At 34.9% G+C, this 62,321-nt stretch overlaps 6 protein-coding genes and 1 long non-coding RNA gene across 15 annotated transcripts; 6 read left to right on the forward strand and 1 right to left on the reverse strand.

The window, feature by feature from the left end:
- The first annotated feature begins 5,918 nt into the window (after window positions 1–5,918).
- LOC132046865 (heat shock factor protein HSF24) lies at window positions 5,919–9,547 on the forward strand. The gene is made up of 2 exons (XM_059437667.1): window positions 5,919–6,557; window positions 8,587–9,547. The coding sequence occupies exons 1-2, from the start codon at window positions 6,354–6,356 to the stop codon at window positions 9,286–9,288; spliced, it is 906 nt and encodes a 301-aa protein (XP_059293650.1). The 5' UTR covers window positions 5,919–6,353; the 3' UTR covers window positions 9,289–9,547.
- A 2,539-nt stretch (window positions 9,548–12,086) lies between these two features.
- Window positions 12,087–15,932, forward strand: LOC132048324 (caltractin). The gene is made up of 7 exons (XM_059439231.1): window positions 12,087–12,242; window positions 14,572–14,689; window positions 14,781–14,817; window positions 14,892–14,919; window positions 15,143–15,295; window positions 15,396–15,498; window positions 15,699–15,932. Exons 1-7 carry the CDS (start codon window positions 12,240–12,242, stop codon window positions 15,761–15,763), a joined length of 507 nt encoding a protein of 168 aa, XP_059295214.1. The 5' UTR covers window positions 12,087–12,239; the 3' UTR covers window positions 15,764–15,932.
- Window positions 15,933–18,524: 2,592 nt separating this feature from the next.
- Window positions 18,525–19,381, forward strand: LOC132047876 (ethylene-responsive transcription factor ERF109-like). The gene has a single exon (XM_059438853.1). The coding sequence runs from the start codon at window positions 18,560–18,562 to the stop codon at window positions 19,379–19,381; it is 822 nt and encodes a 273-aa protein (XP_059294836.1). The 5' UTR covers window positions 18,525–18,559.
- Window positions 19,382–24,102: 4,721 nt separating this feature from the next.
- On the forward strand, window positions 24,103–25,231 carry LOC132048325 (ethylene-responsive transcription factor ERF110-like). Its single transcript, XM_059439232.1, has one exon. It carries the CDS (start codon window positions 24,152–24,154, stop codon window positions 24,917–24,919), a length of 768 nt encoding a protein of 255 aa, XP_059295215.1. The 5' UTR covers window positions 24,103–24,151; the 3' UTR covers window positions 24,920–25,231.
- A 168-nt stretch (window positions 25,232–25,399) lies between these two features.
- Window positions 25,400–27,095, forward strand: LOC132048326 (uncharacterized). Of its 2 annotated transcripts, XR_009412948.1 has the most exons (4): window positions 25,406–25,610; window positions 26,171–26,223; window positions 26,677–26,846; window positions 26,886–27,095. It is a non-coding gene; the product is annotated as an uncharacterized LOC132048326 (long non-coding RNA). The 2 variants fall into 2 exon arrangements; XR_009412947.1 differs by having other exon boundaries at window positions 25,400–25,610; window positions 26,171–26,846.
- Window positions 27,096–32,307: 5,212 nt separating this feature from the next.
- Window positions 32,308–41,911, reverse strand: LOC132046866 (uncharacterized). Of its 3 annotated transcripts, XM_059437670.1 has the most exons (8): window positions 36,303–41,911; window positions 35,963–36,216; window positions 35,730–35,874; window positions 34,862–35,063; window positions 34,627–34,746; window positions 34,417–34,527; window positions 33,651–34,342; window positions 32,308–33,389 (listed from the first exon to the last, which is right to left on the reverse strand). In XM_059437670.1, exons 1-8 carry the CDS (start codon window positions 41,397–41,399, stop codon window positions 32,745–32,747), a joined length of 7,266 nt encoding a protein of 2,421 aa, XP_059293653.1. In that variant the 5' UTR covers window positions 41,400–41,911; the 3' UTR covers window positions 32,308–32,744. The 3 variants fall into 3 exon arrangements, with proteins under 3 accessions (XP_059293653.1, XP_059293652.1, XP_059293651.1); XM_059437669.1 differs by having other exon boundaries at window positions 34,417–34,746; window positions 34,862–35,045; XM_059437668.1 differs by having other exon boundaries at window positions 34,417–34,746.
- Window positions 41,912–48,559: 6,648 nt separating this feature from the next.
- On the forward strand, window positions 48,560–57,567 carry LOC132046868 (uncharacterized). Of its 6 annotated transcripts, XR_009412784.1 has the most exons (8): window positions 48,562–48,847; window positions 48,919–49,056; window positions 49,753–49,986; window positions 55,105–55,144; window positions 55,446–55,543; window positions 55,756–55,826; window positions 56,960–57,160; window positions 57,313–57,567. XR_009412784.1 is itself a non-coding variant. In XM_059437671.1 (6 exons), the coding sequence occupies exons 1-6, from the start codon at window positions 48,746–48,748 to the stop codon at window positions 55,771–55,773; spliced, it is 630 nt and encodes a 209-aa protein (XP_059293654.1). In that variant the 5' UTR covers window positions 48,563–48,745; the 3' UTR covers window positions 55,774–56,176. The 6 variants fall into 6 exon arrangements, 2 of the variants coding, with proteins under 2 accessions (XP_059293656.1, XP_059293654.1); XR_009412786.1 differs by lacking the exon at window positions 56,960–57,160 and having other exon boundaries at window positions 57,313–57,556; XR_009412785.1 differs by lacking the exon at window positions 57,313–57,567 and having other exon boundaries at window positions 56,937–57,253.
- Window positions 57,568–62,321: the final 4,754 nt, after the last annotated feature.

Raw genomic sequence — 62,321 nt, forward strand, 5'->3', positions numbered from 1 at the left:
ATCGTTGGTCAAAGTATGAAAAAACACACTAAGTGTTGCAAAAAAAAAATTTTGCCATTTTTTTTTTAGTGCTCGCTATTTTACTGCGCTATCTAAACAAAAAAAAAAAAATCTTTAGTGCAGTAAAATACTGCGCTAAAGCAGTTAAAACCTTTTGGCAATGGCTTTATTTTCAATAAATCTAAACCCTAAAAATAAAAAACCTTAAGCTAATGACAACAAGTCTTCAAACAAAAATGGATGTCTATGTATATAGAACACTTAAACCTAAAGTTTACAAATAAAACTTACTTCTTGCACCTTTTCAACCCCTAAAATGACGATCCGAACGTTTACGTATCCTTGATGTATTGAGCCTACATTATTGTACGCAGAAAAAAATATCAGGTTCTATATAAAATATTGACGTTTTGGAGTCTTGACACACGATTAATCATTGGTCAAAGTATGAAAAAAAACACTAAGTGTTACAAAAAATAAAGTTGGCCATTTTTTTTTTTTTTGGGTACTGTTTCTATAACGCAAGATTTTGCCGCTTATAGAATTTTTTTTTTTTTAATCGCTTCTATAACAAAGAAAATATCGCTAAAGCGGCTTAACAGCCCGCCTCCGTGAATGCTTTAGCCAGAAATTACTATCGCGCTAAAAGGTAATTTTGTAACATTTTTTTTTATTGGGGTATTTTAGTTCAAAGTGATTTTTTAGGGGGCATTTTGGTTCCGGACTCCTCAATATCTTAAGTTGAGGAGTCGAATAATACTCCGTACGTAGTCCACAACTTCTAATTAAAACCATGGTTACCTGAAAACGATACATATTTTTAAGGCCCAGGTCTATTTGGTGGTCAAATTTACCAAAAGTAAACTCCTAATTCTACAAATTGAGGACCGGAAAAACATTGACGCAATTTAAATCGTTGAAGAAAAGCTGGATTATTATAGTACTATAACTTGCACGTATTATATATTTCATGGCCGATTGAAAGGTTAATATTTTAAACAACTAAACAAGTGGCAGGCCGTAGCTTTCTGGCTTACCGATCAAGGTTGTAATGCTAACGCAATATATTGGTGCTTTGGCAGTTTTAACAAAAAAATGGGTACTCAAAATGTAAGTCGCATTCAAATGGTTGATTAATCATTTGGTATACCAACAAACTGAAAAAGGTTAAATAATTTCTTATTTTTCTATTTGGCGGCGATGACATTTCAACATTTCATTGATGTAAAGCCAAATGATACTTACAATAGTACGAAATTGGATAACAATAGATAGATGATCAGTTGGTACACAATAATTTGAGGCTCAACTGGTATAATACAAAAACTTATTTTGGTATATGCTCCAACATTCCTAGTTAATAAAATAGGATATAACTGCAAAGACTTAAAAATTTATATGAATATCCATAAAGTTGTTTTCCTTAAATTTTGTACGCCTATCTTATCAGAAACTACAATTTATTTTAAATCAGATTCTTATTTATTTTATTTAGATTTGCAATAATTTCACAGAAAGATAAAGCTACAAAGTGAAACATTTTTTACTCGTGATCTATCGTCATAACTAGATGGTACTAAAAATAACTAAGAGACAGAAACATCAATGAAATAATTGTTCATCATCTCTAACATATATCCATCTTGAAAGATTTCATAAAATAGTAAAAGAATTAATAGTAATAAATTGGCGAAACTTATGTTTTTTCATGGGAGCTGAATCAACAATTTTAATATGAGGTAACCACTTCTAAGTCTAAAATTTTTGTCCAATATCAAACTCTAATTAACAGGAACAAAATGTATAACCAGAAATGATAGCTAGGGCATTTCTATCGAGAGAGTGATCTCTTGTCTCCCAATTGACCAGGAATAACAACCAGTGAGATGTGATTTGTCCTTAATAAATTAAATATAGAGTTTAAAACTGTTGGAAAAAACAAATGTAAGAGTTCAATACCGCGTGTAAAGCTTGACGAAAACTTCAAAATACTGAATTCAAGAAGTCTTCACATTTAAGGTTTGAGCTTTCTAAGTGTTGTATTTAAACTCTAATAACTTAATTAAATAACACCAATTTTGTAAGATATAGTAAGTCCAACTTGTTTAACATTTTTAGTCCAGTTTAATCATTCGATATTCGAAGTTTATGACCCAAATAGTTTGAATTCGTGCGGTAAAACACTCCATACCAAGGTAACCTTTTATTTTTAAAACGTAAATTACGAACTTCTAATTAAGAGTGATGGAATCCTCATCATCCAATCTGTCGAACTTCTTGGTGATGTTTAACATTTTCTTCCACCAAATATAACATTTCCAGAGTTACTTAGTGAAGGAAGAAATATTAATTTCGTGGGATGATCCAGAAATGATGGTGGGAAATTCTGTAGATATTACTTTTTGGATACTACAATCTTGGCAGTGTTTCCTTACCCAGTCGAAGACTACATTGGTGCCCTCCTTAGATTTCTTTGTTTGCATCATGATTGTTTGGGTAGAGTCACTAAATTAGCTAGGGTCACTTTCACAAAAGGATCCTATGCTTACAAATTTTAAGTATATAAATTCGTAAATGGATCCTGAAACCCATTTGAACATATATATTTTATAAACGAGCCCGTTTGGATTTTGCGAAAATTGAAAAATGGTTTTTAAGCGTAAGAAAATTATTTTACCTCAAATAATTTTTTTTACCCACTAAAATAACTGAAAAAAAAAATTTCCAAAAAAATAATATGGATTTTATAATATAATTTCGTAAGTTTGGGCCGAAAAAATAATAATTTTAAATGAGCGGGTAAAAAATTATTTGAGGGTAAAAATAATTTTGTGATGCCATTTGGATAAAAGTCTTAAAGATAATTTTAAAGTAAGATAAGATTTACGAACTATTTTTCAATTAATTTTGGCCCTTTTCCGTTTTAAAATATAAGGATAAAAGGTAAAGTATTGAATTGATAAACCAAAATACAAACCAAATTTTTTAAGCCCCAAAAAAAAAAAAAGTTGGGATTGAGCAACTTCTTGTTTTTTGCTTATATTAAACACTTTTTAACTTAATTTAAGTTGTTTTTTATTTTTGACAAACACTCAAATAAGTAAAAAATGACTTATAAGCTGGTTTGACTAACTTATAAGCCAATCCAAACAGGCTCATAATAACCCATATCACCAGGTTGTTCGATGATTGAGTCCATGTAGTCTATCACTTTTTTATTAAATTTTATATAGCATTGGAAAAAGACTTCAATTTTGAACACTCGTACTCTCCTTTTCAATTATTACAAGACTTGGACATATACAACCTTTATGTTTTTTGATACTCTTTTGATCATTAGAAATATATATATATCCTTTATGTACCTGCATGGTGTAAGAAACTCCAGAATTTAATCGTTGCGTATTGACAGAGCATAGCTGGCAATTGTTCAAAATTTCACTTCTGTACGCTGACCATATATAAATATTCTACATCAAGTTACAATATCTACAACAACATAATGAGCAACTTTTCATAACAAATCTAATATGATAGTACCCTAACTTGGTATGATATTTATTTATATTGATGATAGTGTAAGAAATATTTACGCTATATTGTATATGTCAGTCAAGTCCAATTGCTCCAACGGATAAGAGTGAGCTGAAAATTTGAGCCTTTGGTCCAACTGATTTGCTAAGTTCGTCCAATACTCTAATATTTAGTTAGTAGGATAAAAGCAACATAAACTCTAAAATAATAACTCCTAATAAAGGTCATACGTGATCAACCTGTAAAAGGAAAATACTGAGAACCAAAACAGAGAGGCGTACGTAAATTTATTTTAATTGTGTTTATGATTATTTTATAATCACGTAATGGGAATTTATATTTGACTAATTGCACGACCTACATTTCCGCGGCAAGCAAACCATCCTATTGGGAAATCAAAGCAAAGAATATGCGACATCTCTTTAGTTTCTTCATATGTCATTTTCTTCGAAATGTCACAAAATGAGACGTAGAGGTTAACATAAGGAGTAGCTAATTAGTAAACCAAATAAGTAAGCTTTGATTTGCATTAATCTGATGGGATATTCTGACCTTTAGATTTCTTGGCTTGAAGTCTTTACACGAGTTTAGTGAATGCAACTTAAACCTAACCCCACTAATTAGAAGGAAAAAATTTACTTGCTAAAGGGTTAATTTGCTTTTTCTTTAGATTACTTCCTAACTACACAATAAGGGATTAAAAGCATATGTTATTAAGCAGGAAACTGTCTATTTCCGTGTATGTATGTTAACTCTTTGTTCTTTTAAGACTAACATTCTCATTGTTGCGTGTTTTATTCCACGATATTAACTCAAACCTCTACGAATTCACTCTTATTCTTCAAACATATATAGGGGCGAGAGAAACGTATATACATAAATAGAAAAACAAATGAGCTTGTACTTTTTTGGCAAAGCAAGCATATAATTCAGTACAAAAAAATAGGATTAGTTATGAAGTTTCTCGCTAATTTGTCGCGATATAGTCCATATAGTTAACAAGATTTTGTAATAACCCGTCACTGATTTATTGTTAAATAATATTAACAATAGATTTTTGTTATATTTACTACAGAAGTCGTGGTCCATCGCTACTTTCTATTATTTATTTTTTGTCATGATTGTAAAATTTGGATAAAGAGTTAATTAGTTTCGTATATGATTACTGAAATTTACTCACTGCGAGAATACAATTAGGGAACTATTTTTTTTCTTTTTCATCACATTTAAACTGAAGCTCGTTGTGAGAAGAGGGAAGCAGGATTATAATCCAGTTCTCTAGCAAAAGTTGATACACCATCCCTTTCTAACCCCCAGCCCAATGTTCCCCAAGCCAGTCCGTCCATAGGAAAGATAAGGTGGTTCTGTTAATTAAACTTTTTTGTCTAAAGTACATTTCTACATCTAAATCAATTTTATCCATATCTGAAATAGAACTTTACTAGATTCTCTAGAATATCGTCACTAGCATGTCCTTCTAACAACTGGTGTTTGTCCTAATGTGGCGGTGGCAGTATTAATAGAATATAATGCTTGACAATTTCATTCACATAACAAACTAGCCCTTAAAGTTGATACCTTTTTATAAACTTCTAAATTGGCGGCCAACCATCTTCATTATTTTTCCAAGTACCGTAGCATATCCAAACATTAAACCGAAAGCCTCATATTCCGCACTAGTTCCCTCTTCTTCTAGAATTATAATTGCTCTAATTCTAATACGTGTAACAGCTTCGTCAAAAGAGTAAGGATGCACATTATGGAATGGTAGTGGAATAACAAAAGTGATTCCAAAGGAGGGTCATATAATTACCAAAACAAAAAAAAAGTAGGAAAAGGGTCATTAAGAAAGAGAGAGATGAGAAGAATTGAGAAGGCCAAGGACAGATAGAAAAGAAAAGCCATTAAGCGTGCAAGCAAATTGGAGTTCGTTAGGTGAGAAAGGAGAAAACTCTATCCACTTGCCAATTTACGATATAGTCAAGATTTAAATCATAAATGGTCCCTATTTTAAGATTAATTTGTGATATACAAAAAAAAAAAACAACTTCACCAATTCAAGATTATGAATATGCACCACCTAATTAATTGACATTAAACACAAATTCAAATACTTATCAATCAGTTGTTGGTATCCATCAATTTATCGAAGCTTCTCACTAAGAAAATCCGTCACCCACTATTTCCTTCTAGTGCTTTTCCACGCATTTCATTAATTTAATTTAAATTAAGAAAAAAAGGAACAAGGAAAAAAGAGGTCACCCGTCACTATGCGACAAAAGCGCGTAATTCGTCTATTTTCTAAACTATGGGCCCTCCATATTAGACTTTGTTCCTCTTCGAAAAGTCTTCTAAATATTTCTAGAACCTCTTATAAAATTTGCTATATTCCCTTCCTATATCTCTTCCATTTCCTATTACTCCCACTAATATTTCTTCTTCTGCGTGATATCAATTATTACTAATTTTTTACGCATCTAGTCTTCAATCTTCAAGAAAAGAGAAAATTCAGAAACAGTTATGGTTGTGTTGTTCTTGGTGAAGAGTGGCAAAGTTGTAGCCAATGGAAGTACCTAAGATCATCATCAATCGCCCCAAAAACAACCTCGTTCATTCAATAGTCTTTCTCTTCGGTTTCTATTGTTGGGATTGGGAATTCCTCACTGCCCTTTTGCTTTTCAGTTACTAATCCTTCTAATTCCTTTTTTTCTTTTTATAACTTTCCCTAGGATTCAACTAACTCATAATAAACTCAAAACCTCCAAAAGGGGGGTTTTCGTAATTTCTGTAAGTTCATAGATTTAGGGAAAAAACAGGGGATGTCGGGAAGAACAACACCGGCGCCGTTTTTGTTGAAGACATATCAGTTGGTGGATGACGTGGCAACAGACGATGTAATATCATGGAATGAAAGTGGTACAACATTTGTGGTGTGGAAAACTGCTGAATTTGCAAAGGATTTGCTGCCAACTTACTTCAAGCACAATAATTTCTCCAGCTTTGTTCGTCAGCTTAACACCTATGTACGTGTCTTTGCCCCTACTCACTCTTTTCTCTTTAAAATGCATATTGGTGATTAAATTCTTGATTATATTATACATTTAGTTTTGTTACATAGATTGTTTCTGTTGTTTGAGGTATTGATTGGTATCGAATTTCTTTTCAATAATTGCAATTTCTGATTGGATATAACAAAGAAATGTAGATGTAAAGAGAGAAAAAGGATATGATTCCTTCTAACATGGAATATTTGCTTGCTCCAAAAAGTTCTTTCTTAGGTTTTGACAATAGATAGATAGATATGGAAACACTAAACATATATTCCCTTTGTTAATTCTTTTTTATACGCCCTTTGAGAAATATTAATTAGAAATTAATTATCTACTGTGATTTTTTTTTATACGCCCTTTAAGAAATATTAATTAGAAGAGATTTTTAACTATTTTATCCTTCATTGGTATTTAAATAATCATAACATCACTTTAATTTTCAAGCAATTACTAATTATTAACGATAAAATGAAAAAAATAATTAATTTTGTATTGAACTTTTAAAACGGTAAATAATTTGGACAATTATTTTTAGAAATAACAACAATAATTTGAGATAGAGAAAACAGTTTCGGATGCTTTCGGGCACTTTCTAGTAATGGACTGGATATTAGAAGGATATTTCATCTCATATGGACTGAGGAGTGAGGTCTAAGGTTTGATTTGAAGTAATTATCATGTTCTGTAACACGTTTTTCCCGTTCCTGTTTTAGAGGAATAAATAATAAAAAATGCACCCTTTCAAAGACGGAAAGAGCCATACGCTCCGCCCTTTTTCATCTCGTGTTTATACTTTAACTAAAAATAATAATTTTAACAGTTTAAAAAAGTAAGAATATATATTATTTAACTTTAATTGAGAGTCCTTAAATGAATAAATAAAAATATATATATATTATACTCCATTTATTAATTTAACGTGAATGTCAAATAACAAAATTAAGCATAAAAAGGGTTGGTGAATGGTGATAACGTAGGATGTTTGAGTTAGGAAAAGTCTAGAACACAATGCCGTGAATGATCGTTGTGGGTTTTTGACATGTCATGCTGGTTGTCCAAAGAAGGTGACAAAGCCCAATTGGAAACGTGGATCACACGATGTGTGTCCCTATCACAACGTTCTACTGCTATAGTACTAGTGAAATTTGTCCTTATCCATAGCTGGAATTTGTTCAGAGATATTTCTCTTTGGTATTAAATAATGTTTAATATTAGTATATTTTCAATTCTAGAATTTACAAAATTGATTTGCTGTTATTATAAGTAATGACTGTTTTCCTAAATTTATAACTTTTTCCCAAATTAAATTCATTGTAATATCACGAATTTAACTTTCAAATACCCTTTTGCTTTAAAATATTATTTTTCTCTTTCATCAATCAAATATTATTTAAATGCGTTTTTATATTTTTCAATATTCAAATTTAACGGCGGAAGAAAAAAGGTGAATCTTCCTAACTACCCAGTGGACGGAGGAAGGAGGTTTGTTAGTGAGCCTAACACAACAATCTACTGTTTGCACGTTGTTAGTCAAATTTAGCTGCATCGCTTTCGCAGTAGTTGGGCTATTAAAGTCGTTCCAATCTTCCTAAAGTGGTTTAGTCTATTTTTAGGCCTTTGGATAGCTGTCTTTTACCAAGTCTAATCCTCTAGAAGCAAAAAAGATTATGGTTAATTGTCAATTTAAACTCTAAATTAAAAAAGAGAAGAAACAAGGGAGTTAACTAATGAAAGCATACTCCAAACAGCTATTGTTATAGTTTTCCTTATTTTGTTAATTTTGAGTGCCTCGTGAGCTTTTATGTACCAAAACATAATGAAACAATCAAATCCATGATAATCCATTTCTCCAACTTCATAGAAATTTCATTAGTCACCTAAAAGATCTACTTCTTTCACAAAGAAGTGTTGGTGAATAGCAACATCTCAATAGCTTAGCTTATTATGCAACATCACACCTATAACATTAATTGTGACTGATTATATTTTCCGCGTTACACAGGGTTTTCGAAAGATTGTGCCAGACAAATGGGAGTTCGCCAACGAGAACTTCAAAAGAGGACAGAAGGAGCTCCTCACAGCAATTCGCCGGCGGAAGACCGTAACATCAACCCCAGCTGGTGGGAAGTCCGTGGCAGCGGGGACTACAGCATCCCCGGACAATTCCGGGGATGAGATAGGTTCGAGTTCAACCTCTTCCCCGGACTCCAAGAACCCGGGGTCGGTGGAGACCCCGGGAAAGTCGTCCCAATTCACGGACTTGTCGGATGAGAACGAGAAGCTCAAGAAAGACAACCAGATGCTGAGCTCTGAACTGGCGCAGGCAAAGAAACAATGCGACGAGTTGGCTGCTTTCTTGAGCCAGTACGTGAAGGTTGCACCCGATATGATCAACCGTATCATGAGCCAAGGAACCCTCTCAGGGTCCAGCCTTGAAGAGTTGGTCAAGGATGTTGGTGGTGTTAATAAATATATAGAAGAACAAGGTAGTAATAATGATGATGATGAAGAAGATGATGACAAAAAGGGTGATACTCTGAAACTATTTGGTGTGTTATTGAAAGAAAAGAAGAAGAAAAGGGGTCTGAATGAGAGTATTGATTTTTCTGGGCCACATGGGAAAATGATGAAAACTGTGGACTATAATGCTCCTTGGATGAAAATGTCTTCTGTGCCTGGAGAGAGCAACAAGGTCTGTAACTGAGGTGAAGTTGATGTTAAGGTGGAGTCGTGAAGTTTAGCTTCTTCCTTTTGATGTAGTAATTTCATTGGATTTACAAGTTTGATGTTATGAATAAATAGACAGTTTAATTAGTATGAGTAGTATTGGGGTTATATTACTATCAAGAGTAGTAACCCCAACTAGAAATATATACGTACAAGTACTATCAAGTCTTATGCCCCAGCCTGAAGGTTGGTTTGTGTAGCAGTCAAAACTCCTAATAATAATGGTTTTTGATTTATGACTTCTGTTGGATATTCAAAGGTTCTGCCTTTTATTATTTCCTTTTTTAACTGACAGCTTATAGTTGATAGTTCTTTCAAATTGGTTAATCAAACTTCATATCGTTGAGTGTTTCTTCAATCTCAGTGCTCAAATATCTACTGTTGGCAAATGAAGCAGGTGATCATTTACAAACATTTATTGATCTACCTCTCAGCAATAATCCTTCCACCTAATAGCAAAACAACCGCCCAAAAAGAGCTTAGTGAAAGTGAAAAGTAGTTAATTTTTTTTAGGCCAAACCCATCGACAGACATCTGTGGTCGTCCATTTCTTTCACTTGAAAGACCTAAAGTGACTCTTGTTCCATTTAAACACTTTAGGTGGGTCATTTCTATTCCACTTAGATATTTTTTGCCCCGTCATCGAAGCAAAACCAACACCAAATGGGGCGTCACCTCATTGTACATCCAACCAGCCCAAAAACCCCAATTTTTAATGGTCAAAACTCCACGAATTTACAAATTATTGAATTTACAATTAAAATGAGTTGGCACAATTTAAATGGTAAGCACAATTTAATTGGCCACTTAATCCACGTAGAGAGACGATCGGTGTTGATTTTGCTCCATAATGAAGGCAAAAAGTGTCTAAGTGGAATAGGAATGGCTCACCCCGTTGTCTAAATGGAACAAGGGCTATTTTTTGAAAAGTCTTTCGAAAAGAAGTGATATCACTAAAGTGTTGTCGATGGGTTTGAACTTTTTTTTACCCCCTATTCGAAAGGAATTGGAGGAATTGCAAATAAACAGTCTGGTGGTCAAAAAGATTACAAATCGATCTGCTAGCTTATGATTGCAACTAGCTAGATTTTGGAATCATCGTCCTTATGCTCTTCTTGAGACTTGTTTAGTGCCAGGATAAACAGAGAACAAATAGGAAATGAGTTCAAGTAGCATATTCATGAGAATTCATATTCAATGTGAAGTATTAAGTCTTGTCATGATCTTACAATTAACATCATGAGTATGTTGCGAGGTCGAAATCTTACCTTTTTAGTGCGCAACAGGTTGATTTCAGTAATGGAAAGTTGTGTTCAACTGAAACAAATCCTTGAGCATTACTAGCCTCTCTGCAGTCTGCATCAGAATCAGATATTCTGGTCTCATGCAATTTTCACTCAATAATACAAAAGCAATTCTAATTAATCATCCGAAAATCTGTTTTTCATATTTTTGACTCTTCTCTAGATTATTTTCTCCGTGTTACCTGTGTAAATATGATTCCCGAGATTGTCCTGGCACATAGTGTGTTTGACCAAATATTTGAGAATCTAGAACTTTTGAAAATATATTGTTCGGTTTAGTTTCTGTGATTTAGTTTGACTCAATATGACTTTAAAGAAATAAAATGAAGAATTCTGAAGTTTGTGACCTTTAACATATCACATAACTCTTGTGTAGTTATAAGGCTTTTCGAACATGTACTAATAAACATATTAAAGGTAAAATGAGAAGTTTAAAATTTAATTATTTTCACATATAGAAATGTGTCATTCTTCTTGAAACGGACTAATAAGCAAATAGTTTCAAATAAAATTAAACGCAGGGAATGCTTATTCCAGAGAGGAATTTGGCCAAAATTTGCAACAAAAAAAAATAGTAGCTTTGAATTTGTATAAATTTTAGTCAATACAATCACTGCATAATTAGTTTATACATGATTATATGCTTATTATATATACTTATTATACACTGAATATACACCAAAGACAATTTCAATCTATTATAATTAGGCGATGTTTTTTTCAGTTAAACTGGCTAAAAGTATCAAGATACCAAGAATATCCTACTTTATGAAGGCCCAGTGCATCTGAAGTGCTAATATTTTGGATACTTGGCCATTGGGCTTAGTTACGAGTACTCGGGGACTTTTGCCAATATTTTATGTTAGTATTTGTTTTTGCCTCTCATAGCAAATAATCTTTTCGCGTGACATAAATTTATATTTTTACTTGATAATATATTACAAGTTATGGCCTCCGCTTTAACAAATTTATGCCACTAGACATAAATTTGATTTGAATTACAAAAATTTGGGTCATTCACACAAATACCTTACTCGGGGGTTGTGTTTAATTTTTGCTCTTTGGCACTTTAAGTGACCGAAAATACTCCTGAGATTTTGGGTTCGAATCCCATCAGAGTATTAAAAAAAAGTCACAAGACAGAATTTTGTAGCAAAGTAGGTCTATTCAGGCAAAAGTTATGCCTTTTCTGTAGAATTCCAGTAGAGTAAAAAAAATAAAAAAATCTGCCTTGCGAAAACTTTTGCCTTAAAGCAGAATTTCAGTGAAATCTTGCCTTGAGTTTTTTTTTTTTGACTGAGTGGGTTCGAACGCAGAACATCAAAATATTTTTAGCCACTTTTTTAAGCGAAGGATTTGAAAAAATCATCAATTTGAGAGCCAAAAATTAAAGACAGACTTTGAAAAAAAGAACAAAAACCAGCCCATTTGAAGGGCAAAAATTTAGAACAGGCCATTTAAAAGGCAAACCGTGCAATTATTGAAAAAGATTTTGTCGTGTCGATAAAATATGAAGGTTATTCTTGTCTGGGGGTCTCGTCTGTTTGCATTCCATCAGACAAAGGAGATAACACGATAGGGACAACAACAGCAAAAGCGACAGAGAATCTCCATATAATAAATTATGGTTTGTGTCTTTCTACTCGTATTTGAAAAGAATATTATTTTGGCTTCTTTTTTGCCACACCTTTTTTCCCAATTGATGTAATGTTTTATTCTGATTAAACGTTTGCCATCTTAAATCGATAATCACAAGCATTATATCTTCTTTATCTTGACTTCTAAACTCCAGCGCGTTTGCAAAGTGGTCATAATTTATGTTGGGTTTTTTTTTTACGTTTTATTTTATATTAATTGTAACCTAATTAGAAAATTACCGGATAGTGTGGCTGTTGTTCTTCCTGGATCTCATGAATTCTACAATCGAAACACTTTATTCTCTATGTTTGCTGATAAAGACAGGAACCGAAAATAAAAAAGAATAAAAAGAGGTTGACGAATAATGGCCAATTACTTATTTAGAGAAAAAGACAGGGCAAAAAGGAAGGATTTTTAATGTCGTTTGACTGAGTTCATATGAGGTTTTAAGAAAATTTAAATGACTATCGATGATGTTGTGTCTTCTTTTAATTTTAGGAATAGTTGAGATGGGATTATGACATGAAATTAACATTTTTTCTTGTATATATGTCAGTGTAACTAACCTCTGAAAATATTTCTTGAACTTTTGCTTGTTCTGGTAAATATTGACCAAACAAATATCTTTTGATCAGTTTCTATTGATCAAAATCGGACTATTTGATTGTACCAAAAAACTTTTCTTATGAGATTATGACTTGACAATTGATGCTTTCCAGAAAACTTTGTCCCTACATAGTCACTATGCTCACTCTTGTAATTTTTTATTAAATATCTTTGTTCTCAATAGAGAAAGACTCTCTCACTGCAAGGTTTTACACAAAAGGTCAGTTGCTTTCTTTATCTCACTTGCTCTTAGTCCGTCTAGTGCCTTTCGGTTGGGCTCCACCCTCGGGATTTTAATTAGACCGTTTGATTTTATTTTTTTCTAGTGTTGACGCAGTAAACGTGTTTGCCACTCTCCCCTCACTAGACTTGTCAATTATTTGCTCTTTTTCCTTCTCTCCTCCTTTCAGTAGATGAGGTTAGAATGAAAGGTATTGTCCCAACGCATCTAATGAAATGTATTGTCCCTACATAGGCACTATGCTCACTCTTGTAATTTTCTACTACATATCTTTGTTCTCAATAGAGAAAGACTCTCTCACTGCAAGGTTTTACACAAAAGGCCAGTTGCTTTCTTTATCTCACTTGCTCTTAGTCCATCTAGTGCCTTTTGGTTGGGCTCCACCCTCGGGATTTTGATTAGACCATTTGATTTTATTTTTTTCTCGTGTTGACGCAGTAAACGTGTTAGCCACTCTCCCCTCACTAGACTTGTCAATTATTTGCTCTTTTTCCTTCTCTCCTCCTTTCAGTAGATGAGATTAGAATGAAAGTTATTGTCCCAACGCATCTAATGAAAGGTATTGTCCCTACATAGGCACTATGCTCACTCTTGTAATTTTCTACTAAATATCTTTGTTCTCAATAGAGAAAGACTCTCTCACTGCAAGGTTTTACACAAAAGGCCAGTTGCTTTCTTTATCTCAGTTGCTCTTAGTCCGTCTAGTGCCTTTTGGTTGGGCTCCACCCTCGGGATTTTGATTAGACCGTTTGATTTTATTTTTTTCTCGTGTTGACGCAGTAAACGTGTTAGCCACTCTCCCCTCACTAGACTTGTCAATTATTTGCTCTTTTTCCTTCACTCCTCCTTTCAGTAGATGAGATTAGAATGAAAGGTATTGTCCCAACGCATCTAATGAAAGGTATTGTCCCAACACATCCTTTCTCTTCTCTGGCTTGCTCTTTCAAATAAAATTTTGGCCTGCAGTAATCTCTGCAATGTGGAGCGCCTTGGGGGCTTTGGTCTAGTAGTAAGATTGCAACACGTGATTTGTATGTTAGGATCACTTCGCAGGTTCGAATCCTGCAGCAGACAAAAATCTAGTACTTTTAGTTGAGAAGAGTAGAAGGGCACACCCATTACGGCATTATTCACCGAGTTTCGAACCATTCATCACTGGCCTTCGGGGATTCCTCAGTTATCAAAAAAAAAAATCTACTGGGAGCTACATATGGGGTTAAGTACCCTGAGATGGTTTATTTATATGGAGAGCTTTATGTTGTAATTGATTACTCTAGCAATATTATGGTGAATGATGGATAAATACACGGAAGATGCAATGTGTTAACTCTTGTTGTGGTTTTACCTGTATATCTTACAATTATCATGGTTTATCACATTTCAAGTGGAAGAAAAAGCTCATTTCATATTGTCTATTTTTTTCTTTTACTCGTGAACAAATTGTATTTTACTTACCTTTGTACCTCATTAGGCAAGCATAAGTAGAAAGATCTCAAGAAGAGATACTAGAAACCGTCACCCTGGGCTGACGCAGCAGAAAAGGCAAGAGATCAAAGAAGCATTTGAGCTCTTTGACACTGATGGCTCTGGTATTGAATTGTTTCTATCCCAATGCATTTTCGTGTTTGACAACTCTGTGCTCGCGTTAACATAGCATTTTTCTTAACTGCTACTTTTCAGGAACTATTGATGCCGGAGAGCTGAATGTTGCTATGAGGTTTGGTTTCTTTTCTAAAATTAATCAATCTAATATCTAAATGTGGTGATGTGCTAATCTAACTTCAATTGCAGGGCCCTTGGATTTGAAATGACAGAGCAGGTAACTTTGAAATCACATTGCATCCTTCTAGTTTCTGTTTGAATACACTGGTTGGGTATTTGTTAACGTTCTCTTCATGAGAAATTTGATCGATCGATTTAGGAAGGATGACTCGTGTTATGTATTTGATAGTAGCATATTATCTTACAGGTGCTATTTCCTGACTTTCACTTATCCGTTCTATGGCATGACTAGTGTTGCATTTCGAACCTTTTGTTTTCAGCAAGTTGAACAAATGATTGCTGATGTGGACAAGGATGGCAGTGGTGCAATCGATTTTGATGAATTTGTACTCATGATGACTGCCAAGATAGGGGAGAGGGACACTAAAGAGGAGCTCGCAAAAGCATTTAATATACTAGACCAAGATAAAAATGTAAGTCCTCGTTATCCAGCAAGTATTGAATCGTGCCTCACTGGTGATTCCACGGTTATAGAAAGAATGTTGGTACTTATAATCTATCTTGAGAGTGCAGGGGAAAATATCTGCCGCTGATATTCAGCAAATTGCCAAGGAGTTGGGTGAAAAATTCACTGCAAGAGAGATACAAGAGATGATTGATCAAGCTGATCGTGATGGTAACTTTTTTGTTTTTCCCATGCCCCTCCACTCATCTTCTGAATTGTCATTCTTCCTTATTCTCCTTACAGGCCTTAATTGAACAGTATATCTCTTCAATGTTGGCATAAGTAAACATTCATAAAGTAAAATTTCTTTTCCAGTCAAATAATCCATTTTTAAGTATGCTGATGTAGACTTTTGGGTGTTTCGTTTGTAGGCGATGGCGAAGTAAGTGCAGAAGAGTTTATGAGGATGATGAGGAAAACCAGCTTTGCAAACTAGTACAAATCATAGTGTGAAGTTTAAAATGAGACCCAACTTACTTTGAAGTTGCTTGTCCTTTTCTTTTTTCCCTTGTCCTCTATTCCCTCTGCTCTGTCACGTATTGTATATACTCCCATACATATTTTGTTTCCAACTGAATAAATGAAGAAAACAATTACCCATTGAAGAGTTGAAGGTTGTGGATCCTTGTATTCTCCCAGCTTCATTTTTCCACATAAAATAGGGAATGCATACCAAAATGCTTTGATATAATGAACAGCCCAGATGTCAGTTACTTGAGTGAAATGAATAAATCTTTCCCACCAAAGAATTGAAAAATATATTCATTTAATATATAAATGTCGTAAAAGATAATGTACGAAAGAGTTGTCACTGCTGTGACGGTAGGGTGTCAATGGTACGGTTCGGGAGGTTATTTTATAAAATTTATACCATATCAATTTTTCGGTTATTTAATTTTGTAGAAACCAAAATTAGACTTTTCGAAACCGTCCCATCATCTTGGTTTGTCTTCGGTATCGGTAAGGTTCGGTTAATTTTCATTTTTTTTTTTTAAAGAACATCATATTATAGTCACTAGTAAAAGTTAAAGACACCATATCATACATATTTCTATAGGATTTTGGCAAAAACTCTCTAGACATTTTTTAATATATAAAAGGTGATGAATCAAGAAAACATGAAAGGCGATAAGAATAAAGATTGATCTCACTATTTTATGATAGTGTGAAACAATGTTATGCAAAGACAAAAAATATAATTTAGATCACACAAGGGGAAAAAATCAATCAAGATGAGACTCAAGAACAGAGTCTGCTAAAATTAAGTATCCAATAAGATAAATTTAAAATCATACCAGAAGAAAGATATGTCATACTTTGTAGCTTTCTACACAAGATTGTTAGAATACCTTGTAGCTTACAAGCCAGTTACTACTCGTGATGCTAGAACTAATTTAATTTCTATAGTATAATAGATTTCAGCCTTGGAACTTTAGGTGTTAATTATGTTGCCGGCTTGTAGTCGTTTTCATCATCCCGAACCCAAGGCGAAAATTTTAATATTTTATTATATTTAATTTAATATATATAATATACTTTACACATATAAACTTATTCGGTATTTTTTTTATTTATTTTTATAAAATAAAAAACCTACCTAATTATTCGGTACGGTTATAAATTTATATAAAAACAATCGGTTTTATTAAAAACACCTAAAAATCAGTTAGGTAAGGTACGGTTCGATCGACTAAGTGGATTTTTTTAAAATCATTGACACCCTTAGCTGTGAGACTACTAGTAGAAGATACAAAAGGCTGTCCATAGTTGTGGATTTTATGCCTGCCGATTGGCATTGAGTCCGTGAACTTGTTTGCCTTAGAGCTTAATAACAATACATGATGAGATCGATCACTATATGTTATTTGTTGATAAATATTTTGCAAATTTCCAAAATTAACAAGTGTTAACAAAAGTTTGAACTATAGAGAGCGGTTTAAAGACGGGAGTTCTAACATGAGTAGCGGCAAGATTAAAAGATATGCTTGCTGGTGTAGTCAGCATTAAAAAAAAAAAAAAAAAAATTAAAAAAAGGTGAAGTTAAAGTAACTTTAGACCTGATTTTGATGCTTTAATACAAACAATTTAGATATCTAGGCTCAAAATTTCAAGAGAATCTGTAGTATGATAGATGTTTACTACAAATGGATTCAATAATAAAATGATTGAAAGGAATGAGCTATTACCAAATGTTACGCGATAGAAGGATATTAACCCAACTTATTCAATTTTCTTGGATGATCAAAAAGTCATCTACACTTTTGCCAAGTTATCTATAAAATTGTAAATTATTTTTTATTACTCCCGCCATCTCAATTTATTTGCGAGCGTCTGACTTTTGCTTATTATACTCCCTCCGTTCACATTTATTTGGATGGACTTTACACACCCTTAAGAAATAATAAATGAAATGTATAATTTATCACGATACTCATATTAATTGATGTATATTTTTTTTTATAGATTTGGAAATGATTTTAAATGTCTAATTAATACTATGGATTAAACAGGAAAAAAGAAATTATCTTTTCATGATATGCTAAAAAGTGACAAATAAAAGTGAAAATATATTTTTACTATACTGAAGAAGTAAAAGTGAATGGCGGTAGTAGTGTAGTACAATAATATAATATAATTATACTAATTTGTATAGTATATTATACTCCCTCTGTTTCAATTTGTATAATTGGAAACAATCTACTTTTATGAAATGTTTAATAGCCACACAAACCATGTGTGACTCATTTAACACTACAAGTTTAAAAATCTTCTCCTTTTTCTTAAACTCTGTGCCCAGTCAAATGGATTCACAAAATTGAAACGGAGGGAGTAGTGTATAGTGTGTGCGAGCTCGAGGAGAAGTTTCGATAGCCTTTTTAGAACTTACCAGGATTATCAATATGACACGCCTATCAAGTGGAAAGACTCTTTGACTCTCTTGACTAGAAAGAAATCAATGGACCACTTTTTTCCCAAATAGCCAAGCCAATTTCTGCTGACGTGGAGAGCTCAAGTAATCAGATTCTCTTATTACGTGGCTCTGAAAAGCTGTCCTTTCTTTGGAATCAGAATAACCCCGTGTGCAGTGAGTGTGCCAATTAGTGTTCCAGCTCGCCTCAGCCACATCCCCAAAAGGGAAGTATATAAATGCGCACACTACCTCATCCATATCACTGTTTCCTTAACTAAAACAAATTTCAGGAGAATCAACAATTTCTTTCTATTTTCCACAATGAATGGATTCAATCAACTTCAAGAGAACAAATTTAACCGTACCCACAAACTGACTCCAGACCAAGAATTTTACTACATGGTGTCAGCTCTCCGCCATGTTGTCTCCAGTGCCGATGGTCGTCCGGATGGTGAAGCAGCTCAGCTTTTGCGGGAAGTTCAAAATGCAAGTGGTGGTGCATCCTCGTCAGCTAATTCCATGCCACGTAGGAACATTGTGGACACTTCAGCAGCTTATCTGGCATGTCACATTGGTTATTCTTTCCATTTCCACGTAAAGCGAGAGAATATGGAAATGCAAAAAGGGAGGAAAAAACAGAGAAACACAAAGAAGGAATTTAGGGGAGTGAGACAAAGGCCATCGGGTAAATGGGCGGCAGAGATCCGTGACCCGCACCGAGCCCAAAATGTTTGGCTTGGTACTTTTGCTACTGCAGTTGAAGCTGCTAGAGCTTATGACAGAAAGGCTATTGAATATAGAGGTTATGAAAAGGCCAAAACAAATTTTCCTATTTCGGCATATGCTGCTGCTGATGTTGCTACAGTTACTGATGAGAACAAGTCGCCAATGGTAGTGGAAGAAAACAAAGAATTAGTACAAGTCCAAAGTGGTGAGGTGGCAGTGGCTGCTGATCATAATAATAATATTAATGGTGAAAACAGTATGCAAAATGGTGATGATCATAACAATATTAATGGTCAAACTAGTAGTATGCAAAATGGTGAAAGTAGTAGTATGCAAAATGGTGATGATTTTTGGGATACGTTGGAAGATGATGGACTTGTCAAGTGGATAACCCATGCACTACAAAAAAAGGAATAATTTGCGGAGGTCAAAAATTACAATCCGCAGGTTTTAGCCTCCACTAATTGCTTAAGGAGGCTAAAACCTCTACGAGTTATAACTTTCAACTTCCACAAATTACTACTCCCTCCGTTTCAATTTATGTGAACCCATTTGGCTGGGCACGACATTTAAGAAAGAGTGAAAACTTTTGAAACTTGTGGTTCAAAATAAATCTTGAATATTTGTGTGGCCGTAAATCATTTCATAAAGTGAATTTGTTTCTAAATTAGGAAAGAGGTCATTTATTTTAATATGAATTAAAAAGGAAATAAATTCACATAAATTGAATTTTTTTTTTATAGTGAGGCTATGTCCTTCTATTCTTTTAATCCGCTTTATTGTTTTTGTATTCTCGGGAACATGCAGTAAGTTCCTTTATATTGTTTGTTTTCTTCGTCTTTTTTCCAGCTGTGTCTTTCAATTCAAGTTTTTTGGGTGGCTAGTACGGAGTGATAGGAAATATCTTGTAGTTTGAGTATTGTACTGAATTACTGTTTGGGTTAAAATTCGTATTTTATAGTTGAATTTGTTTTAAGATTAATCACAGTTGATAGTAATTTGATACAGATATAATAATTAATACAAGCAAGTTATTAATTATCAAGAAAGAATAAGTAAATAAAAGAAAAAAGTAGACTTATGCCAATTGTGATGAACAATAGTAATGGATTTCCTCGTCCCCAAGAAAGAGTTAGAATTTGATGATCAAAGAATAATGATGATGAAGATAAGCAGAAAACAATAATCAATAATAGTGTATTTTTCCAGTCAGTATTGAACGCCCCAATGTACAAATGAAAGTCCTATTTATAGGTATTTGGTCCTATCGGGTGCCTTTACCATTATAAGTAACGGTAATCATTAATTACTGAATTAATGATTGTCATTTAATTCTTTGATTCTGGCCGTTAGAAACCGTTTTTTCCGTTACTGCATTAACTCTATTTAATGCGCAATCAAGAGGGTCTTGTGTACTATTTCGGTTGAGGCTTTCTTCGTTGACTACATCATCGGTATCAGTCACCTTTCCGCAAATGCTTTGCTTGGCATTACCATCTGATTTCTCTACGTCATTGTATAAATTGACACGTGTCGACTATATGGTGGTCCACGTGTTAGATGCATTTTTTTACCATACAACTACTATTGAGGCTGGAATCATTTATCTTTATGCAAAAAAGGAAAAAGTCAGAAAATGGAGGTGGCGTCGATTTTTTTTAATTAAGAAAAGAATGTAAATTAATTTCAAAATTTTGCTATAATTACATAATAAAAGGGTTTTTTTTTTCCTGATATTTGATTGAACGCAGGAAAATTTTAAAACATAAATTAACTATGCGTAAAAATTAAAGTACTTTTCTGGTGAATTGTAAGTATGGAAAAGGTCTCGTTTTGTGATAAGAAGGAAAATCGTATATCGGTTTTGGTTTTGTTGAGGACGTTTGATCTTTAATTGAACAAAGTGACTCAGAAACTAACGGATGTTGACTTCTTGGTCTTTCTGAAGTATTTTTGGTATTTAATTGAAAATATATGATAGGGAAGAAAAATGGAGTTATTGGAACTAAAAAATTTATATTCCTTTCAACAGCGAGATATGTAGAGTATTTCCACCATAATCGATATAATAGCTTGTTTCTTTCATAATCGATGTAATTGCTTGTTTCTTTCATTCTGCTGTATCTAAGGATTAACTTAACGTTGTTGACAAACACCAAGGGACTAAAGTAACGAATAGTAGCCAAGCGATGAGCTATGGAGCTGAAGAAAATTTTGCAGATAAGAGCCGTACGTGCACAAGGTTTAACTTCAAATCTCAGTAGCCAAACCACAACTTTAATTAGTGATCCATATCCCAGACAAAATTGAGAGCATCACTACTCCCTCCGTTCAGTTTTACTTGTCACATATTGACTTGGCACGCCTATTAAGTAGCCAAAAATAGAATTAAAAGTTTACCATATCATCCCTAATTATTGCTAATTACTCCGTCCCAATTTATGTGGTACCTTTGACTTGACACGGAGTTTAAAAAAAAGGAAGACTTTTAAAATGTGTGGTCTAAAACAAGTCTTATATAAATGTGTGGATGCAAATCATTTTATAAAGTTAAATTGATTCTAAATAGAAATGTGATATTCTTTTTGGGACAAATCAAAAAGGAAATGGTGCCACATAAATTGGGACAGAGGGAGTACCTAATGATTGAAATCAATTAAAGCTTATCAAAATATACGCAACTAACTAATTAAGTAATGGGTTCCAACAATTTACATATTCCCCACAAAAAAATAGTTTTGACTAGTATAATTTCAAAGTGTTGGAAAAAGAAATTGAAAATTTTGACTTATTAATACTACGGGTAAAATAGAAAAAAAAAGTGATAAATTATCTCTTGATTTACTAAAGTGGACAAATAAAATTGGATAACTATTTTTAGTATAGCGGACAAATAAAACTTGACAGAGGAGTATAATCACCAACCAATTACTCCCTCGGTCTCAAAATATATGTCATGGTTACTAAAAATAATTGTTTCAAATTATTTGTTGTTTTCCGAGTTCAAGGCAAAATTAATCACCTTTTTCCTATTTCACCTTTGGTAGAATTTTTCTTGAAGACTACAAACTCCTTCATTAACACATACTCCCTCCATTCACTTTTACTTGTCCACTATTCTAAAAATAGATTTTCACTTTTATTTGTCCACTTTCGCATATCAAGAGAAAAATAATTTGTTTTTCATGTTTTATCCTTAGCATTAATTACTCTTGTCAAATCATTACCCTTAGCATTAATTACTCTTTCCAAATCCAATACAATTATACACCAATTAATATGGGTATCATGGTAAAATATGCACTTCATTTATTATTTCTTAATAGTCGTGCAAAGTCTATAGTGAAAAAGTAAAAGTGAACGGAGGGAGTAAATTGATTTGAACATTTAATGTGGTGAGCTAATAGCTTAGACATAAATAAGATTAAAATAATAAAAAATATCTTTAATCATTATTTACAAGGGGTGTGTAAATTAAAAAAGCGATAAATATTTTGAGACGGAGGGGTATAAATTTACCACTGAGTGAGAACTGAAGTAGAGGCTTCTGCGGTTCCTTCTAGAACATTCGAGGATTAAATGTCCTAATCCTAAATACGAGAATGTTGCGCTGTCAACTGCCAAGGCCCTCTGAAATATAAGTACTATAATCGACTACAAGAATCACATGCACTAAGTTTTCTGAAAGAGCCACGTCAATTCTGCAGATATTATACCTCACACAGTAGAGTGAACTTCCTCAGTGTTACGTGGTCCATGTATTCCGTGCTCCTCCTCAGATGGACCACAAGTGGCAAACATCTGGTTAACCACGTGTGCAGGTAATAATACAGCCAACCAAAACAAATTGGAGGATGTAAGTATAGAGTTTATCTTAGTATGCCTTGTACTATAAAAAATTTCTCCATCGGGATATTTTTACTTATTATTGCGCGAAATTTGCTTGTTTTCATAATTACCAATCTTATTTTTGATGAAGAACTACCTACAAATATTTTTGTACATACATGAGTTAAATTCATAGGAGTTACGTATATACTCCTATTTAGACAGACACTACATTCACGTCTAACCAATTCATGTTATTGTCATTATGGGTAATAGAATTTCGACACAATTTAATTTGAGCAATAAGCTAATCATTCAATTTTCTCGGATGATGAACAATCTAATTAAGCTATCTATCTTCTTCTCCGAGTTATCACCTTATACTCCCTCCATCCCAAATTAACTGTTGCCTTAATTCAAAAAAACTATCCCAAGATAATTATCATTTTAAAAATTTAAGACTAAAATTACAATAGCTTCCAACTAGCTATATCTTTAACATTAAATAAGGTGTTTTTTTCTAATACTGCTTAATTTCCAAAAGACAAATTTAACAAAAAGGGATAACTTAATAAACTACATTTTGTATTTATTAATATATTTTCAATGAGATGAAGGGAGTAATAAATATAACGATAATTTTTTAATTAATATACAAAATGTCGTTAAAGTTAATAATCTTTGTATAATATTAAAATTTTCCATTATTAATTCGAATATAACAATCCTTTTTATTATTATACACCGCATAAACAACTTTTACATTTTAAGCTCACATAACTGGCATGTGAACCAAAAGGCCCTCCGGGCATGGATTTAGTCAAAGTCAACAACTTCAGTTTAAATTATGTTAGTGAATTAAATATATTATAAAATTTAATTTTAAGACACTGTTACTAGTACTTAAAATCATTATCCTACAATTCATAAACATAAAGTTTTAATCCTTAATTCATCACTACATCCGGATAAAGGAAACCCCTCTATATGGAAAGTTCCATGGTCTTTAATTTCTAGAACCTACGGAGATTACATGTCCCAAATAGAAGAATGCTGCGCTGTCAAGTGGAAAGACCCTTTGACTCTCTTGACTAGAAAGAAAACAGATGGACCACCTTTTCAAAATCGCCACGTCAATTTTTGATGACGCCAGAGACGAAATAATCAGATTCCTTAGCCCCACGTGTCGTACAATCTGTTATAACCCGTGTGCAATAAGTGTATTAGCGTACCAGCTGGCCTCAGCCACATCCCCAAAGCGCAATATATATATAGCCCACCAGGCACCTTATCCATGTCATTGTTTCATTAACTACTTCGAATTTCAGGAGAAAATCAACACTTTCCCACTTAAGAAAGATGAATGGATTACTTCAAGAGAATAAATGTACACGTACCCAAAAATTGACTCGAGACCAAGAATTTTACTATATGGTGTCAGCTCTACGCCACGTCGTCTCCGGTGCCGATGGTCGGAAGGACGGTGCAGCAGCTCAGCTTTTGAGGGAAGTTCAAAATGCATGTGGTGGTGCATCCACGTCAGCTGATACCATGCCACGTAGGAACATTGTGGACACTGTTCAGCCAGCGCCAGCTGCTAATTATCTGGCATGTCACATTGGGAATTCTTTTCACGTAAAGCGAGAGAATATGGAAATGCAGAAAGGGAGAAGAAAAAGGATCAGAAATACAAAGAAGGAATTTAGGGGAGTGAGACAAAGGCCATGGGGTAAATGGGCTGCAGAGATTCGGGACCCGCACCGAGCCCAACGAGTTTGGCTTGGTACTTTTGCTACTGCTGTGGAAGCTGCTAGAGCTTATGACAAAAAAGCTATTGAATATAGAGGTGAAAAGGCCAAAACCAACTTTCCGATTTCGGAATATGCTGCTGATGATGATGAGAACAAGTCGCCAATGGTAGTGGAAGAAAACAAAGTAGTAGTACAAGTCCAAAATGGTGAGGTGGCAGTGGCTGCTGATCATAATAATACTAATGGTGAAAACAGTATGCAAAATGGTGATGATCATAATATTAACGGTGAAAGTAGTATGCAAAATGGTGATGATTTTTGGGATACGTTGGAAGATGATGGACTTGTCAAGTGGATCACCCAGGATATGTCCTGATGATTCTTTTAATTCGCTTTATTGTTTTTGTCTTATATCGGGAACAATGAGTTACTTTATATTGTTTGATTTCTTCATTTTTTCCTGTTATGTCTTTCAATTCGAGTTTTTCGAATGGCTAGTACGGAGTGGTAGGAAAAATCTTGTAGTTTGAGTATTGTACTGAAGTATTGAGGTTGCAGTCATTTATCTTTATGCAAAAACAGAGAAAGTCAGACAACAAAAGTGACGTGTTTTTTTGTTTTTATATAGGAAGTTGTAAAATCAATTTCAAATTTTGCTATAATAAAAGAGTTTTTGTTGTTTCTGATATTTGATTGAGCACAAGAAAATTACTTTTACTTTACTTTACTACTATATAGAAACGTGAGATGGAAAGTGGAGATCGACACGGCTGTTTTATGCCAATAAAAGTGGAGTTGAGGGCATTTTAGACTTAGATGATATTAGTTATGCATGACTATTTTATGCCAATAAAAGTGGAGTTGAGGGCATTTTAGACTTTGATGATATTAGTTATGCAATGTGTCCTTTACATATGAATGAATTGCCAGAATTGCCAGCACACCAATTCTCACTTTATAACTTTCTATCAGCTTCAAAACTATTCCAAAATTGTGAAACCACACAGCAACTTCAATATTGTCCATGTGACCTTTCATTTCAACCGCAAGATCCGAATTTATTTCAGGTTTGTGCTCTCTTCTTACTCTTTTTGTTCAATTATTTATTTCAATTGGGTCTTGCCCATAATTTCCTTTGTTGTATTTTAACTATAATACTTCTGGAAAGCTATTTACACGTGAAGATTTTGTGGGATTGAATGGTTTTTTTGGGTCAGTCAACATGCCTGTTACTACCCACATCGTGGGTGTATTTACGGTCACCGAAGCTCAAAGGCTTTAAAGCTACGGGTAAAGGTTATAAACCGACCCATAGACGGGCAAAGGCACTAAGTCGGGCTCCACACCACACTCCGCCATCTTTATACCAATTACTGGGCTAAACGGTTCAAAGATACACTTAATATGATGTGATATTGCCCGCTTTGAGCTAAGTCCGCACGGTTTTTCCCAAAAGGTCTCACATCATTAAGAGTATCTAACACCTTATAAGTAGCTCCTTTTTCTTTTCAGCTACCAATGTGGTACTTTGTTAGCACACCGAAACATATTTCACTTCCTTTAATTAGTTTGGTCATATTATTTTCAATTATTGTTGATTAAAGATTTGTTTACTCATCAATTGCAGGTCTTCTCAATCATATTTGGAAATAAAAACTCCATTGCAGAAGTATTTAGGAGGTACTGGTTTCATTTATGAGCTTTTCATGTCACTGAATGTTGAATTAATTGTTATTGTTTGATTTTAGTAGACAAGTGACTTGCTACGTGACATGTAATTGAAATCAAATTTCACAATTTTGATATGGATAAACGGGATTCACTGAGTTCTGGTTCACATATTTGTTAAGATCAAGTTTCTTATTAATGATGTGCCTTAAACAACTCAAATTTCATATTCTGTGAATTGAATTCACCTTGTTGTCTGTGTATAGATTAATATATTGAATGCTTTGTTAGACAACGCCATGTCCTATTGGCCCTTTCTCCCTATCATATACTCCTATATAGTTAATGAGATACAAACTTTTCGCTTCATTTCCTTTGAAAGAATAGTTTCAAATTTAATGTGATATTTTTCTAGGATAGATCATATATACTTTTGATTTTTATGTATATTTGGTGTGGGCAAAGTTATACTCCATCTGTCACCGAAGAACCCACAGTTCAGGAATTTGAGTGGAGGCTTGAAGAGTGAGGCTAATCCATAATATCAACTGCAGAAGAATGAGGTTCGAGTTGATGAATAGAAGGAGGCCGCAATACGTGTCCGTCATCATTCTCGCCCGGGGTTGATTAATTAGGTTAAGGAAAATAATTCTCGCCCGGGGTTGATTAATTAGGTTAAGGAAAATATGAGGCGGCCCTATTAAGAGAGCATTAAGGATACATCGACTCTCTTGAATTTCACGTCATAGCATGTATACTGAGCATATCCAAGAAAGACACAAGTGGTTGCCTTGGGATTGCGGAGCTTTTTTGCCATTTGTACCTATTTATTAGACAGAAAACTATTTAAATAAGAAAATACTTGCCTTTCTAGAATGTGTAACAAAGTAACAGTATAATATGCTAGTATAATATGCTACTGTCTTTTGTTTTTCTACTTAGCAATGTTTTCCGTGAGGGGCTTTTAATAAGTTCATTAGAAGTTAAACGAAAATGGAAGAGGGAATAAGGTAGTAGTTCAAGAGATGCATGGGATGTTGCAAGTTGCAACTACAATACAGTTCTATTTGACGCAAACAATTAGCGTTATATAGTAACTCATCCGGATCAGGTTAAGATTAAGAAAAAAACATATTTTACCTTAGGAATATAGCTTCGAAGAATTTGTTGAATATAGATATAATTTTAATTAATTATAAAACTAGAAGACTTTTTTTGTGAGAACGTCTGGATTAGATGTTTGACAAAAAAATAATATTAATAAATATAATGCCATAACATTATTCAAATGTTTGATAAAAAGTTAAATTTGTAATTATTTTTAACTTTTCTCCGCTCTTTGTGACATTAAGTTATAGAAAGATTAGTTTGATAGTTTAGGCAAACTCTAGTACGGGCTCAAAACTAATTAAAAGTTAAATTTGTAATTCTTTCTTATTTTTTTCCACTTTTTGTGATATTAAGTTATTTTTTCCAAGATTAGTTTCAAATATTTTAACAAGGTTATGCTAAATTAAAAAAATTAAAAAAAAAATACGACTTCCCATATATTTAGATTGCATAAAAATATTTAAAAATTGAACAAAATTTCCTAAAACTTTTGTCCTTAAAAATCTTTAGAAATTTTTTTAACCTTCAAAGAACTACGTGACATAAAGTCCTTAATTTCTAACATCATCTAATATGAACTACAACGTTTTTTTTCCAAAAATAAGAAAAATAATATGGTTCTAGAGACATCAATTATATATGCTATATTTATTCTTTCATTGAGATTTTAATGAGGTTACTTAACAAAGATAACTTTCAAGTAAATAAAACTAAAATTTTACACTTTACTAATATTTGTAGATGACAATTAGTTAAATTATATAAAGTATATCGAAAAGATGAAGAGAATTAATTACTTTTCTTAATATAATTAGACTTTCTTTTACTTTCTAAAAATCTACCGATGAGAAAATACATTATTTCCTTTTGTTAGTTTAAATGTTAGTTTAAATGGAATATTTTTTTCAAATGTATATTTTAATTATTTTCTTAGAGACACAAATATATGAATAAATGCTTCATGATTCATTTAAACATGTTTCAAATAAATAAAACAAACATTTTACCTAACATTTTTTCCAATTAGTTAAACTATATAAAAAAAAAAAAAAAAAAAAAAAAGACTTTCTTTTTACTTTCTAAAAATCTACCGATACACAAAAAACTTAAAAAGTTTAAATGGAATATTTTTTTCAAATGTATATTTGACATTATTTTCTTAAGCACAACTAAAAAAATGTTTCATTAACTACATATTTTCCAAAGATGTTCTTAACATTTAAACTACTTCATCAAGGTCAGATTATAATTTCTTTTTATGTACTTTTAAGTGTCAATATATTAAAAAATATATTTATGAATTTATACCAAAAATTAAACTGATGCAACGCGTAGTACGCCTTGCATTATTTTTTTTAAGACGAATGGAGTATAAACTACAACTTACATTGTTCGTTATGCATAGAAAATATTATTAAGTATGCGTGCATCAAATTTTAAAAATAAAATATTATACAACAACAACAACCCCGGTGAAATCCTGACATGGGGGTGCAGGGAGGGAGGTAGAGTGTACGCGAGACTTTACTCCTACCAAGGTAGGACGGTACATTTACGAAAGACACTAGCTAATAAAAAGCATAAAAAGAGGTCAGATAAGGCTAAGAGATTCAAAGTGATATGGAAATGCAAATAACGAAAGTGACACAGATAATTTTGTTATAAAAATAAAACATTATAATACACCAAATAATATCCAAAAAAGAAAGTTAATTTTGTTAAACATGACCGATATGGCTAATCAACATATAAACCAACACAACACAACATGCCAATGAAAAGATTCAAATTTCAATATTGTTAACAAATGATTAGATAAAAATAAATATTTTAGGTAACGATATGTAATCCAAATGAAGACCAATTTTATCTGTTAAATTTTTTAAGTTTCACACTGAACAATTAAGAGTTGTTAATTAGAGAAATTTCAATTTTTGTGTGTAGAACATGTTTTAATTAAGGTAACTGCAAATGTGGTGTATTTTCTCATTCAAATTATGCATAGTGACATGTTTCTTTTAATTGACTTCATGACAATTCACAATTTCTTAAGCATTTTAAGAGGACTTTAAAAGTTTCTAAATTTATCAAAATTAGGTGTGGCACCTCAAGTAATTAAGAAACAAAGTAGGAGTAAAATAAAATATATGAAGAAGTTAGTATATGTTACATCACCTTAAAAAAAAAAAAAAAAAAAAAAAAAAAAAAGGTTAGTCTAGGGAGTTTTGTATTATTAATTTTTTTTTTTTTAAAGTGCCTAGATATTTTTAAAACATTCAATAATAGATGAAACAATATAAGACAAATATAGGGATAAATTTGGAAGAGGCAACCTTTAATTGACAACTCTTAATTGTAATGTAACCAAGACTCTAACTAAGGATTACAAAAAAGTTACATTAGCCCTTATTATATATAGTATTGTACCAGGGAAATGAGAAGGGGAAGAGGGGTGCATTGTATGTACTTTACGAATTTAGGAAACAAACTAGGCATCTATTGTGTGTATCACTGATTATATCAGTATATTCACATATTTGAATAGACTTTAAGTAACACGTGAGAACACAAATGATAAAGAAGTGAAAATGCAAAAAAAAAAATAAGAAGTTACATTTGCTTGAATTATATTCTGTATATTTCAAAAGGCCTATGGCGCATGAATTGGATCTTTTCGTTGAAATTGTATTCAACTATATAGCTATATAGTCCTTTAGCATGCCACCTCACCTCACCTCAGCTTCACCATACTAGTGTTTTGCATACTATTTAATTGGTTTGTGGCTAACTATTTGTAATTGACATAAGGCTGGCCTCACCCTGCTTTTCTGGAAGTTGAACTTGCATTTCAATGGTTAGAGAAAACTAATTCATTACTACAGATGCTGATGAATTTTTTGTAATTGCTATCTTTCTATTCTGGTAGAATGTCATTGGTGGACAACTCCTAATAGAAAGAGCTAGTACATGTAGCTTTTACTAATGTGACAAAGCCTTGCAATTAGTATTAATAATTCTAAGCTTTCATTGACGCAGAGGATTTTGAAACTTCTTGGGAAGAAAAGAGTATTTTTCAGGTTGAAAGATTTATTATTGTCTGTTTCTCTTTTTTTCTTTTGAATAATGTAATCAATATGCATGTTGTAAATGTGTCCCTTTTAAAACTAAAATTTTAACTTGTGTATATACTTCCAGTGTGTTTTTCCCAAAGAAACTATTAGGAGTTGGATGACTATCCATCAGTATGATCGGCGTAGTACCCTGATAAGAAACTCTGAAGATATTGGATTTGAAGACTATGTAACTGGTGTACGGATCCTTGTATTTTTGTGTATATTTGAAGACTATCTGACTGGTGTACGGATTATGTTTTAGATAATCTGTTATTTAGATTCGTCTTATCTTTGTAAACATTTCTGGCTTTAATTCATTGCCACTGGCTAACGATTTACTAAAACAGGATTTTCCTATTTGTACCAGTTGACAGTACTGATGAATTATGGGATAGCTTCACATGCCAGATACGCTTTGTCAAGGCTTCATTACAAAGGCGATGATACTGGCATTTTCTCCCATCAAATTTTAAATCAATATAGGATTGACATACTAAGTTCATGATGGGAAATTTTATATGTAATATCAAGCTTTAAAAATGTAAATGTAGGCCCGTGCACAGCACCGGCATGTCCCACCTAGTTTTAAAATATAATCTAAGTAGGCGTTTGGACATGCGATTTGAAACCATGAGATGAAACCAGAGTTTGGAAATGCATTTCATCTCACGGTTTCAAACCCCAAATCATCCAAAAAGGCTTTTTGGATGATTTGGGGTTTCAAACCATGTTTCAAAAATTTTAAATATATAACTTGATCCATAAGTTTATATTTTATAAAAAAGGACCCACAAGTTGGTAAAATATTTTTAACAATTACTCCCACCAACCATTTACCAACCTTATTAACTTTCACCAACTTTTATTTACCATGTGGGAGGATTATATTAAAGAGTATTTACACTACTCATGTTAAATTTTTATTTTTATTGAACTAAAGTTTGATTAATTGATATTGTATTTTTTTAGAAAGGCCTTCTAGTAGTGTATTAATTTTGTTATGAACTATGACTTGCTCATTTGGTAAGATTACATAAGAATTGAGAATGTTTTGATAGTTTTCACAACTTGTGGAATTTTTATGTCTATAAGAGAAAATACGATTTAAGATTTCCAAATTACATGAATACAACTTAAGATTTTCAAATTACATGTCCAAACATAATTTCAAATCATGATTTGAAACCACGCCCAAACAGCTCCTAGCTATGCGGAGTATATTTTAACGTACTTTTCCAGTTAATTGACCCGGCTTTTGTACAAGTATGCCAGTTAATATAAAGATTATGCGTATGAAAAAAGTCTCAATTTTTTATCAGAACGAAAATCTACATTAGTTCTCGTCATCGGGAGGACGTCTGATACTTAATTTAACAGTGTCTCAGAAACTAGCAGATGGTGACATTTGTGGCCTTTCGTAAGCATATTCCCGAATCTATGATAGGAATGAACAATGGAACTCTTGGAATTAGTCTTTATATTCCTTTCAACAGCGAGATATCAGTAAGAGTCAATATAGTACCGTAGACTTGCCATATCCATTAACATGAGATGCTCTATCCCAAGTACATTACTTGTAGCCATTCAAAACTCATATAACCAGATAACCTTTGCGTGCTCTAACCAAATATGAAGAAAATTTCATTTTTACTTCAACATCCGAAAACACCTGGCAGAGTTGAAACAGTGAAAGTGGCACCTAACAGAACAACTTTACGACAAACATTAACTTATTGAAAGAAGCCAAAAAAAAAAAAAAAAAGTACTAAAAGAACGCTTGAAACGGCATGATATAATTGTTAATCCATGCGCGAGAACTGTTGAACTGATCGAACAGGAATTCAACCACTTAATTATCATTTAACAGTGATGGTGACTAGGAAAAAATTCCATGCATTTCATTTTCCAGTTTCAGTTTCCAGGCTAACGTAAGCTGCTGGAGAACAAAAGAAGAGAATTCTACTACCAGTTACACCAGACAATAGCTTGTTCCTTTCGTTCTGCTGCATCACAGGATTAACATAATTGACAAACACCACCAAGGGACTAAATTAACGAATAGAAGCCAAGCAACAGCGAGCTGACAAAAAAAGTGCAGACAACAGCCGTGCACCGCGTTTAATTTCAAATCTCAGCAGCCAAACCACAACTTAGTAATCCATATTCCAGACAAAATTGAGAGGATCACTATAATCACCAACCAATTATCTAAAGTCCATATAAAGTTATTTTCAGAAGGCCATAAATGCAAGAAGTTACCAAAACTAGCTTTGTCCCACTGACATATATTCTCAATAACTGATTGTTTGTTCATTCCGTTGTTTTTGTCCCACTAAGGGTTTGCTTAGCCACGTATATTTGTTTCACCTTAGTAGATGGAACCGCACCCAAAGACTGATTTCTGCCATGGAAACCCATTCTGCGATGGGACCAATCATTTCCACCCATATTTCTCTGAGACATACCACCACCCCTGTGATAGTTATAGCCTGCAGTTTGATTCTGCTGAGTAGAGGCATTCTTCTGTTGTGTTTGTGTTTTGAAACCACTTACACCTTGGTCTTTACCGCTGTTGCTGACGCCATTTCTGAAAGCATCATTTTTGCCAATATCTGCATTAGCACATCCAGAAGAGCTTTGACTGACCAAACTCTGAGCAGAACCACCAGTTGCCCCTGACTTGGAGGAATCTCCAAGACCCGATTCAACAGGAAACTGAGCTGCATTGGCATCTGTCGCAACAGTAAAACTGGGGGTACCATCAGAGCCTTCTCGAGGATAAGACTCCAAGAACCTATTGGTATTCAATGACTGATCAACCGGATGACTGTGCCCGAATTTAGATGGTAATGCGCCTTCAGCTTGCTGCTGCAAGGGGTGAGAAACGGGAACAGAATGAAGAGGCGATGCAGGGACATGAGACCAGCGAGCTTGGATTGGCATTTCAGGTGAAGACTGAGTAGAAACCAAAAGCAAAGCAAAATGTCATACATGAGAACGCTTGCACTAATAGATCATATAACAAAAATAGAGTCCATGTGCTTAGAAATAAGTCAATAAGTTCTACACTAGATGAAAGAAATGATGGCAACTATGATTATTTCAAAATCAATGAAGTGAGCAACTAAAATAGACATGTATACTCCACTACGATGGGGCGAATTATTCTACAAGCCCTCCTTTTTGTTACATCACTGATGGAATGGCATTGCTTACCTGGAATGGAGACACATCAAACATGGCCAAAGGAGAAGCCATGGGCATAATTGGTGAAGCAGGGCCAAGGTGCTGGACGGTAGCAGGCATATTTGATAAATTCCGCTGAGAACCAGCCATACTGATGTTATTCATATCCGCCTCAGTGATACCCATTGCGGAGGATGAGGGGGTGTGCTTCCAATCAGGCTGTTTTCCAGAAGGTAAATAAGTTGTACCCATAAAGCTCAATCCAACCTGGCCATACGGTCCAACTGGAGCAAAATGATTATAGACCACCATGTGCGGCGGACCTTGAACCCCAGGGATACCTCCAGGTGGGCTAATGAAAGGGCCAGTGAACCCTGCTGGATGACCGTAGAATGAGTCCAACGTAGAATGGCATTGTTGCCATGCACCAAGTGGACCTGAGCTAGACACAGTAGCTTTCTGTGACTGTGACTGGGAGCCACCTGACTCTTTATGTGGACCAAAGGCAAAAATCGGACCACCCAACATAGGATTCATCTCATAGAAAGGAAAATGAGACTGCGGACCACCAGGAAAATGAGATAGGATTTGGCTCGACGAATTCTGGGGACTTGGTGAGGGTGGCCACAATGATATCGGAGGAGTTTCAACATTGAGATCAGCAGGAAGAGATACGCTAAGAGACTCTTCTGCCCTTGATTGGCTGCTCAATTGCTGATCACCTGCCATAACAGAGACTGATTAATAAAGACAACTGACAGAACAATCAAATGATAAACAAAGCACATTGGGATACCTTCAAAAGTTTTAGCTTCTGAAATAGCAGAGCCAAGTCCATTCCCGACAATTTCATCACTGCTGATAGCTGCTACAGCAACAGCAGAAGCAGCGGCTTCAGCTTCAGAATCTTGTACATTTAGACATGGATCATTTGCACGTTTATCTTGTACATTTAGACATGGATCATTTGCACGTTTATCTTTCTCAAAGAAAAGGGTACACTCACTTTCATCAGGAGAAATATTACGGGAAATTTGTACTTCCGATCGATTAGATCCTGGAGCTCCAATCCCATGGGAAACAACACGACTACTAGTATGAAGGACCGTCGGGGATGTAACAGCACCTGGTAAGCGAGGGGATTAGATTTTACAAATAAAATAATCATAACTTTTTTTTTTTTTGATATCGAATAAAATAATCATAACTTATATATATATATAGATGACAAGGCGGCTTACCAAATTGAATTTTCTCGCCAGCAAGCAGGGAGTTAATTGGACTTGCAGCAGAAGAAAAAGATTTGTCCTTTGTTAGGATGGATGATGATTGTAAGATGGGCTCAGTGACTGTACCACCGTGAGCTCCAACAGAAGCTGCATGTGCTTCGAACCGGGCAGGGTTCATAGCCTCTTCAAGTTGGCTCTGCGACAAGGCCATAACCTATGCCAAAGTGAGTCAGGAAATTTCTCGGAGCCAACAATTAAAGGAATATCGAACCACAGAAAATATAGATCCAATAGTCAACAAACTAAACAAAAGACCGACGAACAATAGCGCCACCAATCTAAACATTTAAATATGTGAATATCCAGGATCATTTATGAAAACAAAGATTATAAATCCAGTAACAAAATAAGGCATTACCTAGCGGATGTTCAAGAAAGAAATTATGTGAAAATTTTGGTCAATATGGAAAAAAGACGAGAACAATGAGAAAAACTTTCAAAAAGAAAATTAGCCAAGTATGTTTGATACCATATCAACAATTTGGAACAGAACAGTCACTCCAACTTTGGGTCTGCAAGATGAAAAAATCAATAAACTAACAGCAGAGAAGAGAGGGAGAGGGGGGGCAGCCCGGTGCACTAAGCTCCCGCTAAAAGCAGCAAAATATCGCAGCCCAAACTTTAGAGAGTATAGATGCCAGATGGAACTACATCATTTACAGTCGAGTCAGCAAATCCAGCATCAAATTTTTCTTTGCACATTCAGTCAGAATACAATTTAACAACAGAAATGACAGTGACCTAACTGGAACTGGTATCACATGACTCCATAGAACATCACAGTTACTTGAATAGAACAACACCTGACAAAATAACATACCTGTTGATTGATCTGTGCACTGCCCCATGAGTTTAGTGGTGATGATGTAACATTGTCTGTATTTTTATTGCTCTCAAACATCAGGCCTGGCTCAAGGTCATCTCCGCTGGCAGGAACAACACCAACAGAGGTGGTTTGGTGCGACCTGTGTAAGTAAACGAACAACACATGGATAAGCATTTCAGGAGGTCAAGAGGTTTTTTGCTATTATTTTGCCACTAGAGCACACATACTTGGCGGTATGAAATTGTTTATCAGCCTGAGATCCATTGCTCCCGGCAGGCGTTCCAATTGGAGCCAGTGGCTGCGACACCACGGTAGTAAATCCAGTGGACACATCCATATAACCAGATCCCTGCGCCTCTGAAGCAATAATATCTGAAAAATTACTCTTATTTGGTATTTCTCCACCCACAGATGCAGAGCTTTTATTTGGGCTAGTTGAGACTGCATTATTTTGTCTGGTCGTCCGAGGTTTGCGCGGAGGCTGAAACATGATTAAAAAGGGTTAACATACAACATTGCATAAATATCAAAAGATGGAACAAATAAACATGGATAAGTCGTCAATACCTTAGAAACACGGGATTTCGCCTTGATTTCTTTTTCTCTTTGCTCTCGCCGATCATTCAGCATTTGCCTCTTAGACCTGACTTCAATAAAGTCATCTTCGTCGCTAGGTGCTTCTATGCCAGGCTGCATAAACACACGTACAACACCACTCTGCAATGGAGCATCAACATCCTCCTCGGATATGTTCCTTTTTAGATTTCCCTCGCCAGTGTGTGAAATATTCTGACTTTTGTGCAGTGATGCCCTTCCCTCATCTTTGCTTGGCCTGATACCAGAATCAACCTCCTGAGAATCAACATTTGCTGACTTAGAATCCAACTTCACATTTTGCTTCAGTGGCTTACTAGAAAAGGATCCTCTCTTTGATCCACTTTTTGCAAAAACCGCTGCGGCAGCTCTCCCACTGTGATTTAAGTTATCACCATGACCAGAGTCATTAGAAAAAACGGTGCTGGATGATTGCCTGCTATTTGAATTTTCCCGGATTCGAAATTCAGTTCGCTGAACTGTCCGACGAGGTCGTCTCTGAAATCTACTTGACTCAGAATAAGGACCATCAGAATTTGGGAAAGATGACCTCAAACTAGAACCTTTTACAGCATATGTGAATCTTTTCCCCTTGTTGCTGTAACCTTGGCTTTGAGCCCTGCCCCCAGCAGAATTTCTCTCATTAGAAACTGACTGAATTGATGGCAGCACAGAGGACGAGTTGCCATCAGATCCTTTCTCCTTAGATGGCTGCACATGCCTATCTGCATTACTCAAGCCTTTAGCTTCAACTTGTATTTCTGACTCTGAGATAATCTTTCTATCACTAGCACTAGCAACCCCCGCAATGTTGTCCGTAAGAACTTTGCTTCCTGCACTTTCTTGTACTGGCTTACTGTCATCAGGTCCTCCAGGCCTCACCACAAAACCATGTCCCTGATTTGCAGAAATAGAGTGAACATTGTCTTTCATCAGACTCGAAGTAGAAGCATCTTGAGAAGGTTGGGGAGGCACATAACCTCCGGAGCTTTGATTGGTATTGTAATGAGCCTGCACATTGGGCTGACCAAAAGACATCGATTGAGCAGTGATTGGCAGAATCCCTTGTGATGAATACCTGAGCTGACCAAATTGGAAGATAGGAGGCTGTGATGGATGAATATGAGTAAGGGATGGACCAACTGATGGATGGAGATGAAGAGGCATTTGAATGGAACCAATTTGGATGGCTGGTACCGGAGAAGGTATCAAAGAAGGACCAGAAAACAGCCCAAACTGAAGCTTAACAGGTAAATCAGGTTGACTAGAAGAAGTTAAACTTGACGCACTAGTCTGACCAACAGATGGGGTGCCAGCAGATGAGAAAGTTTGCTGAGCGTTTAGTGAAGGGCCACAATAAGTATCAATACCATCTAATAGATGTGACGCTGCTGAAGTGTGAGGTTCAGTACTCAGTTTATACTCAGATTCTTGCATAACTTTTTCAGCTTCTTGGACCCTCTCAGAGGAGATATCCAAACTTGCCCCAGGGGCCCCTTCAACGGGATTAAGGCATTTTTCATCAACTTGAACCCCATTCATAGATCCACCTTCAGAGGTTTCAGGTCTATCAAATACACTTTCTTCATTCCTTGAGTTCCTGTCAAAATCATCACTTGGTATTGCAACTTCAACACCCTCATCAAAGCCCAAAACCATATTATCTAAATTGTGAGATGATACTCCCTCGCCTAATTGCAGATCTTCAAATTCTTGGTTCAGGTCAAGATTCTCATCGTCTACTTCACGCACTTCATCCTCTTCCCTATAACCATCTTCATCCTCATCATACTCTTCTTGCTGCTGCAATTCACCATTATCATCCACATTCCAGTCTTCATCCTCCATGGCAGAGAGAGAGCTGGAAGCCGTTTTCATGGCATCTCTTGCAGAATTATCATTTAAGAGAGTACATTCATATCCGGAGAGGGTTACATTTTTACCTTCTGCAGCAACAGATGCTGAAGGAGAATCCCCAGATTCATCCAACTCATCATGAGAGAGATGAGGAGGAGAGTTTGGGGGGCTTGTGACAGATAGAGAAGATTGTGAATCACATCTTGGGCTCATTTCTTTATTCAGTTTCGTGTCTTCTGCAAGAGCGCTCTCCTGCTGGGAAGCAACAAGTTCAGATGGATGGCCAACAAAATAGCCTGTCTGCCTTGTAGATTCACCTCCTCGAGGATGAGGATAATGGATCTCATTGTCAACAACGTTCGATGAACCTGGGTGATCATTCATACCCCTAAAAGTTCTCTGCATAGTAGAGAGTGAAGGTGGAGGAAGTACTCGTGGCTGTCTCACAGCATACCTTGACTTACCATAGGAATAAGGTTCATCCGCTTCAGAATTTTGATATAGCCGATCTGGGTAAGGGAAGCGAGTATTGCCACGAGAACGAGCTTGCCCCCAACCAATATCACCATACCTATCTGCAAGATTATCATTGAATTCCGTATCCATGTCCCTGTTCCTGATGTATGGATCAGCATCCATAGGAACGTTCCATCTATGCTCTTTCCGATTGCCAAATTCATCTGTATATCCTTCTCGTCCGCCTTTGGCATAATTCCCAGGAGCCAAATATCCAGCTGTCCCTGATAAATCTTTCCGGGGAGCTGTTCTGCCTCCAGCAGATACATCCCTTCTGGGACTGTGATGACCAATATCATGGTCTCGTAGATACATAGAAGAGCTGCTTCCATTCTCAAATACATCCCCTCTCCATGAATTAATAGGTCTTCCTCTGTCTGGAAAATTTGTGAAAACCTCTTGAGAGGAGTAGTGCTGGGAACTCACATCAGAAGATCTGCTTAAGACCGGGGTGTCAAAAGATGCTGAAGTTGTTAACCGTTCCACCATTCTTTCACTCTCATCCCAATTATCCACATCAGATGTCCCTGAAACATCAAATTCCTTGTTCATGGCAGATACATTCTCATCGGCCGTGACAGCTAGAGTATCAGTTTTTGTCACTTCAGTATGCCTCTTGGCTATCTTGGCCTCCAATTCCAAAAGCTTTTGTTTAGCAGCCTGCTTCCTCCTTTCTTCCTCCATGAACATCCTCCTTTTCTCTTCCTCTCTAGCAATTCTCTGCTCTTCAGCTCTTCTAACTGCATCAAGACGCTCTTGCTCTGCCCTCCAAGCAGCTTCTCGTGCTTCTTCTTCCAACTTCCGCCGACGTTCTTCCTCTTCTCTAATCAGTCTCTGTCTCTCCTCTTCTTCTCTTCGAGCTTGCTCCAATGCTCTTTCTTGTTCTTCCACAACTCGTTGTCGCTCAAGCTCTTGCATCTTTTGAACGCGCTCCAGTTCAGCCTCAAAGGACTCTCTGACAGGGTCATAGAAGTCAGTCTGCTTAACCACATCCTTTTTTCTCTTGATCACCCCAGCAAGTCCTCCAGAAAAGAGATCCATTTCATCAAATCCAGTAGATTCAAAGTCTTTCAGGTATGGATCCTCTCTGTATGGCCTTTCACCCCTCGGAAGGGCATGTTTCTCCCTGCCCACATTCAGAAGAGGGTCACCCATAGGCAGTGATTTCCCAACAGATGCAAATGAAGGTTTTGACCCAGAGTTGTTTTGAAATCCATCACGCCTGTATCTACTGGACAATTCACTGCCAAGGCGATCTTGAGTCATGCGCTCGACCCCTCGACTGTTGGATGATTCTGTTGCATGATTCCAGCGTTGTTTGCCATCAGTAACAAGACCTATGTCCTTCCTTCCATATGAATAATCCCGGTTTCCAGTAAAACTTCCATCACGAGCGGTCTCACCATATTGGTGGGGGGCATATTTGTTATCTTTCGCAAAATCTTTGTTAACAAACGATCCCCCAGAGCTAACAGCATTTCTGTCGTTTGCAACGCCTGGAACATTACCATCTCTCGAAACGATTGAGTTCCTCCATGTGCTTGCTTCCCTACCTTCTCTACTAGGTATTCTCAGATCCCTGCTATAGCTATCACCTCTATGGTCAGTGGAAAACCCATTCCCGGTCAGAGTCTCTCTAGGAGCCCTCCTTTCATATTGGTTATGAGCAGCTTTATGGGGTAACACACTAGTTCGGGGCAAGTCAAAATCCCTATCCCAATAATTATCAACTTTTGAATTCACAATATCTCTGCCCCTATCTGCAAATCCATGACCAGTGTCACGTTCATCATCAGCCCAATCAGATCTGGGATTCAACCGAACTAATGGAAGTGGCCCCGGAAAGAAATCTTCCTGCTTTCTAGGTTGATCCACCCTGCGAACACTGCTCAAACCATGACTACTTTCATACCCATTATTTTCTGCCAGACCATTTCCAGTTGCATAACGTGAAGACTGCCCATGAGGACGCATATCAACCACCAAACTCATGTTGTAACTGTCTCTTTGTTCATCAGATGATCCTTCACCAGACACCTGCTTCTGCTTTTGACTCGAACTATCCTTTTGCTTGTTTGCCGGTCCAGAAGAGACAGGCAATGCAGCTTGAAGAGAAGGAAAATCCTCACCTCTCAAGACCGAGACTTTCTCAACTGTCGAAGGAAATGTTCTCGCAGGACCAGTAACTGCAGCTCCAATTCCACCTACACGAGCTGAAGGAGGCATATACGATCCACTAACCTGGTTAACCCCATCAATACCATGCCCAGTCTGATCCAAACCATCAACAACCTGACCATCAGTATTAACATCTTTCTCTTCCAATGCCACAGCAGCAGGCTTAGTCCAACCCATACCAGAAGACGATGGCCTCGGCCCACTTCCTTGACCACCACTTCCCGATGTCCCACCACCCGATCCCGATAAATCAAATTTCTCATGTTCTTTCCTCAATGAAGGCAAATTCAAGGGGGGTGGAACTGATAATTTCGGCGCAATTTTCTGCACATTCCGACCCCGTGACAAAACAACCATTCCTCCACTTCCACCACCAGACCGCCCTCGTCCCATTGAGGCGGCCTGTCCATAAGAACCACCGCTATAAGATTTATTATCATGATGATGTAAAGACTGCCCATATGATTTATTCAAATTCACAGACACAAATTTACTCCCAACACCGCCATGATTGGCCATATCAGAAACCCACAACGCATCAAAAGTAATATATAACAAATGTTCTCTCTAAGCCACCCAAAAAAAAAAATTGTTTATCAACCCTCACTAGATAATGATCCAAATAACAAAACCCTAGGAACCCTAAATCAAGACCCAAAAAAATGAAGAGTAGCAATAATTTATTATTACAGCTAATGAATTGAATAGAAGCAGATAGATATTGAACAGAGTAATAGTGGGGCTAGATTAGGGTTTGGATTGCAAAGCGGGTCAAGAAACGGGTTGTGTTGGATCAGGTGGGAAAATGAGGCGTACGATAATGAGCTTACCTCGGACGGCGTAAGATAGTGACGGCGATGTTTAACGTGCGCCGGGTGTAGAGATATAGATATATAAAGAGAGAGTGAATGACGTTTAGAGAAAGCCCTACTGCTCTTCTAGTCGTCGGGAGAGAGAGAGAGATCACTTCTCTTCGTTTTTTTAGAGAGAGAAAAATTGGGGTGTGAAACAATTGAGCGAAACATTAGGGATTATCGTTTTGTCTTTTTCTTTTGTTCCCCACATTTATTATCTAATTACATATTTCTCCACAAGACTTATTGGATTTCGTTGATGTCGGTCCTCGACTCCTTGCTTTAGGCATTTTGGCACAATTAATATTGTTTGATTATGCAAAAAGTGTTGTGTATGAGTTGTTATCAGTAGAAAAATAATAAGTTCAAATCATCTTATGCGGCAAATTGGTATGCTTGGAAACTACAGTAATTATAATGATTTATTCTTTTAGCATAACAATATTATAGTGTAACTCTTAGTGTCATGCTTGATTTTATAAGTAGAATTACATCTGACCCAGGCAATGATAATTGCCCGTTTTGTCATCTTTTTCTTTCAAGTGTGCTTGGTAACGGAGTTATCTCTTACGTTCGCTAGTATTTTCCAATTTAATTTTAAATAATAAAAGAATTACTTGGTCATGTCGTTGTGTTGTATTTTCAAAGTGCATTTAGAGAGCTTAAATAAATGATTAGTTTTGTTAAGCATGTATACAAACAAATAATAATTAATCATATACCTAAAACTGAGAAGGGATTTTCCCAAAGTTGAATGGAGAAGATTGACTTGCAACAACATTGACTTACCTTAGTGGACTTTCATGCTGAGAATAGTTGTACATTCAAAGTTGTATACAAGAGACAAACCAGTAAAATGGGGAATCACTACAAGCACCGAATGCCCTCTGTGTGAACAAGCTGATGAGAATCACTCCAGTTTATTGTTCACGTGTGCACTCTCTACACAAATATGGGCAAAACTGGTGAAGTGGCAAGACATTAACAAACCTCCTAGTTATTAGGATTTTGAAGTTCAATGGGCTAGTGGCTTTGCAAAAGGGAAGGGTGCCATAGCTGAGATTTATAAAATGATTTTTGCAGCAGTGGTATACCATCAGTGGAAGGAGAGGAACATAAGAGTGTTCCAAGGAGAGAAGCATAGAGTGGACAACATAGTGAAAGAGATAGTGCGAGAAGTTCATCTCAGAGGATGCAAAACAGTGAAGGTTGCGAGGTGATTGGAAAACATAATTTCTATCCAGTATAGTCGTCAATTGTTTGTACCTGAAGTGATTTAGTGGTGTTGTTTCCTTTGTTTTTCTATAGTATGCAGTTCCTGAAGTCCCAAGCTTATGGAATAGTTGATCTTCTAGCGGTTGAATGAAAATAACATGGATTTCGTGCAAATATGTGATGTGAGATTTTATCTTCGAATTGAATATTATATTAAATAGAAGTAATTCATTATCGTTCGGTTAGGATCAATCTAAACCAATCCATCATATTATGTATACGGTTCAACATGCCAACTATTAAACAACTTATTAGAAATACAAGTCAGCCGATCAGAAATGTCACGAAATCCTCGCTTTCTGGAGATGCCCTTAGCATCGAGGAACATGCACTAGGGTGTATGTGCGACTATATATATATATAGAAACGTTCGTATGAAGCACTGTGTGGCTCACTTGTCCAGTTCTCGGGTTTTGGTTTTTTAATCGCTCACAAGCTCATTTTAAAAATTCTGCTCTTTGTCTAAACTTATTTCTCACTTTGGTAATAAAAAATTATTTACCAAAAAAAAAAAAAAAAATAACCATTCATACCATCATTTTTCACATGATGTTGTTAAAATATATATCCAAACTTATATATATATATATATATAGAAACACACACGACAAATAGTACAATTAATGGATAGATAGTCGAGGCCTCCAATGTACTGTACATTCATTTGATTTTCCTATTTCACTAGTTTGATAACGATTTTGGGATTATATGTCCTATATACCATTTATACTAATATAATTCTCTCCATTTTCTTATATATATTAAGTTATCATATATATGTATAACCAATATATGTTCTACCTTATATATGATTAGAGACAAATGTAAAGAATATATATATACTGAAGATTTAATTGACTAAAACAAAGCCCTAACCATAGTTTATATAATTAATAACTTATATACCATAAATATATTAAAATACTTTCTCTCTCTTCCTATTTAATATTCCATCTTTTTTTCAATCATTATAACTCTTTAATATATATTTTTCATATATAGATTCTTTCGCAAATATACAATTACCAATTGAATAATGGGATCTATATTATGTGAATTAGTAAGCATCATAATTGAAAAAGTGAAAAAATCACCAATTATATAATATATATTAGGGGGTAAAATTAAGTGGCAAAAAATAATCGGTAAATTAGAAAATATATTTTACAACTTGGGTAGGAAAAATAAATAGGAAGACAGAGAAAAATATTCTAATATATTTATGGATAGTTGAATATTAATTATTTAATCATATAGGGCCTTGTTTTAGTCAATTAAATATATAGCCATATAATTATATACTATATATACTTAATATATGCATGCCATATATATACTAAATATATGTATAACTTAATATATACATATATATATATATACTATATATAAATATATATAGAAAAATGGAAAAGAACTTAATATATATACTATATATATGTATATATTGTCACATTATTGCATAAACAAAAGAGATTGTACAATAATTGGTTGATTTAATCGCTCACAAGCTCATTTTAAAAATTCTGCTCTTTGTCTAAACTTTCTTAAAGTTATCATACATCAATATGTTGTGGCTAAGATACAAATTAAATCACATCAAACGATTGAAATATATATCACACTGAATTTAGTTATAAATTGAGAATTACAATTATTTTAGAGTTCCACAATGATATATACTATAATTTTTAACACATGATATTTTCTATTAATTGCATAACTATGTCATGGCATAGTTCAAATATGTTACTTATTTGTTTTAGAATAATGCTTATGCTAACAATTTTCTTTCAAGTAAAAAAGAAGTATAATTTCCCCCATCGAGTTGTACTTGCATTCAATTACTCTTTTTAATGATATTTTATTTTATACTTGTACTTGTTTCCTCACCAAGCAGGCAAGTAACAGTACACATATAAGATCATTCAATTTTGTAAGACGGTGCAATGGACTCTGGACAGAGAAATCGAAATTCAAAAATCATCAAGTTGGTTAAATAAATAAATGTATTATTTTACGTTAAATAATAAAAAATACATTTCATTTGTGAAACAAGTAATTTTGAAATAAATGATTTGATTTTTAATTAGGCATTTCAAATAATGGATAGAAACTCACGAGAAATATGTTAAGCTCCCGTAAAGAAATAGAACGATGAATATAAATATACAATATTCAAGTAATTCTAATTTCTTGCAATATTGCACTTTTTCAACAATCACCTTTTATGATTTGTAATATTAGTTTTGTTACAAGTTAAGTGGTCTTTGGAGAGAAAAGGATTGGGGGTTAAATATGAGTGTCCAAACATTTTCACAAAATTTTAGAGGATACTATTTATGTTGACATTTTTTATTCACACCTTTGATTAAAAGATAGAATAATAATTTTCTGAAAAAATGGATCTTCCATAACTCTTGCCTCTTGGATAGAAAATGATCACATATAAATATTCTTGTTTTCTTATTGATGATTCCGCTTCAAATTATTTAAGTTTATAACTTAGATAGAATTTTCTTTGTGCATAATTATATAAGGTGTTTAAATTTATTTATTTTTAAATATGGATAACAACATGCTATTTGTTTAGGAGTTTCATAGTATAATGAGCCGTTTGGACATGATTTCATCTCATTAGATGAAATCATGTTTTCCACATCAATTTTGATTTCTTAAGTTGCAGATTTTTTTTTTATAAACATAAAAACCCCACAAGTTGTAAAAACCATCAAAAAAATTTCAATTCTTATACAATCTTATCAAATGAGTAAATCATAGTTCATAATAAAATTAATACGCTACTAGAAGCCCTTTCTAAAAAATGCAACATCAATTGATCAAATTTTAGTTCAATATAAAAGAAAATTTAAAATGAATAGCAATGTAACTACTCTTTAATATAATCATTCCACATGGTACGAACAATCTCTTCACACTGAGCATGCATTTCTCGGTTGGCAAACATGGTTGGTAAATATATCTACTAACTTATGGATCTTTTTTTTTTTACAAAATATAAACGTATGAGTCAAATTTTACATTTATAATTTTTTGAAATAATGATTTCAAATCCCAAATCATGCCTTTTTGGATGATTTGGAATTTCATCTCATGAGATAAAATCAGAGATGAAATCGCATGTCCAAACGCCTACTAAGTAGGGGTTGGCCATATAAACCAATTTCTTTTTTTTGCACTTTTTGGAGTTAAAGTGGAAAAAAAGTGAAATCAGGGTTTTAAGTATTTTTAAAATTTTAAATACAACTTTAAATTGTATTTAATTTTTTTATGGCCAAATGCTGATTTTCTTCGGGAAAAAGTGAACAATTTTCATGGCCAAACGGGTCGATACTAAAATATAAGGATTACATATGCAATTTAGTCACATATTTTGTGCATGTTCAATGTAGTAGTTAGGGGTGTACGTATTTGATAAGCTTGGTTCGGATTTTTAAACACCAAACCAAACTAATTGCGTCGGGTTTTTAAATTTATACCAAACCAAACCAATAAAATTCGGGTTTTTCAACCTCGGGTTTTCTCGGGTTATTCGGTTTCTCGGGTTTTTCGGGTTTTTTTTTTTTCGGAATAGTCTCGATACAAAACATATAACTTTTACTTCAAATATTTCTTTAGTCCTAGTAAGATACAACTATATAATTAAGGTGTTTCATAAGAAAATAACACAAAATGTGAGAAGAGGGTTGACATTATATTAAAATATTCAACAAAAGATAATAAAATGGGTTAAAATAAATATTGCTAATTAATAAGCCATAAAGAAAATGACCATGATCTAAAAATACTAAGTTATGCTAAAATAAATAGAGTTAATAAGTATTAATTACAAAGTCAAGAGAAAAAAACTTAAGTTATGTATTTTCACTCTCTAAACCAATTATGCAAAATTAAAGAATAGATATCCAACATTATTTTGTGGCTAGTTAGTGGTAAATTGAGATTTCTTTTGATTAGTATTAGTGTTGAGTTGATTTTGGTTTGGACTTTATATGGTTACTAACATCAGGGGATGGATATAAAAAAAAAAAATTAAAATTCAAAATGTTCAAGCTTGAATAATATGATAATAGATTAAAAACTACCGAAAAAAATTTAAGAAATATTTATAAATTACATTACAAATAAATATTTTTATGTATAAAATATTTTTAAAATATGAATATATGTAATGTCGGGTTGGTTTGGTTCGGTTTGACTTTTTTAGCTAAAACCAAACCAAACCAATTATGGTCGGTTTTTTTTTTCAACACCAAACCAAGTCAAACCAAACCACTAGTGGGATTTTTTTCTCAATGGACTTATCGATTTGGTTGCGTTTTAAATGTATTATTTATGTTATACAAAAAATACATTTCATTAGTAGTATAATATGATTTGTACTTTTTACACACACCTTCTTTTCTTACTTAAAATTAACATTGTTAAGCTCCCGTAAAGATATTTGGGAAATAGTGTCACTTGGCCCGTCTAAGTTCTTGCAATATTGACATTAAAAATTTAATTTGTTGATATTTTTTTTATTTTTGGAGAAAAAAGGATTGGGGGTCTTGGTTTTTTATTCTTGTAACATTTATGTTGATATTTTTTATTCAAGACTTCTAAAATATCAAAGTATAAAAACGTGTGTTAAAGGGAAACATTTTTCTTAGTTTATATATTTGATTTTTTTTAGGAAAAAAATCAATAATTGAAAGCTCTTCTAATTTAGTTTTTTTAGATTAAGGATAACAACATGCTATTTGTTTATCCAAATTGAGCCTTTTATATGTTAAATTAATTTCGTTTGAGTTCTTTGAATTGAACTCATATTGGCTAACTTATTTTTTACCAAAAAATATTTTGCAAAATACCGGATAATTAATATGTTACATAATTTAGGACAAAACAGTTAAGTTTAATAAGAAAAAAATTATTACTCCTAAATTATATAAAATATATTATCCTATTTTTTACAAGATATTTTTAATAGTAAAAAAAGTAAAAAATATAATTTTTGCAATTGTCTATATTATTAAATTTTATCGAGATCAAATTATATTTCTTTAAATACAATGTTTTTCAAACATTTTTAGAATATATATAAAAATAATATCTTATAGTTCCTCTTTTAATATAGTAATTTATTAGATAATTTTATGTTAAACAAATGGTAATTTAAATTTGATTAATTAACTATCATACTTCGGAATTCATTTTTTGATTGAAGACTTAAGGGCTATTATTTACATTTTTGATAAATTTTTAAAGTATTTAACAATGATATATTTTAACAAGTTTAATAATATTTTCACATAAAAAACTCAAATATGTATGAGTATGCTTTGTAGGGGTCACTATAATATTTTTCAGGACATCATCTTTTTTAGCAGCATAAAAAAGCCCTAAAAGTTATTAAAATTTACCAAAATGTATTACAATTTATAAAGTTATAAAAATTTCAGGTAGAGGTAAAAAAGGATAAAAAATGGATGTGAGGACTATAAAAAATGCAATTCTCCCTTATATATATATATTAGTAAATTGTAAACAAAGGAAAAACAGCCAGGAAAAGTATTTCATACATCGAATTTCGAGGAGAATATTCGTAATCTCTGGGAACATTTGAAAATGCATAGCATAACACGCTCAACTGGGAGGTTACTGTAAGGTGAATTCGGCGAAGCAGTGAGTTTTTTCTTCAATTGTTGAGCGAAGCAAAAGTCTCAAAATCCATTGATGGAAGCCAATGAAGCTCAATTACCGACTTCTCCATCAAGTTTCAATTTCAGCCAACAACGTCATTTCTATCTAGCCGTCGATAGACTTCACTTCAAAATGGTAACAATTTCATATTCTCCAATACTGTAAACCGCTAGCTTATTCATCTTATTGAAATTGGAATGAAACAGGAGACTTTGGTGGATCTGTTAGGTATGGCTGGGCGGCTACGGTGCCTACCTATTGTAGTTAGTTGCAGCACACGTGACGAGCTCGACGCTGTCTGCTCCGCCCTTTCCAGTCTCTCACATACTACAATCGCCGCTCTGGTTCTCTCTCAATACATTTTTATTCCTTGTTGCAAATTTACCAACTCGCTTTAAATTAAGTTGTTAAACCAATAAGGATAAATCTGTTATAGGACTTTTCAGTTTTTTTTTTTTTTAAAAAAAAAAAAAAACTGTTATGGGATTCATATAACGGATACAGGTAGTTTGGAACTTCGGAATTGAGTCATAGCTGGTTGATTGATTCAAAAAGGCTTAATACAATGACAACCCCTTAAAATTTCCAACAAATTTCATTTAGACACTCAAAGTATGACTTGTTCCAATTTGAGCACCTGAACGCATGTTCAATTAGAAAACGCCTGGGGTATTACGTCTTATTGAGGTGAATGCGTATATTAAAGAAGTTGACATATTTTAAATGGTTAACTTATCTACGGAATAGACGATTTAGAGTACACACAAAAGTTTTTTTTGAAATTTGAACTAAAAGTGTCTAATTGGAACACTTTATCATGTGTTCAGGTGCTCAATTGGAACTCGCCGTAGTTCGAGTGTTTAGATGAAATTTATTAGCAAGTTTAAGGGACTGTCAATATATTAAGCCATTGAATAATAAACATGCTATTTGAATGAAATTAGTCTTAACAGAGGGAAATTGATATAGAGAGTTCCAACTAGTTTGGGATAGAGGGTTAGTTGATTGATTGATTGAACATAAATTTGTGAAAATTGCAGTACAGTGATCTTGCTGAAGCGGAACGTGCAACGGTTTTAGCTAGGTTTCGACAGGCTACAATGAGGTGGAACAAGCAGGCTACAGCTGAACATGGACATGCAGGGGAAACAGAGAAGGAAGAGGAGAAATCTCATTTGGTAGTTGTCACGGATGCTTGCCTTCCCCTTGTAAACTCCGGGGAGTCACCTATTAATGCTCGTGTCTTGATTAATTATGAGCTACCAACAAAGAAGGTACTCTTCTTGCAGGATTTACATTTCCTCAATCTTCCATTCGAGCATTTTGATAACTCTTTCTCGTGGCACTTGAAAGTTTGTTAATTAGAGGTGTAACCTTTTTGTTGATCATAGCACTCGAGTGGGCTTGTTGTGAAAAGATAGCACTGTTCTCGGCCAGGAATTTAGAAAAAGAGAGAGCTAACTCTTAAGAAGTAGGAACCAGTTAATCATAAATTTCTAAAGTTGTTTTCTGGGTCTTCTTGCATCCTTTAGCCTATGTCCATTCAGTTTCACCTGCTTATTTCTTTCATCTTTTAAAGTTCTATTATTTCCTGCCTTTTGGATTCTTTCCTAAAGCATTCTCCCATAACATGCTGCCTATTTATCTTTGTTGGAAACAACAACATACCCAGTGTATTCCCACATGGTGGGGTCTGGGGAGGGTAGAGTGTACGCAGACCTTACCCCTAACTTGGGAGGTAGGAAGGTCAAGCCGATAGACCCCCGGCTCAAGAAAAGGTGCCAAGACAACAATAATAATAGGCAGTAATAGCAACATATAATAAGATAAATGACGTTAAAGAAAGAAAGAGAGAAACAAGCAAGCTATATGAGAGATATAGAAAAACAAGCGAGAGAACAAAGATAATAAAACTTCTAAAGCAGAAAAGAAATCCTCGCGGCCCCCTACTAGCCCTCTACCCTGATACTCAACCTCCACACCCTTCTATCACCCATGTGTCCCTCGCAAGTCAAGGAGCGCCATATCCCGCCGAATCACCCTCCCTGTGCCTTATTCGCCTACGCTCCTCTCTCGGCCCACCACCGCGGGCCCCACACCTCCTCACCGGCGCATCAACGCATCTCCGCTGCGCATGGCCGAACTATCTCAACCTCCCTTCCCGCATCTTATCCACCACTGAGGCCACACCAACCTTGTCCCAAATCACTTCATTCTGATCTCTCCTGGTATGACCGCACATCCATCTCAGCATCCGCATCTCTGCTACCTTCATTTTCTGGACATGAGCTTTCTTCACTAGCCAGCATTCCGTCCCGTACAACATAGTCGGTCTAACCACCACTTTCCCTTAAGGATAGACGACACCTTCTTATCGCACAACACCCGCGATGCGAGCTTCCATTTCATCCATCCCGCTCCAATACGATGTCTGACATTCGTCATCAATCTCACCATTCCCTTGGATGATCGATCCTAGGTACTTGAAACTTTCTTCCTTCGGGATGACCTGAGTATCTAGCTGCACTTCCTCGTCCTCGTCCTCTACTCGAATCACATCACTGAACTTGCACTCTAGGTACCCTGTCTTAGTCCCGCTCAACTTGAAACCTTTCGACTAAGGGTCTCCAGCTCAAACCTCCGGGCTCGCGTTACACGCTCCGCGACTCGTCATAAGCACAATGTTCGTAAACAACATGCACACACGACACCTCTCTCCTGAATTCGCGTCGGTGCGTCCATCGCCAAAACAAAAAACGGGCAAGAGCGGGACCACGACGTGCACCCATCGCGACGGAAAGTGTTTCCGAGTCACCCTCCAACCGTCCCTCGCCCGGTCTTGGCTCCATCATACATGTCTCATCGCTCGAATGTAAGCTACAACACCTTTAGCTTTCCAAACATATCCACAAAGACCTCCCTTGGGACTTTGTCGTAAGCCTTTTCCAGGTCAATAAACACCATGTGCAAGTCTTTCTTCTTATTCCTATACTGCTCCACCAACCTCCTTACAACGTGAATGACTTCTGTAGTCGAACGCCCCGGCATGAATCCGAACTGGTTCTCCGAAATAGACACTATCTTCCTCATCCTCGCCTCCACCACTCTCTCCCAAACTTTCATCGTGTGACTCAACAGCTTGATACCCTTATAGTTGTTGCAGTTTTGGATATCCCCCTTGTTCTTGTACAACAGGATCATGGTGCTCCATCTCCACTCTTTTGGCATCTTTGACGTCCTAAAAATAACATTCAACAACCGCGTAAGCCACTCCAAGCCTCCCCTGCCCACCTTCTTCCAAAATTCTACCGGGATTTCATCGGCTCGTCGCTTCTCTCCCCCGCACATCTTACGCATAACCCCTCGACCCTTCAACCTCGATTGCACCTACGACCCAAAATCGCGCGCTCTCCGAGAGCTCCACCCGCCTAATACGATGTTCCGGTCCCCCTCTTCATTCAAGAGTTTATGAAAGTATCTTTGTTGGAAAGTGAAACAAAAAACGTAGGGAGCACTTCCCCCGGCTGGGCTCTACGCGACACGAATCCGGAATAGTCGGGCTCCAATGCGGGTATTGGACACCGGATGGAAAAAAAAGAAAGAAAGAAACAAAAACCGTCGCTAGAAGTACGTATATAAAGAGAACTGTTAAATTCATATTAATTGAGAGTTGGTATGTGCCTTCAGGTTTAAGATGATGATAATAGTTAGGGGTGTCAAATGGGCGGTGAGGCGGGTTATGTTTTCATGGGCTAATTTTGCTAACCCTAGTAATACTAGTTAAATAAAGCTGTTAGAATCTATCAGATTGGAGGCATTGAGCTCTTAGATCACGTCACGTGGATTTCAAAGTTTTTCAAAGTTAAAACCCGGTGGAAATGCACTTAAAAGTTGGAAGTATGGGAAGTACTTTAGAGACTAAGAGCTCATTTGGTTGGAAACAACTTATCCCGGGATAACTAATCCCGGGATAAGTTATCCCGGGATTAGTTATTCCACCCTCAAGGTGGGATAAAAAAACACTCTAATCCCGGGATTAGTTATCCCGAGTTTTTTTTCCAACCAAACGTGGGATAAGGCGGTACTAATTTTTATCCCAGGACTATTTTTCTCTATCCATCATACCAAACGAGCCCTAAGGATATTAGGAAACTATAAGTAGAACAAATATCTTGGCATGGTCTTATAAGAGAATGACACAAAATATGAGAATTTTACACATGAAGTCAAAATAGGATGGCTGAAATGGAAGAGTGCTACAGGAGTGATATGCGATAAAAAATACTTATGAAAGTGGAAGGTAAATTCCATAGGATGGTTTATTGACTGTTGTTGATCAGTGTCTCACAATATTATGTTATCTGGAAACGAATATGGGCCTGTAAACCCCAATATGTCACAAGTGTTGTATAAATGTGGATATTGAGATGGGTTAATGTTGACGCAAGATTAGATAACATAAAATATGACCACATTTGACAGAATGTATCCAAATGTAGTGGCCATAGATGCGATACTATGATGACTAAAGATGCTAAGCTTCAACATGGTAGAGATACTGATAAAAAACGAAAAAGAAAAGATAGATATAAAGTCACATGGAGAGAGTCTCTTCAAAGATTTATTCTCTCTTGAAATACATGTGGACTTGGCCAAGAACAGAACAATCGTAGAAAATGAACCATACAGGCAATACCGATTAGTTTGAATTAAGGCATTGTTGTTGGTTTTACACTTATATTTGTTCACGTTTTTGCCAGAAGTGTTTTCAGTTTTGTTAAGGTTTATATGCAATGTAGAAGTGGGTGTGAGATTTATAATTTTGATAATCTATAGTTTGTCTTAAAATACATTATTTAGTATTGGAATGAAATAAACTGAATGGAGGGAAACAAGTCTAGAGGACTGTTATAGCTGATCCCATCTAGTTTATTGATTTAATTTTTGTTTAAATGCACTCAGGCATGATTCAACATGATTTTTATCTCATAGGTTCACTCTTATTTGTGCATAAGACGTGAGATGCTAGATAAGCATATCAAGAAGGTACACCGAGCGATTGCAACTTTCTACTTTTCCAAATTGTTTTTGCCTATTCATGTTTACTTTCTTTGTTAAAACGACTTAGTGATTAGAAGTACAGTGGACTAAGATAAGATGGATGAAGAAGGTCTAGGATTGAAACATTGAAAAGAAACTGAAATGTAGCACTTTTTTTTTCTTCCTTTTTTCCCTTTATCATTTTTGGCGTAGAGAGGAGAGAAGGTTGCATAGTGACTGCAACTCATAGGGGGCTGCTCCTCTTGTTACCTTCTGCTTATGTGAGCAGAATATATATATATATATATATATATATATATATATATATATATATATATATATTTTGGGTGGATGAAATATCGTTTTTATGTGATTACACCTCTGGCTATCTGAGGAGAAGTGAATCACCATGTGGTTTGGGATAATAGACGTTCGCCAAACACCTCTCTGACTATGTAAGGAGAAGTGAATGCCCACGTGGTTTGGGCTAATTGACGTTTGCAAAACCACCTTAATCTTAGCTAGCAGTGCAATCAACAATGTGAGCATTAGTCTCTGCCATCTACCAATGCCGTTTACATCAAGAGACCATACACCGCCATGTCCCAGGATTATTTGATGTGTGTATATGTACAGCGGGTTCAGAGGACCGGAGAAATTTAAGTATTTTTCATGCTGATTAGGCAGAGAAGTAACAATGATGAACAACAAGAACCAAAGGTGAAGGGGAGCAGCTAGTGAGATTTTTAAGTCTTAAAGCCTTAAACATGAACCATTAATTGCTCCAGAGTATCCAGACATGCAAGTACTGACTTGAGGTTTACTGTGATTGACCCTAACATCAATCAAAGAGAAATTATCATGATCTTGCTTGTCAGACCCTGAATTTCCTCTGATACCATGTTGTCTGAAATCTTCACCAATTTGAAAGATTTGGTGAAGAATATGAACATCCCAGTGTAGCTTCTATATTCGTGAAAGAATATGAACATCTGAAGAGTTGTCAAAGCTGTGAATGAATGTAAACATATATCCTTACTAACTTCAGCTGACAATAAAATATCCAGAAGGTATGCACGAACAACTAATAAGCTGCAGAACACCTGTAGCTGTAAGCTACTGATAAATACTAAATTGGGCCTAGTCAACTTAATGAAGAACTGGACTCAGAAGCTTGGGCTAGCAGCCCAGATGCTGCTTCCATTTACTGCAGTTGAAGTTGGCCTAGAAAAAGCATGTATAGTGAAAGAAATAGTCTACTTCACTTGACAATTGCATTTAATTGTTTGAATTTGTGACCTGTACCTCAGGACTTGCAAATGTACTTACTTTGTTGTTATGCTCTTATGCAGGAAACATATATGAGGCGCATGGCTACTTGTTTGGCAGCAGGTTCTCATTCCATATTATAGAAGTGAATTTGACAAGAGAGCAGATGAGACTTGAGAGAAGGAATAAGAGGATGGAAGTAAAGAAAAATAAGACGGAACATAATTAATTTCACCACATCTCCTTTATAATACTTCTTCCTCGTTGGAGTCAATTATAAAGGATGTCATCCAATAGCCCGTTCCTTCAAACTCCCCCCCCCCCACCTCCTTATCATGCATTTCTAAATAGTTCGTATTATATAATGTCATGTTTAGCTTTGTTATTCTTGAACGTATGACATAAGTTTCTGGATTATATGCAGATGGAATTGTGATCAACATGGTTGTTGGAGGCGAAGTTGTTACTCTCAAAAGCATTGAAGAAAGTAGTGGCCTTCTCATAGCAGAAATGCCCATCAATGTAAGTTCTTAATTTGATTTCTGCTGTTTATTATTGCATGGAAACATCAGTGTGAAGCCAGGAATGGGATTATGAGTTATTTGGACCTGTGTGTTGTTGTATTGCCATTTGTGGAAGAATATGTGCATGGTTGTCTCGTCTTTCCATTCTTTTGAAGTTCATGATCATCTCAATAATGTTTGCTTGTCAACTTGTGCAATGCTTCTGAGCAGATTTTTGAGATGCTGTGAAGATATGAGGCCCTGCAAACGTCATCTGAACAAATGAGATTTCAAGTAATTAGGTATATGATTAAAGAATTCTCCACTTCTGTAGTACTACATCAGACCATTATTTGGCTGCCTGATATTTACCGTGTAGGTAGCGTTTTCATTGTTTTAGAAGGAGAGAAGAGTTTTATTGATGAATTGGATCCTATTCCATGCTCTGTCAGTTCTGAGCACATGAGGGTTGATTACCTGAGCCTTTTTCTTGGGGGTTGGGAAGGGGGTGAATGTGATATTCATCTTCAATATGATTTCAACTCTAATGTAATATAGCTCCTCGCCTATGTCATTAGGAACGGGGCTATACAGATCTGTTAGCTGTTCATTTTAATGTGAAGGTACTCTACATGATATGTGAATTAGTGAAGATTCGAATTCTTAGTAGGTTTACATTAGAGCAATTGAGATCTTCAAGAGGTAAGATCTCTATGGGGCCTTGTCAATTTACTCCTGAAGTTCAGTTTTGATTATTTAAATGGTATTTAGAACTTAGAAAGTTGCATTCTTGAGTTCAAGCCAACTAGGGCGCTATGCATTCTTGAGTTCAAGCCAACTATGGCGCTATGCCCTAGAAGGGGGTCCCGTCATCCTTGGGATTCGTGATGCTTTGCTGCCAACCATTGTTTCTAGATGTCTCCACAGTTCTCTTTCTTGGATTGAGTCATTCTCATGACTCTACTTTTCAATTGTGACTTGAATTTCCACTATCTTTAACACATGCGGCCACTGAACTTGGTTATATTAAGCTGTATCAACTGGCACACTATCACAGTTTTCTGTCATGGGTTAAATTGCTTTGCTGCCAACTGATATGGCCATACAATTGGGATTAACAAGATTTTGACTTGAGGAGTTCTAGGGTTACTGTTGTTGTACTTCAATGAATTGTTCATCTAATAGGCATAGTCATAGTCTCATAGAGATCGAAAATGTAGTTAATTTAAGTGTTGTGATATTGTAATTCCAATTTTCTGAGAGACGAGAAGTTGATAGAAGGAAAAGAGAATCACAGATCAAAGAGAACAACTTATTCAATCTGTTTACTAGTACGTGTAACTATTATCTTAGCAAGTTTGCTCAAAGTCTCATCTCTATTTACATTATCAATCTTTTATCCCCATTCATAGAGTGATTTGTTTGGGACCGGCAGATTGTCTGAAGCCAAATAAGTTCATTGGGATTTTTCCAAGAAGATTTTGGAATTGGCCTACTCAGGCCCAGATCAATGAATTGGTTGCAAGATGTGGAGCATATTTTTTTGGTCTAGCGTTTAGTCCCCACACTGTTAAACAGGTTACTTTTGTGTCTGCTTTGAAGATAAAGACACCCATTAAAATCTTGTCTCCAAGAGGTTTGATATGCCACATTTAGAGCTTCCTGTTGTAAATTTCTTTATTTTAACCTGCATTTCTAACTATATTTATTAGCTGGGGTTTACGCTCGATCCCTCAAAGTCTTTTATCTCTGTTTACCTTATACTATATTTTTTCTTCTTAATCAAAGAGATTGTAGCGACTATGGAGATGGAGAAATAGGTATATGTACGCAGAGTTGGAAGATATTACTAAGAAGAAAGAAGCAAAACAAGGCTATTAAAAAACAAGACTATTTTTGTGGGAAGGTAAGATGTATTTTTCTCCTGGTCGTTTTTTTTTCCCTAGTCGATGTCTAATCTCACATACAGTTAGATCCCCTGAATTGTAGTCGAATAAAGTTTTATGCCCAATTAGCTATAATATTCTTGATACACCTTGCAAAATGACTGATTGCAACATGCCAGGGTGTATTTGGAAAAGAGTCCAACTTTCAATCCTTAACTTGATCTTAATCTCCTAAACCAAATATGGGATAGAAAAAACGAAAGCTTGCAAGGTGTCTTCATTTGATTGTTCCAAGAATTAAACCTTGCCTAGTCTTGAGGGGAATTTGGATCTTCTCTAAATATGTAGTCTTCTTCCCAATGATGAGTTCCAGTTGTGCTTTTAATCTTTTTACTATTTATAAAAGGGCAAAGGTGCAAATGTACCCCTCAACTTTGCGATTTAGAGTAGATATACCTCCGTTTAAAAAGTGATGTATATATACCCTTGCCGTTATAAAATGGTGCAAATATATCCCCGCCGTTACACAAATAGTGCAAATATACCCTTTTTAGTAACGGGATTTTTTTTTAAAAATCATCTAGCTTATTTTTTAATTAAAAAAATGCCATGTGGCTTAAAAGAAAGTCTACTCATTTTTTTTGAGTAGACATATTTTTCTAACGCCACATGGTAATTTTTTTTCTGGTGGGCGGGGTCTGGTTAGTTTAAAAAAATATTTTCGTGACTTTAAAAAAAATAAGTCTACCATTTTTTTAAACGAACTAGACCCGGCCCACCAGAAAAAATAATTATCACGTGACTTTAGAAAAATATGTCTACTAAAAAAAAATGGGTAGACTTTTTTTTAAAGCCACGTGATTTTTTTTAAATTAAAAAATAGACTAAATGATTTTTTTTAAAAATTCCGTTAGCAAAAAGGGTATAGTTGCACCAATCGGCAGGAGTATATTTACACCACTTTTATAACGGGGGGTATATCTGCTCTAAATCGTAAAGTTGAGGGGTATTTGCACCTTTTCCCTTTATAAAAAGGAAGAAAAGGTCCAAACTCTTTTTACTATTTATGATTATAAGAAAGAAGAACAGGTCCATTCTTTAATCGGATGGGAGGTCTAAAAGAGGTAGAATTATTTTCCCCAATCTTAATACTTCACGATGTACCATTGCTGCCCCTTTCAAGAAAGTACTAGTATAGCCGAATAGTTTGCCTTCCAATATTTTACTGGGTAATTTCACAGATGGTCGCTCAATTTTTACTTTATTGTACAAGCAACAACATACTTAGTGTAATTCCCCACAAGTGGGGTAAGAAAAGAGTCACTCAACTTTAATTAAGCATCACAGAAAGTCACTAAATAACTTTTTGTAGTAAAGAAATTATTCAACTTTTACGTCCATTGTCACCATGTCTATTTTCTTTCCTCTTAATGACTTTCTGGGATACTTAGACAGTCAATTGGCTCTTTGGTTACAGAAGATAGTTTACTGACATTTTATGATTAGGTAAAGTTGAGTGACTTTTTTATTACAAAAAATGGTTGTGGAGTTTATTTTACAGTTGTTCAAGAGATAGGAGTTCACTTTTTATGGAGTGCACTCCTTACATCATAAATAAAATACTAAGTAGAAAGTATGGTGCCCCAGTAGATACTCAGACCGAATTTATTTCTGCCGATCCAGATGTGCCAAAGATTGATGACTATGAAGGTTTAGTGTCTTTGGTTAAATAAAGTAAAAGTTGAGTGATCATCTATAAAATTAACCCTATTACTAAACACAATATTATTATTGTTTCCTTCGTTGTCCACTGTACGTGACATTTATTATGAGGTGCTGAAGCTAACACATTTGCTTAGTACTACATAGACGCTCAATATACAAATCTTCCATCGTGAATGCCTTGTGCAAAGAACTCTAGGAAAGATAGAATTTATGATGACCATTCTTTTAGAGAGAAAAGAAGGTACGTAACGAACTTGTTAATCTCCTCTATGGTTCTGTATATTACTATCACATATATTTTGGAGGGTTTGCTAGAAAGTGTTCGGCCTATGCCTCCACCAGCATGTCTTAATAGTGGTTCGGATATTTAGAGCATAGTGCATTGCCAATAAATGACAAAGATGGGGGAGTTGATTTGGCAAATCCATGCAGTTGGGGCATCACTTAATACCTTTCTTTTCTGAGCACAAACTTGCAAGTGTGATAAGAATCATCAAGTTCATGCAACAATCAGGAGTATTCGGTCCCCACATCTGAAGGGGACATGCAAAGCAATGAACCTGAGCAATTGGTTGATGAAAATTTCCACTGAAACAGGGAGTATCACGTGAAATCTGATTGCCAGTGCATTGCCTGTTCCGGGCAATTTAGTCTAATTGTTTGTTGTATGTCTCTATCTTCATCAACTGTGGGAGATATTGATAGAGATAGATCCTGTCTTATGGAAGGGAAGAAAGGGAACACAGATGAAGATGGACATTATATGGTCCCTAAATTTTATGAGAAAAAGGGGAAATATCATCGGCACCTTTGCCATGGATTTCTTCTCCTGATACAACAATTTAGCTGGTACTAAAGTGGCCTACCTATGCATACTGCTTATGACTTAAAAGAGATTCATCATCTTGGCTTCCGGCAATAAAAGGGTTCTCTTAAAACAGTATACTGCTAATTTATGACTTGTACATGGCCATGATAATCCTACTTAATTCATGTTATTCAGAATTTAAGCTCTATAAATTCAACCTTAAAGATTTTATGCATTAAACCCTTTTAAAATAATGAGTTCAGATTTATTATTTGTTGCAATTTTAGTGGATTTTTAAACATAGATTTATGTTCCGAAATTACTTGGTTCAGATGAATTCAGTGCCACGAGGCTAGTTGCATCCGCTTGTGGTTGCAGTTTAAATTCATAACCAGCAGGGGTTGCTGCAGTTTAGATAAGTTGATACGTAAAACATTCGATATAGGTAACTTTCACTAGTCACTTGGTGCTACGGACTTATGGTGCAAGATGCAGATAAATCTCAAGTTTTTGAGAGAAAAACAAAAATGGTTTTTTAGGCTGAGTAGTGATCAAATTAAAGGATATTTCTGCATTTTGATATTTTCTGAAGCAGAATATCACCCTCTTTAATGCTTAGAACCTAGCTATTCATATTGCCTCTAATTCCTATATATTCTTAATTTGCATGAACTTAATTAGTAAGTAGGGGTGTCAATGATTCGGTTTGGCCATTTTTTGGCAAAAATTTATACCATACCAATTTTTCGGTTACTCTACTATATATGACCAAAATTAAACTTTTGAAAATTGTCCCAATGAGATCGGTTTTTCTTCGGTTTCGATACGGTTCGGTTAATTTTCGGTATTTTTTGAAAAATCACCTAATGCAATACAAAAAACTAGGATTAAAAAGTTATGGAAGAAACAAGCTAAAAACACTACATTATTGATGCTCACAAATACAACTACATCCACTTATAACTTATAAGGAACACACTACACTATAAATACGTATATTCGTTACTTCTAAAAGAATAATAAAATTATTAAAAAATAGAATTATACAATGGATTGATGGATCTTGCAGGTAGCAAGGCAGCAAACCAACAATTGTATCAAAACATGATAATTGGTGTTTAAAGATTATATTTATTATAAGAAATTATTGAAAAGTAGAACTATATAAATTAATTGTCATATAGGTTCCAGTGACAGTGGAAAAAGAGTCATTGTACTTAAAATATTAGTTAAAGAATTTGCAATATGAAGTTATATGTAGATACAACCATTGCTAATTGGAATAAGAACTTTAAAAATTTAGAAAAAATATAAACAAAAAGAAGAAGAGGAGAAACCAATTCCTTTGGAGCAGTTGATGATATTATCGTGTAGTAGCGTTCAAGATTTTATATATTTTGTTTCATTAGGGTCGAGGGGTAGGTTTAAGTTTTAGTTATAGCCCTCTCCATTTAAATCCATCCCAAGGACAAAATATCTAAAGCTATGTATTATAAATTATGATATATAAAATATACTTCTACATAAGTATTTATTCGGTTAGGTTCGGTTCAGTATTTTTTCGGTATTTTTTATAAAATAAAAAACCCACCCTGATTATTCGGTACGGTTATGAATTTATTTTAAAACCTTCAATTTTATTAAAAAGAACTTAAAAATCGATTCGGTAAGATACGGTTGAATCGGTTTTTGAAAAACCGTTGACAGTCCTAAGTAAGCAAGCCTTAGGCCACCGTTAACGTTGTGTCTAGAACTATAACTAAACATCGATTAGTCTATGTGAGTTTTTTTTCTATACCGACGAAATAGAATGATTAGGGTCTCGAGAATTTGGCAGTTAGGCAAAAGTTTGAGTGGTTAAACTTACGTTTGTACGAAAATCTGTTAAACTCCAGTCCAAAGTCGCACGTGCAGTGGAACATATAACTTGACAACCTTTTGCCGTTTGGATCTTCATATTTATTTATCTTCCATGGCTTTTCTTATCAACGAGAGGGTATGTGTGATTACACGTGCAATGCTTTGTCAGAGTTTTCATATACGTGGTTTTTACCATGCTACAACGATGACACTTCCCTTCTATTGGATCGCTCAAATCCTCACCCACAGTTGTAAATCCCCAGATTATCTGGAGTTAAATAAGAGGGCCTAGTTATTGGATTTGGATTTTCGATTCGAGTTTATGGTAACTCTGGAATGCATTTATTACTATTAACATTTATAAGTGCTTTAACTTACCTATTCACTTTTATTTTCGAAGCGAAAAAAGAGAGAGAAAATAATTTTCTTATCCGCACTTTAGTGTAAATAAGTTTTATACTATTATTGTGGGAGGTAGTCATTCTTTCAGATTTGGTCATCGAAGTGAATGATGTATT

Source organism: Lycium ferocissimum, chromosome 2, assembly GCF_029784015.1.
Source record: "Lycium ferocissimum isolate CSIRO_LF1 chromosome 2, AGI_CSIRO_Lferr_CH_V1, whole genome shotgun sequence".
Classification (NCBI taxonomy): domain Eukaryota; kingdom Viridiplantae; phylum Streptophyta; class Magnoliopsida; order Solanales; family Solanaceae; genus Lycium; species Lycium ferocissimum.

Excerpts from the sequence above, each read along its gene's own strand:
- LOC132046865 (XM_059437667.1), top strand. The coding sequence starts at position 6,354 with ATGTCGGGAAGAACAACACCGGCGCCGTTTTTGTTGAAGACATATCAG. Across the intron at positions 6,558-8,586 it reads TTCGTCAGCTTAACACCTAT|GGTTTTCGAAAGATTGTGCC; the intron begins GTACGTGTCTTT and ends CGCGTTACACAG.
- LOC132048324 (XM_059439231.1), top strand. Across the intron at positions 14,690-14,780 it reads CTTTGACACTGATGGCTCTG|GAACTATTGATGCCGGAGAG; the intron begins GTATTGAATTGT and ends GCTACTTTTCAG. Across the intron at positions 14,818-14,891 it reads GAGCTGAATGTTGCTATGAG|GGCCCTTGGATTTGAAATGA; the intron begins GTTTGGTTTCTT and ends CTTCAATTGCAG.
- LOC132046868 (XM_059437671.1), top strand. The coding sequence starts at position 48,746 with ATGGAAGCCAATGAAGCTCAATTACCGACTTCTCCATCAAGTTTCAAT. Across the intron at positions 48,848-48,918 it reads ATAGACTTCACTTCAAAATG|GAGACTTTGGTGGATCTGTT; the intron begins GTAACAATTTCA and ends GGAATGAAACAG. Across the intron at positions 49,987-55,104 it reads ATGAGCTACCAACAAAGAAG|GAAACATATATGAGGCGCAT; the intron begins GTACTCTTCTTG and ends GCTCTTATGCAG.
- LOC132046866 (XM_059437668.1), bottom strand. The coding sequence starts at position 41,399 with ATGGCCAATCATGGCGGTGTTGGGAGTAAATTTGTGTCTGTGAATTTG. Across the intron at positions 34,747-34,861 it reads TGGCGAGAAAATTCAATTTG|GTGCTGTTACATCCCCGACG; the intron begins GTAAGCCGCCTT and ends CTCGCTTACCAG. Across the intron at positions 33,390-33,650 it reads TTGATGTGTCTCCATTCCAG|TCTTCACCTGAAATGCCAAT; the intron begins GTAAGCAATGCC and ends GTTTCTACTCAG.
- LOC132047876 (XM_059438853.1), top strand. The coding sequence starts at position 18,560 with ATGAATGGATTCAATCAACTTCAAGAGAACAAATTTAACCGTACCCAC.
- LOC132048325 (XM_059439232.1), top strand. The coding sequence starts at position 24,152 with ATGAATGGATTACTTCAAGAGAATAAATGTACACGTACCCAAAAATTG.